A 68269-nucleotide genomic window follows, 5' to 3' on the forward strand; every position below is an offset into this window, starting at 1 on the left:
AAATTAGGCAAGCAAAAGCCCAGCTAGAACTCAACCTGGCCACTGATGTAAGGGATAACAGAAAATGTTTTTACAAATGCATTAACAACAAAAAAAAGAACGAAAGATAATCTCCATCCACTATTGGATGCAGAGGGGAGTATAGCCGCCAAGGATGAGGAAAAGGCTGAGGTACTAAATGCCTTCTTTGCCTCAGTCTTTAACAGTCAGACCAGTTATCCCCCTGAGCTGGAAGGCAGGGGTGGGGAGCGGAATAAACTCCCCATAATCCAGGAGGAAGCAGTTTATGGCCTGCTGCTCCACCTGGACACTCACAGTTCTATGGGGCTGGGTGGGACCCACACAAGTCTGCTGAGGGAGCTAGCAGAGGAGCTTGCCAAGCCACTCTCCATCATTTCTCAGCAGTCCTGGTTAACAGGGAAGGTCCCAGATGACTGGAGGCTTGCTGATGTGATGCATATTTACAAAAAGGGCCAGAGAAGGATCTGGGAAACTACAGGCCAGTCAGCTGGACCTCGGTACTGGGGAAGGTTATGGAGTTGTTCATCTTGAGTGAGCTCACAAAGCATGTGCAGGACAACCAGGGGTCACCCAGGTGACCCAGTCAGCATAGCTTCATGAAAGGCAGGTCCTGCCTGACCAACCTGACCTCCTTCTGTGACGGGGTGACCCACCTGGTGGACAAGGGAAAGGCAGTGGATGTTATCTACCTGGACTTTAGCAAAGCCTTTGGCACTGTCTCCCACAGCATCTTACTGGAGGATCTGGCACCTCATGGCTTGGACGGGTGTACTTTTCGCTGAGTAAAGGCTGGCTGGATGGCCGAGCCCAGAGACTTGTGGTGAAAGGAGCTAAATCCAGTTGGTGGCCAGTCATGAGCAGGGTTCCCCAGGGCTCAGTGTTGGGGACAGTCTTGTTCAATATCTGTATCTATGAGCTGGATTAGGGGATTGAGTGCAGACAACACCAAGTTGGGCGGGAGTGTTGATCTGCTTGAGGGTAGGAAGGCTCTGCAAGGGTACCTGAACAGGCTGGATCGGTGGGCCAAGGTCAATTGTATGAGGTTTAACAAGGCCAAGTGCCGGGTCCTGCACTTGGGTCACAACAACCCCAGGCAACACTATAGGCTTGGGGAAGAGTGGCTGGAAAGTGCCCAGCAGAGAAGGACCTGGTGGTGTTGGTTGACAGCTGGCTGAGCATGAGCCAGCAGTGCCCAGGTGGGCAACAGCTTCTGGGCTTGTGTCAGCAATAGTGTAGTACCCCTGTGCTCGGCGCTGGTGAGGCTGCACCTCGAATCCTGTTTTGGATTTGGAATCCTGTTCTATTTTGGGCCCCTCAGGACAAGAAGGACGTTGAGGTGCTGGAGCATGTGCAGAGAAGGGCAACGGAGCTGGGGCAGGGTCTGGAGAACAAGTCTGATGGGGAGTGGCTGAGGGAGCTGGTGGTGTTTAACCTGGAGAGGAGTAGGCTGAGGGGAGACCTTCTCGCTCTCTGCAACTACCTGAAAGGAGGCTGTAGTGAAGTGGGGGTTGGTCTCTTCCCTCAGGTCACTAGTGACAGAACGAGAGGAAGCCGCTTCAAGCTGTGTCAGGAGAGGTTTAGGTTGGATATTAGGAAAAATTTCTTCACTGAAAGAGTGGTCAGGCATTTGAACACGCTGCCCAGAGATGTGGTTGAGTCACCATCCCTGGAGGTATTTAAAAGATGTGTAGATGCAGCACTTCAGGGCATGGTTTAGGAGACATGGTAGTGTTGAGTTGACAGTTGGACTTGATGATCCTAGAGGCCTTTTCCAACCTTAATTACTCTATGATTCTATGATTCTATGAGCCAACAATGTGCACGTGCAGCCTAGAAAGCCAACTGTATCCGGGACTGCATCAAAAGCAGCATGGCCTGTAGGTTGGGGGTGGTGATTCTGCCCCTCTACTCTGCTCTGGTGAGACCCCACCTGCAGTACCGTGTCCAGCTCTGGTGCCTTCAGCACAAGAAGGGCATGGAACTGTTGGAGCGGGTCCAGAGGAGGGCTACAAAAATGATCTGAGGGCTGGAGCACTTCTCCTATGAAGAAAGGCTGAGAGAGTTGGGATTGTTCAGCCTGGAGAAGAGAACGCTGCAGGGAGACCTTATTGTGGCCTTTCAGTACTTAAAGGGGGACTGTAGGAAGGATGGGGCAACCTCTTTGGCAAGGCCTGTTGTGGCAGGTTGGTGGTGGACTACTGTTTCTTTTTTTTTCATCACTTGTTTTTCTTGGTTTTGTTTTTCATTCTTTCTTTCTTTCTCTCTCTTCTTTTTTAAATTCTTATTAAACTGTCTTTATTTCAACCCATAAGTCTCTGCACTTTTACCCTTCCAATTCTCTCCCCCATCCCATTGGATGGGTGGTATAAGCCAGTGGCTGCCTACAGGGTTAACTCACAACACCCACACCCAGGGGACTGGTGGGTTGGGTTGTGCCTGGCATCATGTCTGCCTGCAGTGACCCCCTCTCAGGAGGTCCCTGTTGCTTGGGGGCATCTTGAGCCCCCAGTCCTGTTAACCTGAGGAAACCAAGGCATGGGCTGAGGGTGTGTCCCCTCTCCCACCCGTATACCCTTGGAGACCAGGCATCTGGCTTATATCTGGGGTCCTGCAGATCCCTTCCAGCTAGGGTGGGTAGAGGGAGCTGTGCACCCCTCCCACCTGGGCCCTGCAAGCAGTTCAGGTGGGCCCACTGAGGAGCCAGGGTGGGGGCACTGGAGGCTTCATTTGTGCTGCTGGCAGGTCTGGTCTGGCTGTAGGTGCCCACAGGGCTGTGCTCCGTGCCAGGACTGCTGTATGTGTCCTTAAGTCCTTACTAGGGTGGGGGCTATGGCAGACAGCTTTGCCCTCGGCATGAGGAGGGCTGTGGGAGGCAGAGTTTAGGGGTGGGGGGCAGAGCTTATCTGGGTGTTGCACAGTGGGAGACCTCTGGGACCCCCATGTCGCATGTGACAGAGCCTGCATGATGCCAGGGCATGCATAGCATGGATATGCAGGCAGAAGATCTGTGGGGTGGCATCACAGGGGGGATCAGACACTTCTCCAATACCACTCTGTGGCTGCCTGATGTGGGGGAGAGCAGCTGGTCTCCTGGGAGGAAACTTGTACTTTGGGGCCTGTGGGAGAGCAGGTACTTGTGTGACAATGTCTGTGCAAGGGCATGCATGCAAAAGTGCATGTGTGCAAGGGTGTATGTGCAGGGCGGGGTGTGCAGATGAGGCAGCGGGAGTGAGGGCACACGTGCACGCATGCTTGCACCAAGCAGCATGGGAGTGCATGCGTGTGGGCACACTGGGTCTGCGCTTACAGGTGGAATGGGCGTGCGCGCACCAGATGTGTGTGAGCAGGGCACCAGTGTACATTTGAATGTATGTCCTTGGTGTGCCCCTGATGGGGAGAGGGTATGGGTGCAGTGGGGGCTCCCAACATCTTCCACACCCCTTCGCCGTACCCAGTGACCCAGGCCATCCCCATCCCAAGGGCTAAGTCCCTGGGGTGCCCTTTGCCTGTAGGGCTGAGGGGGCGCTGCTGCACACCCCGACCCAAGGTGTGACCCTGCAGGGTGGGGTTCCCTGGTGGTGGGGGCCACTGGCCTCAGGTGTTTTCTCACCTACAGATTGCAGAATCACAATACAGTGGGGGTTGGAGGGGACCCCTGGAGATTGTCTTGTCCAACTGCCCTTCCTGGAACAGGCACACCCAAAGCAGGCTGCACAGGACTGATTCCAGGCGGGCATGAATGTCTCCAGGAAAGGCGACTCCACAGCCTCTCTGGGCAGCCTGTTCCACTGCTCTGGCACCCTAACCATGAGAAAAAAGTTCTTTACTTTTAGGTGGAACTTCCCGTGTTCCATCTTGTGCCCTTTTCCCCTTGTCCTGTCATTGGGCACCACTGAAATGAGTGGTCCCATTCTCGTGACGCCCGCCCTTCAGATATTTATAAGCGTTGATCAGATCCTCCCTCAGTCTTCTCTTCTCCAGGCCGAACAAACCCAAGTCTCTCAGCCTTTCCTCATAAGGGAGATGCTCCAGTCCCCTGATCATCTTCATAGCTCTCCACTGGACTTGCTCAAGCAGTTCCCTGTCCTTCTTGAACTGGGGGGCCCAGAACTGGACACAGTACTCCAAATGTGGCCTCACTAGGGTGGAGTAGAGAGGGAGGATAACCTCCCTCGACTGGCCAGCCTCACTCCTTTTAATGCACCCCAGGACACCATTGGCCTCCTTGGCAGATAGAGACCCTGGGGCAGGCAAGGGCTGGATACAAGACCTGAGCTCTACCCATACACTCTGTCACTTGGGGGGATCCAGGGATGCTCCTCCCTGGAATGAGGGTAAGAGTAGCAGTGGGAGGAGATATCGGGAGGGAGCCCAGGCATTTAGGTGCTAGGGATTCAGCCTGTCTCTCCATCTCCACCATCACCATCCTTGACCACCTGGTTCCTTCTTCTGCTGCAGCTCTGGCTCCTGACGATGCCAGCAAGAATGTGCCAAGCCAGGCCATGGTCCTTCCAGCACCCCGAATTGCCCTGGGCAGAGTCCTGCTTTCAGCACCCCAGGTCTACGAGGAAGGGGAGCCTGGGAGCCGCCTGCCCAGCCAGTTATGTCGGGGGTACAGGGCTAGGGGAGCTGCGCTGGAGTTGGAGGGGACCCAGAGCTGCTCTCTCATTGCTGACGGGGAGCTGGTGTGGGGGAGGACAGGGCAATGCTTTCCCTGTGCCTGGTGTGGGGAAAACCTTCAAGCCCTGGCACTATCTGCACATCCACAGTGGTAAGCCCACAACCCCCCACCCCATACAGTGCATCCATCACCCCTTCCATCACTCTAAGCCTGCCTGAGCCTCATAGCATGAGGCCCCCCCATTCCCTAAAAAATCCCATCCTTTACACCCTTTGCTGCCCCATGGCCACCCATCAGCCCCCCGCCTGGTGCCTCTGAACCACTCCCCTGAGGCAAGCAGTCCTACTGCTGTGCTGGCTGCCAGAAATGCTTCTCCCACTCCAGCTCCTACACCAGCCACCTGCACACCAGCTGGTGTCTCCTAGGACTCCCTCCATCCTCTGGGACACCCACCCAGTGCAGGATGGGACCCTGGCACCGAGATCTCTTGGGGGTGCTAAGGCTCTATAGCACAGGCACCAGCCACTGCTTGGAGCCAGGGCTGTCCTGCCATACCAGTTGAAACCCCTGGGCATCGATGGATCCCTCCCAGCCCCTCAAAAGCCTCTGGATCAGTCCCTGCCCAAAGCAGGGCTGGTGTCTCCCTAGGAGCCCCCCAGGATCCAGCTGTGCCCCCCAGGACCCTGTGCTTCCCAAGTCTCCTCTGTCACCCCTTCTGCCCCTTCTTGCCTGGAGCTCTTGGGCCCTGCCTGCCCTGGGCCAAGAACAGATCCAGTGAACACTGCTGCCTGGAACTGGGAGTGGCTGGTACAACTGGTGAGCTGGGGTCTTGGAGCACTGGGAAGCTGGGAGGGCATTTGGTGAATGCAGAAGAGCAGGTGGTGGCACTGGGTCCTGGGGGCACACTGGGATGGGAACCAGTGAACTGGGGGGCACAGGGAGGGTGCTGGGGCCCTGACGGGGGCTGGGGACCACTGGGAGGCCCAGGGGAATGGTAACCCTGATGGGGTTCCATATCCTGACAGCTCCCATATCCACTGACCGTTGCATCCTGCAGGCAGGAGTCTTGGTGGTACCGGCCACTCCAGGGTCTGCAGGGGCTGGTGGTGGCTGCAGTGGAGAGTGGGCACCCTGGAGCACACCCTGGCAAGACTCCCACCTCTGGTATGACTGGATCCTGCCCTGGCACTGGCTGTGCCTGCAGAGCTGGGGGACTTTGCTGGGGTGGGGGTGAGGGGCTGATGGTGACAGATATGAATTTAACAAATGGTAGAAATAAATCAGCACTGTAATGACCTCTGGAAGATGTATGGGGCATGGAAGGGGGCTGAGGGAAGGGCATTTGGAGGCTGCCATATGCCTGGATGATAGTGTTGTCTGTGGAGGAGATGGGAGGTGGGTGGCTCTCGGTGCCGCAGACCCCCCCCAACCCTGGTCAGAGCAGGAGGTGCTGTCAGTCCCAGAGAAGGTGCCTGTTTACTGCAGAGTCAAAGGTACATGGGGCAGGGAGGACTTGTTGGGGATAGGAAGGGGCACTGGTAGCCAGTGCACGCATGCCTGGCTTGGGTGGGGGGGACCAGGCTCAGGAGGGTGCAGGAAAGATGCGGTCAAAGTGTGCCAGCAGCAGCTCCACAGCTTGGTTCTGCTGGGCCATGCCTGCTGCCAGGCTGCCCGGCTCCCGCTCCGGCCGCAGCAGCGTTGGCCCGAACACGATGCCGATGTTCTGGCGTGTCATTCGGTTGACATCTACCCGCTCCATCACCCTGGGGATGCACAGGGTTGGGGGGTGGTCCTATGCACCCCATCCAGCCCTGGTCCTCCCTGCATTACCCTGGGTTTGTACGGGGTTGGGGCGGTCCCATGCCACCACACCCAGCCCTGGTCCTCCCCCCAACACCCCAGGGGGTCCATGTGCCAGGGTTCCATCACTCTGGTAGGTCCTAATCCTGCTCCCCCCGTGGCATACCAGGGCCATCCGATACCCTGCCAGCTACCCCATAGTCCATCCACCTGTGGGGCAGCTCTGGGCCCACCCCCCAGCATCCCCCAGCCTGGGAGTGGCCCTCCTCTTACCGGCAGAGGTGAGCCAGGAGGTAGCGCAGGGTGGCATAGTTGGCAGGGGGCAGGCTCTGCACCAGTTCAGCCACCCGCTCCACCTGCTCCTGGGGGTCCGGCAGCTCTGGGAGGGAGCCACAGCAGTCAGACACAGTGGCCCCAACCCAGCACCCATAGACATGGGAAGCTCTGCAGGCGGCACTTACTGACAGCTTCAATGAAGGGGTCGAAGAGCCCGTAAGGCACCAGGGGCTCAGGCAGCTCCCGGAAGAAGAGCTTGAGGGCACCGGTCACCACATGGACATCACTCCATTCGGGGTCTGCCAGGCTGAGCCGCTCCTCTGGGAGGAATGGGGAGGGTCAGCTTGTGCCTGGGCCTGCCAAAGCCCCAGCACCACCAGGGCCTGCCCCTGCCCAGCCACCATGGCTGACCTTGGCACAGCTGCTCAGGGAAGACATAGCGCCCGTCTGAGGTCACGGCTCGCTCTGCAGGGACAAAAGAGGGTTCATGGGGGGAGAAGATGCCTTCCCCCATCACTGGCCATGTACTCCAACACAGTTCCCCTGTCCCCACCCAGCACCCCCATTCTGTGCTCCCCCAGGCCCTTCACCCCGGTCCACAGCAAAACGCAGCTTCTGGATCATGGACAGGTTCCCGTTGACCCGGTAGATCCCATCAACGTCAAGGCCTGGGGACAGTGATGGGGGTGAGACATGGTGGGGGAAGTCCATGCCAGCGGTGGGGGTTTTGCCAGCTGGGAGGACCCTACCTCTCTCCTCAACGGCCTCCACACAGAGCCGGACAAAGCGAGGCACAGTGGTACTCTCCCGCTGGCACAGGGCCTCCAGGCGGCACCCAAACACCTGGTCTGGGAGAGGGCAGTGCTGGGGCAAACAGATGTGGGAGCACTGGGCCTCGGCAAGGGGCAAATGGGGCTGGGAGGGACGGGGTACGGGGACCAGGAGGGAATGCTGGGGACTGGGAGGGTGCACAGGGACTGAGGGGGGATTCTGGGACTGGGGAAGTGGGGGACAACAGACACTGGGATCGGGAGGGGGACAGGGACCAGGAGGGGATGCTGGGGCTGGGGCGGACACTGGGACCAGAGGGTGCACAGGGACTCAGGGCAGGAACACTGGGTGAGGCAAGGGACTGGGACCCATTGGGGACAGGCAGCCAAGGCTCAGTGGAGCACTCAGGCACCCACTTTGGGGGCAGAGGGAGGATGTGGGAGGGTTTGGGAGTGTCACAAGGTTGTGGTGGGACTTGGGGGGAGGTCCTGCAGCTGGGGGACCCCACCTCGAATAAGCCCCTTCTCCTGCAGGCTCTGGAGTGGGGGCCGCTTGACGATGAAGCGCCTCAGCTTACTCTTCACCCGCTTTTTCTCTGAGGCGTTGGGGGTGTGGGGGGCACCTAGGGGCACAGCGGGCCCCGGGGGCCGGTCAAGGGCACAGTGATGCCAGCCCTGAGGCCTGCTCCCTTGCCTTGGTCCCCCAATGCTACCTGGAGTCCCGGCCCCCTCAGTCACCCGTGGTGCCTCATCCTCGTCCCCGCTGAGCTCCACTAGGTCCCCGATGTCCCCCTGGTGCAGCCACCCCACTGGCACATCCACGGGGTTCTCCAGGTCCTGTGGGGGGGTGGAGTAATGGACAGGGACAGCTGGGGATGCCAACAGGGCTGGGGGCAGCCATGGGGCAATGCCGGCCCCCCTGCAGGCACTCACCAGCCGGCGGATGACCCCCCGGATGGCCCGGGCCCACTCCTGGATGGTGGCCTCTTGGTCTGACTGCAGCAGGAACTCGTTACCAGTCACAGTGCGGAGCTGGTGGGGGGATAACAGGATGGGGGTGGGCAGGGACCCCTGGGGACCTCTACAGGGGCCAGGGAGACCCAGGCACTCCAGGGGTGCTCTGCTCTATCCCCCCTGGGGGGGTCCAGGGGTGCCCCTAACCCAAGGAGGTCCCTACACCGCACCACCATGCCCCAGGGGAGTATGTGAGTGGCACCACTTTGTCCCATTTTGGGGGTTCCTGGACATGCTGGGCTGTGGGGCTGTATTTAGTGGACCCCTGTGATGCCCAGACTCTTATCCCCTCATGCCCTGGGCTGTGCACTTTAGGCATTCCCATATCCCCAGCCTGGAGTCCCGCTCCACTCACATGGATGACGTTCTTCTTGCTGGAGAGGTCCCGGGCCCAATCCAGGGCAGCCCCCCGCAAGTCCACGCTGCTCTCGGGGCGGCTACTCACAGGGCACTGGGGGGCACCAGGTGTTACAAGTGCACTGTCCCCCTTGCGTCTCCACAGCACCCTGTATTCCTTCACAGCCCTCTACCCATGCTGCCCCCCAGTACCTCCCGATGCTCCAGCACTCTCCCACTGTCCCAGCCCACCCCCATGCCCCCCACTCACCCAGGCAGTGGGTGCCGGCCCCTTGGGCTCCTTGTAGAAGATGAGGCTGTTCCCGGCCAGCACCACCCAGGAGACCCCCCAGCTCTTCCTGGGGGCAGCAGGTGAGGGGCACCCCCAACCCCAGCCGGGGCTGGGGCCAGGTTTGGGTGCCCCCTACCCCAGCAGAGCCCCACACAGGCCCGGGGCACCATTTGGCCACTGGCAGCACCCCAGATCCTCCCTCTCACCTGGCACAGCTGCAAGCGCCTTTGTGTGCCAGGGACATTGCTTGCCTGGGTCCCCTCAGCTGTGAAGAGCTATGGGCCAGGCTGGCACTCCCTCCCTAGACTGGAATGCCCGCCCCCAACTAACACAGCTCCCCTGCCATAAACTCCCCACCCCAGGCTGGCATGGCCCCCTCAACTTGGCAGAAACCTTCTGCTCACCCCCCCCCCCCGCCCCATCCTGGCATTAACCCCCAGCCCGGCACAGCCCCCTGCACCCGGACCCGCCCCCAGGACCCCAGCCCGGCACAGCCCCCTGCACCCGGACCCGCCCCCAGGACCCCAGCCCGGCACAGCCCCCTGCACCCGGACCCGCCCCCAGGACCCCAGCCCGGCACAGCCCCCTGCACCCAGACCCGCCCCCAGGACCCCAGCCCGGCACAGCCCCCTGCACCCGGACCCGCCCCCAGGACCCCAGCCCGGCACAGCCCCCTGCACCCGGACCCGCCCCCAGGACCCCAGCCCGGCACAGCCCCCTGCACCCGGACCCGCCCTCAGGACCCCAGCCCGGCACAGCCCCCTGCACCCGGACCCGCCCTCAGGACCCCAGCCCGGCACAGCCCCCGGCACAGCCCCCTGCACCCGGACCCGTCCCCGGCCCGCACCTGAGCTTCCTTCCCCCCTCAGCGATCTTGGTCCTGTTGAGCTGCCCGGCCTTCTGCACCTCCTGTGAGTACACGGTCAGTGCTGCCCGGTCCCCTAGCGCCGCTCGGCCCGCGGACACTCCCCGTCCCGGCGTAACTCACGGTGGGCAGGGCGGGGGCGCAGGGCCGGGGCTTGGCTGTGGTCAGGGCGGGCTGGGGGGCGGCTGCCCGGTCCTCCAGGCTGCAGTGCTCAAGGGTCTGGCCATGGCTTACCTGCGGTGGGGGGACAGTGTGGGGAGCACAGCCCAGGCCCTCCCTGGTGCCCCCATACCCTTCTCAGTGTCCTCCACTATCCATCCATGCCTTGACCCCCTCCCGTGCCACCCAGTGCCCCCCCATTCTCCCTCCTCTCCAGCTCCCTCCCATCCTTCCCCCTCCCTGTGCCTCTGCCCCCCTCAAAGCCCTTGTCCCCCAGCTCACAGTGACACTGGGGACCCCGGCTTCCCTGGAACTCCAGCGTGTGGTGGTCCTGAGGGGCTCAGTAGGGGCGGTCAGGCCCTGCAGGGGACATGGATCAGCCTCAGGGGTCGGTATGGCCAGGATCCCCAGGACTGGGCCGTCCACAGCAATTAGCGCTGGCAGTGCCCGCCACCCAGTGGGGCTGCACCAGGGACAAGGGGGGGCAGTGAGGGGAGCCTGGAGGGTTCTGGGGGAGTCAGATGGGGCGGTAGTGGGGCCACATGGAGAGGGTGGGAAGGAAATATTGGGGGGATAAATTGGGAGTATTGATGAGTCACAGGGGCCACTGTGGAAGGCAAAAGGTGGGGGCAGGAGGGCGATATAGTGGACATTGGGGGACACGGGGGACACGATGCGTGGGCATTGGTGGGGACACTTTGGGGGCATGGGGAGTATGGAGGACAGTGGGATGGATGCTGGTGGGGAAGTGGGGGGGACGGGGGGGCATGGGGGTGTGCAGATGCAGCTGGCGGGGAGGCTGCCAGGTCCCCAGTACTCCCCAGGGCTGCCCTCCATGCCTACCGCTTCCCGGTGCCGCCGGGGGGGTTTCCAGGATGTTGTGCCCGTCTGGGGGTTGTAGAAGAAGCTGCGACCGGTGCTGGGGTCCAAGTGACGCTCCCAGGACCCCAAAATCTGGAGGGGGGGCCCGGCTGGCGCTGGGGGCTCAGCCTGGCCCCCTGCCCGCTGCAGCTCCTCTACGTTGCAGTAGATCATGGCGGCTCCCCGGGGGGACACCTTGGGGGACAGATCCTAGACTGGGTATGGGGCATATGGACAATGCCCATAGTGTACCCCCAGCCCCATGCTGTGCCTCCCCTGCCCCGCCCCCAGCCTCATCCCCTGCCCAGCCTTAGCAGTATCCAGTGTCCCCTTGCCCTGCCCCAGCCCCCCGCGTTCTCCCCACAACCTGCTCAGCCTGGATCAGGGTTTTGCAATCCCTCCCCGAGAGCTGTTTGCCGCCGTCGCTCCCCCCGCCCCCTCCGGCAGCCCTGACATCACCCCCCCACCTCCGGTGCTCCCCCGGCCCGGGCACGGTGCCCCGCTCCCACCTGCGGCCCCGCAGCACCGGCCTCCCTTGTCCTCCCCCCGACCCCGCTGCGGGCGGTGCGGCCCCCTGGCCCCCCCCGCCGCACTTCCTCCGCTGCCCCACGGCGACGAGGAAGCGGCGGCTGCGAGGGCGGGGTTGGAGGGTGCTGGGGTGCAGGGGGGGTGGGGGTGTGTAGGGAGTGGATCAGAGGTACGAAGTTTGGGGGTGGAGGTGGGTGATGCAGAGGGTGAACCTGGAGGGTGCAGAAGGTGTGAGGTTGGGGGATGCAGAAGGTGCAGATGGGTGATGCAGGAGCATGAGGTTGGGGGATGCAGGTGGGTGATACATGAGGGTGAGGCTGGGGTGTGCAGGAGGTGCAGGGGGGTGATGCAGGAGGGTGTAGGGGTGCAGGGAGGGGACACAGGTTGGAGATGCAGGGTGCGGGTTGAAGGAGGGAGGGTGCAAACGCTGGGGTGTGTGTGGGGATAGGGAGCACTGGTGAGGCTGCAGGAGCTTGGAGGGGAACAGGACTGGGGGCACAGGGTGTCCTCTGGGGGCCACCTGGCTCCCACTCACCCCAGTGCTCTGGGCCAGCAGCTCCTGCTGGGACTGGCACCATGGCAGGGCTGGGGAGGGGGTGGGCAGGGCCCCCTCTGCCAGCTGGCTTGTGCTAATGCAGCGGCCCACAGGGCAGGTGCGGGTCAGCATGGCCTCTGGTGGGGGGGGTGGGGGTGGGCCACGAAGGTCCTCCAGTGAGTGGTACTGTGGTGGCAGGCCTGGGGGAAGAAAGGATGTTAGCCACCAGCCCAAAATGATGCTCCGGGTTACAGGTGGGTGGTAGAGAGCCCCACCCCTGGGCCCCAACCCTGTTTTGCCCAGTGCCCCCCTGCCGCCAGCACTGTTAGCCCCATGTCCCTGGTGTCTCCCAGTGCTGGCAGTCCTGTGCCCCTTCCACCTGCACTCTCAGTCCTTTGGTCCCCCTCGTCCCTCACAGGTGTCTCCCAGCGCTATGCCCTCAATGGGTCCTCCAGCCCTTTCCCCCCAGTGCCCCCTTATCCTGCACCCAGAGCCCTGATCTTCCCCCAGCCTTGTGCACCCAGACCCACAGCCCAGGACTCCCAGTGGTGTGCCTCCCAGCCCTGTACATCTAGTGTCCCTTCATCCTATGCCCCCAATGCCCCCAACTGCTTGCCCCCACCTCAGTGCACCGTGGTTCCATTCTCCTAGTGCCCTGCCATCCTGTGTCTCCCTGCCCCATGGCCCCAGCACGTGCCCCCCCGCTCTGCTCACCTGTGCCCACTGGATGGCTGGGGGGCAGTGTGCTCTGTCTCCCGGTGTCACCAGGGTCCAGCTCAGCCACGTAGGTAGCAGGGACGAAGAAGGGCCGAGCCCAGCGGGGCTCACTAGCCCGTCTCACCTGCCACCAGTCCTCGTTGGCTTTGTGGAGCAGCAGGAACTGCTCACCAGCAGCTATGGCCACATGCCGCCCATCCTCAGCACGGTACGTGTAGTTGTAGAGGGCACGCAGCACCACAGCCGGCTCGGTGCGCCGCCACCGCTGGCCCTCCAGCCGCCACCGCCCTGCCAGCATCCTCACCCAGCTCGGGGCGCCTGGGCACACTACAGCCTGGCCCTCACCGTCTGCAGGGCACAGGACTTGGGTCAGGATGGAGGTGCCTGATGTGCCATGGCTGGCATGGCCCCAGGCTGTGGTGGAAGGGGGCTGAGCAGTGCCACGGATGGCAGCAGGGACCCTGCCTACAGGGCCAGGACTCACCAGACAATGTTGTGCCCCATGGCCATGCTGCATCCCACAGAATGTGCTCCATGGCCACGGCAATGCCCCCTGGCCAGGCTGCGTCCCATGGCCATGAATTCCCCCCAGCCATGGCAATGCCCCATGGCAATCCCGTCCACAAGCAGTGGAGGGACCACATGCTGCCCCAGTTCCTGGTCCTGGGGGAGCCAATGTCTGGCACTGGGGTACAGGGGACTGGGGGGACCAGAGAGGCTGGGGGTGCTGGCGCAGCCAGGGCTCAGGGACCCACAGGAAACCCAGCAGCTGCTGCAGCAGGAAGCAGCGAGGCTGCGGCTTCCTCATGCCACCCAGCACGGGGCTGGGGGTGGTGCTGGGGGGCTTCAGCTCCACGGCTCCATGGACTCCGGTCCCCTGGTCCCCATCTCACAGCCCTGCAGTTCCCCATCCCTTGGTCCCTGTCCCAAGGCCCCCTGCCCCATATTCCTTGGTCCTCAGCCCTACAGCCTTAGGCTCCCAGAGCCCCAGCTCCATGGCCCTACAGCCCCCAAACTTGTCCCCCCAGCTAAGAGATCCACTCACCATCTTTGGGGCACCACTGTGGTTGGCAGGAACTGATGCCAGGACAGAGGGGTGACAGGGGCTGCCATGGGGTGGAAGTGGAGGACCCTGGTGTCCTGCACGCACCCAGGCAGCAGAGCACCCACGGGGTGCAGAGATTAGAGCCCGCAGCCCTGCTCGGCCCTAAGCGCCTTTTAGCTCCGTGCTGCCGGGAGGGGTCAGAAGTGGGGAGGCGGGGCAATTGGGGTAATCTCACTCCCCCGGGGGGGGTGGGGAGCAAATCAGCTTTGCCACAGGGGAGGACCCCAGCCCGGCTGTATCTCACCCCGTTCCCGAACGCCGCCCCCGCTTCCCGTCGCTCTTTCTGCCCCACCGGTCCCCGGGGCACCGGCGGGGGGCAGGGCTCGCGGCTCACACGGCTGCGCCTGCCCCCACAGTGCCCCCCCCCCCCCCCACCTGGTCGTGCCTGGGTCGGGCCAGCCGCGGCGGCGGCAGCGGGGACACCTCCCCGGGCCATGTGACAGTACGAGACGGGGCGCTCCGGGGCGGGACGGGAGAGCGGCGGGTCTGCCGGGAAGGGGGAGCGCCCCGGTGGGAGCGGGCACTCGAACGCCGGGGTCCCGCAAGCGGGGGGGGGGGACTGCTGCGTAGGCAGTGCGGGGACGGGCGGGGGAGCGCCCCGCTCCACGGCAGGGCCCGCGCCTGGGTGGGGGAGAAAGAAGCAGGATACAGGGGGGGTCGTGGGGGGCTCGTGTGACGTGGAGCGCCGTGCTGCCGGGCGGCTTCGGCACCGGCCCGTGGCACCAGGGCCCCGCAGCGCGGCGGGAGCGGAGGATGCTGCCGTGCGGCCCCGCCCGGCGGCCATAGCAACCCCTGCGAGCCGGCTCCCGTGTCGTCATGGCGACAGCGCTGGTGGCGCTCTCGCGAGAGTTTGGGCGGGAGGGCGCGGGCCGCTGCCGCGCGGGGCATTGTGGGGGCTGTAGTGCGGCGGCGGCGGGTCGCTGGGTCCCGGCGTGCCCCGCGCGCGGCCCCATTGCATCAGCGCGCGGCCATGCGGCTGCGGGTGGCGGCGGGTGGGCCCGCTGCGCTGAAGGTGCTGGCAGCTGCCGGGGCCGCCGCCGCCCCGGTGCGGCTCGACTGGAACGACCCCTTAGGTGAGACCGCCGCGGCGGTGGCTGCTGCGATCCCTTCCCCTCCGCGGCAGGGACCTGCCTACACCGGCCCCGGTGATCCACCCGCCTCGGCGGGGGCTGACGGGCCCGCTCCCCCCTGCAGAGCGGCCCCTCGCCCCGCTGAGTCCCCCGTGGGTGCCCGCCCTGGAGCTGGACAGTGGCACCGTCCTCTTCTCCCCCAACGCCATCTGCCAGTGAGTACCGAGTACCGGGGGGGCGGGGGGGCGGCCCCACAGCCTCCAGTTTTGCCCTCCCCTCCTCAAACCCCCCAGGTTCTTCTTCCTGGCCCGCGGGGAGGAGCCCACCGACCTCACCAACCAGTGGCTGGAGTGGGAGGCCACTGAGCTGCAGGTGGGTGCCTCAGGGTGTGGCGGCTTCTCTGCCTCGCAGCGCCCGGCCTGCCTGACCCCTTCTGTCTGTCTGCTCCCAGCCGGCCGCTTCCGCTGCCCTGTATGCGCAGCTGGTGCACGGCAAGAAAGGGCTGGAGGCAGTGGAGGCCCTGGGGAAGTTGCTGGCCCACATAGAGCAGAACTTGTCTAGGAGAGGCACTGCCTACCTCGCTGGGGTGAGTGGGACTGGGGGGAGCCCTGCTCCCTGGGGGAGACCACTGGTGGGGGCTGGGCCCTGCTCCCTGCAGAACTGAGCTTGCTGCTGCCTGCCTGGAGACAGAGCCCTGAGCTTGGGTTGAGGCTTCCTCGAGGCCTGACTCTGCTTCTCTGGCCCAGGACACCAAGTCAGTGGCTGATGTGGTTGTGTGGGGTACCTTGTTTCCTGTCCTCCAGGATGAGACCAGCCTGCCAAGTAAGAGTGAAGTAGGGGTACTGAGGGGGAGTGTTCCTTGTGTTCCTATGTCTGTAAGAGTCATGCTACTCTCTCTCATGTCCCCCAAGCTGAGCTACAGCAGCTGAGGATGTGGTTCCAGAGCATGACGCTCTCAGAGGCCTGCAGGAAAGCTGCTGACTCTGTTCTGATGCCCAGGGCACTGCTGGAGTTCAAGTCCTACCTGCAGAAGCAGCCTCCGCCCTCCCTGGCCATGGAGAGAGCCACCAGTAACGAGCCCGAGGTACAGCCCTGGCCCAGCAATGGGCCCCTGTGGGGCTCTGGCAACAGGCATGCAGACCCTCACTGGGACCAGCCTTCCCTGCAGGAGGAAGAAGGTTCTGAGCGTGCCCTGACAGAGGAGGAAATCACAGCTGCTGCAGATGCCTGGGCCCATGGTGCTGCAGGACTGCCCAAGCCCTGGCAGCCTCAGAAACCTGTGTGAGTCCCAAGATGACAGCAGGGCTGGCTGCCCCAGAGCTCCGAGGGGCCTGGCAGAGGCTCCCAGGTTGATGCCGCATTGTTCTAAGGTGGGGTGGCCCTGTTGCTCTTTGTGCATGCTCTGACTGCCCCTGTGCATGCCAGGCTGCCAGTGGAGGGCATGAGGAATGTCCTGATAACCAGCGCTCTGCCCTATGTGAACAACGTGCCCCACCTTGGCAACATCATTGGCTGTGTCCTCAGTGCTGACACCTTTGCCAGGTGAGACCCAGCTGCAGGAAAGCTCCCAGGTGCCAGGGGATCATTGTGGGGGGGCTGTACTGCCCCCAACACCTGCACGGGTGTCACAGGTCCCTGCCTGCAGGTATTGCCGCCTGCGGAACTGGAACACGCTGTATGTGTGTGGCACAGATGAGTACGGCACAGCCACTGAGACCAAGGCAGTGGAAGAGGGGCTGACGCCCCAGGAGATTTGCAACAAGTACAATGCCATCCATGCGGACATCTACCGCTGGTTTGACATCTCCTTTGACTACTTTGGCCGCACCACCACACCATACCAGACCATGTGAGCGGCTGCATCCCCCAGGGGCTCAGGTGGAGGAACTGGTGCTGGGGAATGTTGGAGGGAACCCCAGCGGACCTGGCTGAGGGTGCTCTTTGGCTCTCCAAGGATTTCCTGGCTGATGGGGGCTGCCCCACTCCTCTTCCTCTCCTGTCCCAGGATTGCCCAGGACATCTTCCAGCGCCTGCTGGCCCGTGGTTTCCTGCTGCAAGACACTGTGGAGCAGCTGCGATGTGAGGACTGCCAGCGGTTCCTGGCTGACCGCTTTGTGGAGGGCACCTGCCCCTTCTGCAGCTATGAGGAGGCACGGGGGGACCAATGTGACAAATGTGGCAAACTCATCAATGCTGTGGAGCTGAAGGTGGGACAGGATCCCTCTGGGCATCACCCCACAATCCCCCTGCTCTGCCTGGGACCCCCAGCCTTGTCCTGGGCTCCCTCAAACCGATGTTTTTCCTTCTGACAGAATCCGCAGTGCAAGCTCTGCAAGGGCGTCCCTGTGGTGAAACCCACTCAACACCTCTTCCTGGATCTACCCAAGGTGAGCTTCATCCCTGGGGGAGTGGGGAGGGGATGGGGCATCCCCTGATACCACTGGCCATCCCCATGTATTCCTCTGCAGCTGGAGGAGCGGCTGGAGCCCTGGCTGGAGCAGTCGTGGGCCACAGGGGACTGGACGGCCAATGCTCGCTACATCACTCGCTCCTGGATCCGGGACGGGCTCAAACCCCGCTGCATTACTCGTGACCTCAGGTGGGGCACACCTGTACCCCTTGATGGCTTCCGTGACAAGGTGGGTCCCACCTGGCCCTTTGTTTGCAGTGTCTGTCCCCACGTGCCCTGCCTGGGAGTCCCCAGCTCATGTATCACTCTCCCCCCAGGTTTTTTATGTGTGGTTTGATGCTCCCATTGGCTACTTGTCCATTACAGCCAACTACACTGACCAGTGGGAGAGGTGGTGGAAGAACCCACAGCAGGTATGAGCCTGGCGCTGCTGCAGGGTGGAGGCAGGGACAGAGCTGGATGCTGGGGTCCACTGATGTGTGTCCCCCCCTCTGTCTACCAGGTTGAGCTCTACAATTTCATGGCCAAGGACAATGTCCCTTTCCACAGTGTCATATTCCCCTGCTCACTCCTGGGTGCTGAGGACAACTACACACTGGTGAACCACCTCATTGCTACAGGTACTGTGCGGTCACCAGGGATCGGGGGGGTCTCCACACTTTCCTGCTTTCTCTCAGTGCTGGGAACAGTCCAGTCTGTCCTGCATACGCATAGAACTGTGTCTACCCTCTTTGACTTGGAAGCCCCTTTGAACTCGGTGTGAGTCTATGAGCACTTTGACAGTGTTGTGGGGCTCTTCCCTGCCTGGGAGAGTGCCGGACCCATGCTTGGGCCCCATGGTGGTCTCTCTCCTGCCCTCCCCAGAGTACCTGAACTACGAGGATGGGAAGTTTTCCAAGAGCCGGGGTGTGGGAGTGTTCGGGGACATGGCCAAGGATACAGGCATCCCTGCGGACATCTGGCGCTTCTACCTGCTGTATGTGCGGCCCGAAGGGCAAGACAGTGCCTTTTCCTGGAGCGACCTCATGCTCAAGAACAACTCAGAGCTGCTGAACAACCTGGGCAACTTCATCAACAGGTTCTGGGGGATGCTGGTGGTGGCAGGGGCCATCTCTGTCCCCAGGCTGTGCTCATGCCTACTCCACCTCTGTTCCCAGAGCTGGCATGTTTGTGTGCAAGTTCTTTGGTGGTGCTGTCCCCAACATGATCCTGACACTGGATGACAAGCGGCTCTTGGCCCATGTCACCCTGGAGCTGCGCCAGTACCACCAGCTGCTGGAGAAAGTGCGGTGGGTAGCTGAAATCCTGGGGCTGAATTGTGAGGGTGGGAAGGCAGAGACCTGACCTACAGCAGGTGCTCAGCCCCCCCTGTACCCCCCCACCAGCATCCGTGATGCCCTGAGATGTATCCTTAGCATCTCTCGCCATGGCAATCAGTACATCCAGGCGAATGAGCCCTGGAAGCGGATCAAGGGGGATGAAAAGGACAGGTAGGGACAGATGGGGAGCTGGGCAGGGGGCAAGTCTGGGAGCTGGCATTGATGGGAGGTTTCCTGCCCCACAGGCAGCGTGCGAGCACAGTGACTGGCATAGCAGTGAACATGGCTTCCATGCTGGCTGTACTGTTACAGCCCTACATGCCTGGTGTCAGCTTGGCCATCCAGGAGCAGCTTTGCATCCCCCCGGACTGCTTAGTCATGAGCCACAATTTCACCTGCACCCTGCCCCCTGGGCATCGCGTTGGCACTGTAGGTGTGGGGGAGTGGGAAGGTGGGCTGTGCCCCTCCAGGCAGTGCATGGGTGCCACTGGGGGTGCTGGCCCTGCAGGGATGACCCTTTTTCTTCCTGGATCCAGGTGAGCCCCCTTTTCCAGAAGCTGGAGAATGACCAGGTTGAGGCCCTGCGCAAGCACTTTGGTGGAGGGCAGGTGAGCAGGGGCTGCAGTGCCCCTGCAGCTCTCCCACCTTGGGCACCTCCTAGCCGCTCCACCTCTGCTTTCTGTCCCTTCTTACTTGCTGTCTCCTTTCCCAGCCTGAAAACCTTGCTGTAGAGCCCCAGGTAACTCCCTGGCACTGTCTCAGGGGTGCTACAGCACCCCACCCCTCTCCAGCATGAGAGGGGCAGGTGCAGAGCTCTGCCCCTGGGGACTGGGAGCAGAACTCACACTTACTTCTGGCCTCCCACAGGCCAAACAGACCCCTCCAGCCTCAGAACCTGCTCCAGGTGACCACCAGCTGATCCAAGAGCTGACAGAGGAGGTGGCCAAGCAGGTGAGTGGCAGGGGCATATATGTGGTGTCTAGCCCTGTCTTGCCCTTTCCTCCCCCAGCCGCCCTTATCACCTTCTACCCCCCCACCTGCCCCAGGGCAACCATGTACGGCAGCTGAAGGCCAACAAGGCAGAGAAAGCCCAGGTTGATGCAGAGGTGGCCAGGCTGCTGGAGCTGAAACAGCAGCTGGCACTAGCGGAAGGCAAAAGCCCCAAAGGTGCTGTGCCCAAGGGGAAGCGGAAGAAGTAGCATCTGGCTCCCCCGTGCTGGGGAGCAACCCCAGTGCTACCCAGAGACTCGACGGGGCTGTACTGGTGGTTACATGCATGTAATAAAATGCAAAAACTGTACAATTGCATATGGAAGTGGTGCCCTCCCTATGGCATCAGTCTATGCCAGCGGGGCAGTGCCCCTCCAGTTCATGTCCACCCCCCCGGTCCACGGGGGCAGCAGAGTCCTTGCCCCACAGACTGCAGGGCAGCGTTGGTGCCTAAGCACAGCGGAGGTTCACAATGCGGTCAATGAGGGCTGCCCGTGTGCGCTCCACCTCTGCACTGAGCTGCCGGATCTCTTCCCGGAGCTGCTCGTTGTGGGCTGTCAGCTCCAGCACCCGCTGCTCATTCGCCCACTCCCGGCGCTTGGCCAAGTCCCTGCTTGCCACCATGCCACTGCACCTCTTCCTCTTCACCCCACGCCCTGCAGCTGCCCCCGCCTCATTCTCTTCTGTGCCCAGCTGGGGTGGGGAGCTCCAGCTAGAGGCAGAGCCCAGCACTCCCGCTGGCTCCGTGCCAGATGTGTGCTCTGGCCCCAGCAGCTCAGCAGTCAGGGCAGCATCCGGGTTGCAGCCCTCTGGGCCACTGCCAGCCCCCTCTGTGTCCCACAGTGGAGCAAGCTCTGCCTGCAGGGAGAGAGGAGTCGTCAGGCCCAGACACCCCCTGCCCTATTCCCGCCCCCCCCCCCCGGGGTGTTCCTGGCCCCTCAGCTCACCTGCTCAGCCCCCCAGGGTGGGGAGGGCCCGCTGGGCTCTGCTGCTGCCAGCACCTCCTGCAGGTCCTGGTACCAGGCTTCCAGCTCCCAGCTGGGCAGGGCACCAGTGGGTCCCCCTGCAGGCAGCCCCTCCGCTGCCATGGTCACCTCCGGGCCAGTGCCGCGCTGTGGGGAGCCGTGAGTCAGGCCGGGACTCGCGGCTCCGGGGTACTGCTCCCTGCAGGGGGGGCCGGCCCCGACAGCCCCAGGGAGCCACCCCAGCCCCTTCTTACCTGCTCTCAGGTGTGGTGGTCGACAAGGACGCACTTCCTCCTGGATGCCTGGGGAGGGAGGGGAGCAGGGTTAGCATCCGCCCCCACCATGGCGGCACGGCAAGTGGAGAATTCCCGGGGGTCGGAGCCCCTGCCCCACTCCCTGGGGTGCCGCCAGCTCGGGGAATGAGGGAGCTGCGACCCGGGTACAGTGCCCCACAGCCCCGCACCGGGGGGTGCTGCGCCCCGAGCACCGTTCTCAGACGAGGGTGGCCTGCGAGGTCTCCGGCAGCCCCACTGTCCCGACTGGGACCCCGACTGGCCGAACGCCTCAGTCTCGGCCTCCCTCCACCCCCAGGCCGGCTCCCCGCGCACCTTCCTAGGCGTCCCCGGCTCCCCACGGCCCCGGCCCAAGCGCTGCCCCACGATCATCCTCGCCCGCATCGCCTCGCACCGCTCGGCTCTCACTGATGCCGCCGCCCGCACCCCTTTTAAGGGTCCTGGCGTGACGCAACGCTCGCGCGGGCCGCAGCCAACGAGCGCCCACAGCGCCGTGACGCACCGGGAGGTGCGAGCCAATGGGGAACGGGCGGGTGGGGCGCGCGCAACCGCCTAGGGGGTAGGAGCCGCTCCGGCGGGGTGCGCGCCTCCGGTGAGTCACGCGGGCGGATGATGCAATGTCTGGAAACCGGCCCCACCCTGCCTTAAAGGGCCCGCAGCGCCACAACGGGGCAGGGCTGGGGTGAGTGGCGGCAGCCTCGTACAGTCCCGGGGAGCGCCAGGGGCCTGGCGCGGCCCCGGTGACTTCCCAGGGCACGGGCAGCAAGGCCCCGACACTTCCCACCGCATCCCGGGGCGCTCCCGGTGCTGCCCCGCGCGGGGCACGCCGGGATCGGGCCCCCCGCCGCGTGCAGGCGCGGTGCGCAGGCTGCCCCACCTCTTGGCGGGGCCCGGCAGGACCGGGGACCCGGTGCCCTGTGCCGCGGCGTCCAGCCCAGCTCCGCCGGCCGCCGCCATGAACGCAGGTGGGTGCGGGTGGGTTGGGGCGCCCTGTCCTCTCGCCTCCTCCCCACCCCGCGCGGGGCGCCCATCCCTCGCCCGTGCCCCTGGACACGCACCCGCGTGGTCCCACGGGCCGCCCCAGCAGCGCCCACCCCCCGGCCGGGGGCGGGGGTTGTCACGGGAGGGACCCGCTCCCCCCAGCCCACTATGGCTGGTGCGTGGGCTCGTCCCTGCCCCACCCTGCGTGTCGCTGCAGGGAGCGAAAGCACACTCGGGATTCTGGGGAGGTGGTCAGGGCGGCGGGGCTCCTTGTCCAGAGGAGGTGTCTGGATGCCTGGGTGTTGTGTGTTCCACCCCCCTCACTTCCCCACCCCCGCACCCTCTGGCCCGTGGGGCCCTGCGTGGCTGCTGCCGTGTGTTGAATCTTTCTGCCGCTCAGAGACCTGCAGGGTACCGTCGGGGCAGCAACCGCGGGCGCCGCAGCCCACCGGCCGCGGGCTTGACGCTGGGATGTTCGCAGGGATAAGGAGGTGCGAGGTGTACCCACCCCCCCGCACCCCTAGCTAGTGCTGATGCCCCCCCGGCCCCCCCTGCCCCACCGGGGATTAGGGCCAGCAGCAGCTGTTTGCCTTTTAGCTGTGGTTCCTCGGGTGTTTTATAGGTCACTGTTCTCTCCTGCCTGTGAGGGGACACGGGGATTAACAGGACGGAGGGCTGGTGTGGGGGGAGGGCTGGCAAAGGTCGGGGGGGCAGCCGCTGCCCCCAGTCCTGCTCTACTTCCCTGGGCAGATGACTTCTTTCTTCAGACCCCTGTGGTCCTGCCCCGTGGCCCCTGGGCACCCTCTGGGGGCTCCTTCTGCTGCCTTATGGCTCTGAGCACCCCTGGTCCCCCCCAGCCCTTCCCTAGTGCCCTGGCACCCCCAGTCCTGCCGAGTCCTATTGGCCCATTTGTTTTCCCCCTGCCAGCACCCACCGCAGGCGCTTGTGTGACGAGGGGGCACAATGAGCAGCGGCGATGACTGCACCAGAAGAGAGCAACCCACGTGCCCGTTGGCTGGGCCTGTGCCTGTGGGTTGGGAGCGTAAGGTGGAGGAGGGCTCCGTGTGCTACATCAGGTAGGAGCAGCCCCTGATGCCCACCCACTCCCCTCCCTGACGCCTGCTCACCACCTCTGCCACCCAGCCCTAGCGGCACCACGCTGACTTCGCTGGAACAGACTTGTGCCTACCTCCTGGCCGATGGGACTTGCAAGTGTGGCCTCGAGTGTCCACTCAACATGCACAAGGCGTGGGGTGGGGTGGATCGGGGGACTGGGGGGGTTGCTGTACTGGGGGCACTCCCCAGACATGGTGGGATGCAAGGGATTGCCTTGGCTGTAGGAGGGGGTATATGGCTGCCCTGTGCTGGTGGGTCTTTTTGTCCCTGTGGGGTAGCCAGTTGTTACTCGCAGCCTGCCCTGTCCCTGCAGGTGTTTAACTTCAACCCAGGGGCGGTGGTGGCTGGGCGAGGGACCCCTGGGGCCAAGGGCCAGCAGGACATGACCAAACTCTGCAATCACCACTGGAAAACAGCGGCCATGGCCGTGCTGTACCGTGGAGGGTGTCCCAGGCCCCTGCCACACAGGCACAGGTACCAGGGTACCCTGCCCATGCTTATCTTTCCTCAGGGTCCCGCTGGTGTATCTGCCTTGTCCGCGTTACCCCATGCATCTCCTGGTCATGCCTGTCCAGACCCAGATGTTTCCTGTGTATCTTGTAAGTCCTGGGTTCTTACCACCCATCCCAGTCCACTCGGTGCCCTCCTGGTTTCCCCACATTTCCCAGGGCTCCCCCATCTTCCCTGTCACATCCTGCCCCCCTGATCTTTCCTGTCCCCCACCTTCCCAATCCATCCCAGTTTAGAGATACGGGTGCCTATGTCCTGCTGGTGCCCACTTGACCCCTGCGTCCCTGTGGTTCCCTACAGGTCCTGGCCTGACCCTGCTGTTCTCAGCAGAGGGGCACCTGGCCACAACCCCCAGCACCAGCATCCCCCTGCCCAGCACTGTTGGCAGCTTCCTCAGGGTCCCCTTGGGAGCGAAGACCCTGGAGGCCACATATGCCCCCACAGGGACCTGGCTCATCACCCCACCCTTTCTGCAGCCCCACGACATCATCTCCAGGGCCAATGGCAGCCCCAAGGACCGCCCACCTGCTAGCCCCTGCTTTGGCCTCTGCTTGTCCCCACCAGATGTGGTGACCCCCCCCAGATCTCCTGTGGTGCCCCTTGCTGAGGGCACCTGGAGCCAGCGCCCCGCAGGCAGGAATAGCAGCTGGCCAGCCCCGTTGCAGGGGGTGACTGGAGAAAGCCCAGAGCCGGAGGGCCAGGGCCGTGCCTGCTGGCCACCACCAGTGGCCCCCAGGCAGGCAAGGTCGACCTTCCTGTCAGTGATCCTTAACCAACCAAAGCAGCAATAACCTGCCAGTGCCCTTAGATGCTGTCCCCGAGGGCAGAGGCTTTTTATGGCTGCCACCAGCAAGCACCCCTCTTCCTGCCAGCAGCCTGCTGAGCTTGGCTGCCAAGCTGGGAAGCCCCAACCCTGCACCTGCCCCTGTACTCTTTACCCGTCTGCCCACTCCCCCCTGGGATGCTGCTTTCTCTTGTGGGTGAGTGGGCCCTGGGCAGGGGGGCCCAGTGCCCCTGGTGCCCTGAGCCCCAGGACCTGGCAGCTCACAGAGTGCCCCCTGAGGCCAAAGGGATGCACCCACCGGTGACTGAGCAGCCTCTTGCAGACCTGCTGAGCCTGCTGGGTACTCAGGGTACTGGGGTTGGAAGCCCGGGGGGCTCAGCCTCCCCCTGGTCTCCCTGCCTGCTACTGACAGCTCGCCCTGCCCTGGCACCGGGCTCCTGCCCACTGGCTGGGACTTCAGCGGGCAGCTCCTGGGTCTCTTCAGGCACCCAGCAGCATCTTCCGAACCCACCTCAGGAACCTCCCTGCAGTCAAAAGCCTCTGGCCGTAACGGCAGCCCAGGTATGTGGGGCAATGCCAGTGGGGCCGGGCAGTTGGCGGGGAACAGGGGTGCAGCAGATGTCCCTCGATCAACCAGGGGCGGACCATGCCCTGGGATGGCTGCAGCAGTGGTGCTGGGGGGTTTCCTGCCCTGAGGGAGCCCCTTGTGGCTGTGGGGCCAGGTGGGAGGCACGGGGACCTGTCCCTGAGGGCTGCGTGCTGCTGCCCAGCCAGCCCCTGATTCTCTCCACACTGCCTGCCTCGCTCGCCCTCCACCCTGTGCTGCTGGCTGGGCCCCCTTGAGCCTGCCCCTGCTGCCCCCCCGGTGAGACTGGCCCCTTTGCTCCCTGGAAATAGGGGGATTGCTTCAGGGTAGGGAGGAGAGGGGTTGGGGGGGCCCTTGCAGGGAGGAGGTTGATGAAGGGGAGTTCCCCCTCTACTAAGGGAGGGGGACCATAGGTGAAGCTATTTCCCCCCTCTAGGAGCAAGGGTGATGGTACCTGGGGGGATTTGCCCCTACCAATGGCTGCCCTGTGGTATTGGGTGTGTATTTAACCCTGGGGAAGAGGAAGGAGTGTATTTGCCTGCGGTGCAGTAGCAGGAAAACATCATCCCAAGGCACTGGCAGGAGGTGTGTTTGCCCCAGGGAGGACAGTGGTGGAAGGTATTAGCACCCAGACTGGGGCAGAGAAGTAGCTGCCCCTGGGGAGGAAGGTGGGGATATGTATGTGCCCCTGGGAGAGCAGAGCCTTTGCCCGGGGGGGAGGGTGCAAGAGGTTGCTTGCCCCTAGGGCATGGGAGGAGGATGAGGAGGACGGGTTGGTTTTGTCCTGGCAGCGAGGCCTGGGGTTGTCTCTGCCCCATGTTTTGGATGTGCCCCCAACTTGCCCCTCTTGCCAGCAGTCCAGCCTTGCCAGCCCCTCCAGCCCCTCTGTGGCACCTACCTCAACTGGCACCCCCGCCATAACTACTGAGGCCCCGTGCAGGGAGGGCCGGGCCCCCAACAGCCCATGGGCACCCCGGAGCACCTCAACTTGCTGGGACCCCATCTGGGCAGCTCCCTGCTCAGTGCCGTGCTGCTGGGTGAGTGGGGTTGGGGAGCTGGGTGCCTTGGGAGCACCTCAGGGCTTTGGTGGAGGGACTGCTTGGGTGAGGGGTGCTGGTGCTCAGGGGGGTACTGGGGGCATGCTGGGGGGCAGGGGGTGCCCCTGGCACCTGGGTAATATCTTGCCTTTCACTCGTCCCCCCCAGGCAACCTACTGGCGCTTAGCCCCCTGCTCCAGCATTGCCCACTGCTGCTCCCCACGCTGTCCCCCCTGGGACTGTTGCTGGGCCTGGGCCAGGGCTCCCTGCTGGGCACCACTAGCCCCCTGGCCAGACTGCTCCAGAGCCTGCAGGTGGGCTGCTGGGGTGGGGACACGAGGGGCCAGGAGGGCTGGAAGGGCCCTGGGGTTTTGGGGAGGACATATGGGGGTGGTGGGGCCTGGAGGTTTTGAATAGTAGTTTGCAAAGGGCATGGGAGGACATGGGAAAGGATGGGGTGGGGGGCAGGCTAGGGTTGTTGGGATGTAATGGAGGGACTTGGGGACCATGTGAAGTCTGGGGCTTTTAGGAGGATGGGAGGTTTCGGAGTGTTGGTATGACATGGGAGTCCTGGGGGTGATGGGGATCAAAGGGAACAGGCGAATGGTGGAGTGCAGGGAGGATATAGGGACTCACAGGGATGGGATGGGCAGGAAGGAGGGTATGGGGGTTGTATGGGACAAAAGGGGATGTGGGGCACACAATGGGAGGGTTTGCTGACCCTCACTGCTCCCCCGCAGCTGGGCCCCAGGTTTGGCTCCCCTGAGAAGTCGGCAACACCATTCAGTCCCAGTGCTGGAGGCTCCCCAAGCCCTCCTGCACCTCCCAGCCTTCCCAAGGACACCCCAAGTGCCTTAGAGCCCCCTGCACCCTGTCAGGCTGAGCCGAGCAGCTCCAGACCCAGTGGGGGTGCCCAGGTGTGCCCTACCTCATGGCCCCCCCTCAAGGGGCCGCTGGTCGGCTGAGAGGCTCAACAGGGAGACAGCATCCCTTTGTGGGCCCCCCAGCCCCAAGAGCTGCCGGCGTGGGGCTGGCCAGGGGGGCTGGGGCACTCAGCGGCACTTCAACGGGCAGGTGGGTGACAGGGGTGAGAAGGGGCTTCCAACCGCAGCCCCCCTGGCCCCCCATCCTGCCCGGCGCTGCACTGGGGACATCCCAGCAGCTGAGCAGCAGCTCAGAGTGGAGGTGATCAAGGTACTGGGACCTACTGGGAGATACTGAAGAGCACTGGATCCTGCTGGGGGGATACTGGGAGCCCACGGGCTGGATATAAGGACCAGCTGGGTGTCAGTGGGGATGTACTGGGAGGTACTGAGTACAACCTTTGGGTGCTGTTGTGGGTATACTGGGGGGCATTATATGCTACTGGGATGTATTGGGGGGGCACTGGGAATGTGTGCTGGGGTGGGGCATATCATGGGGGAGCAATAGGGAGATATTGGGGGGTCTGGGAGAGCAACTGGGAGGGCAGTGGGAGTAGGTGCTAGGGTGAAGCCGGGGGGAACCAAGGCTGTGGGAAGTGTAAGGAAGCACTGGGTGGACTGGGAGATGCACTGTGGTACTGGGGTCCCCCATGCTGACCCCTTCCTCGCACAGGGGAACTCCCTGTGTCTGTGCCCATCCTGCCAGGGCTGGAGGAGGAAGGCCAGGTGAGTGCAGGGGACATGGGGGGCTTTGTCACTTCCCCCCACCCCACCTGACCCCTTGGTTCTTGCAGCACCCCCCAGCCCAGCAGCCACCTGGAGACACTGCAACGGAGGGGGCTCAGCACCAATCTGTGGGCTGGCCCCACCGTAAGTGGGGACAGGGACACTGGGAGGGGGGTGGGGGGGACCGAGAGGGGAAGGGAGACTGGGGTAGGGGCATCCACCCCCATGTCCTCCATAATCTGCACACACACCCCTCCCCAGGTGGACGTGGCTGTGGCTTGGTGCCCATGGCCTGGGTGCCCTGTCAACTGCCAGAGGAAGCTGCTGACATGACAGTGCTGGGGTGGGGGCACCCCTAGCACTCACCTATGGATGAGGGGGGTCACAGCCCCCTCCCTGCTGCAGGCCACAGGCACCCCCAGCACATCTTGTCTTGGCTGCGGGCATGTCCTGGTGGTCTGGGTCCCCACCCCGGCAGTGGGGGGAAGGAGGCTCCACTGGAGTGGGGGGTTACTCCAAGCACAGGGCAACAGCCCCCTCCCCAGATGAAGCACCTCTGAAGCCATTTTCCATATGGGGTAGGTCAACAGTACACCCACCTGGGAAGCCCTCATGCTGGCGGGACAGAATTGGTGCTAGGGGATGCACCTGGGGGGGCCCTCCCTGCCCTGGGGGGTGTGCTGCCCCCACCTTCTCTTCACCTCCAGCCTGGGGGTGTTGTGGCCCCATGGCCAGATCTGCTCAGGGTTAGTTTAGCATGAGGCTCTCCCCCACCAAAAATGAAGTTCCCCCTCTTCCCCTCCCCCAGTACCAGCAATAATCATCTCCATCAGCCTGGGGGGCATGTGCCCTGCCCCGGACTGTTGCCATTCCCTTGGGGTCACACACACACACCCCCCCGCCGCCCTGCCCTGGTGTGTCAATGAGGAGATGAGATGTTCCCCTGTGGGTCGCAGCTTTCTGACAGTGCAAGGAGGAGGCTGCAGGGGAAGGGGGCTGGAGGGGATTATGCACTCTTAAAAGGTGCATTTAAAACCCAGCGGCTAGGCCCTGCTTGTGCCCTAAGGAGATGCTGATATAGACACGCTTTGAGCTGGGTTGTCTGTTGATGTAAATTCAGGTGGGGGGGGTCACAGAGATCCCCCCTGGGTGGGAATGGAGGGGAGGGATGGATTCCCAGGGGCTTGCAGGGCCTGGGGCGGGGGGAACAGGGAAGTCTGGGGGGTCTCTGGGGTGCTCTCACTTCTGCATCCCCTTTATGCAGACTTCTGTGGCAGCCAACTTGTTTTCTGCAATGGCCAAGTTTTCCATCATTCTGTCTGTAATCTGTAGGGGGATGAGGGAGGAAGGAGGGTGAGCGGGGGGGCCAGGATGGGGAGCCCATCCCATCCATCCCAGTGTGTGCTGGTGGGACCCATCTCCACTGTCAGCACAGCATTCTTCTAGAGCATCAGCTGCTACCTGCACAGTGTCCAGGACTTGCCCAAACTGTGCAGGATTGAGCTTTGTGGTTGGGAGGGAGGCAAAAGCTCAGTACCACATGGTGCTGGTGTGCCCTCCGAGATGTCCTCAGTCACACCACACCACTGTTCCCAGCATCCCTTCCAGGCTCTCACCTTGCTTGGCTCTGTGGGTCACCAGGGGTGGAGGCAGCAGTGAGCCACTGCAGGCAGTTCCTAGCATGGGGGTGGCCAGTGGAGAGGTTCTTGCCTCCTTGCGCTTCCCAGAGGTGAGAAAGTTGGAGCAAGGTTAGGAGAAGAGGGGAGAGAGATGGAAAGTTAGGTTTGTCCCATGCATGGGCCACCATCACCCACATCTGGTGCCAGGGTTGCCCACCAGCCCTGTGCATCATAGAATCAGAACCATTAAGGTCGGAAAAGACCCTTAAGAGCATTGAGTCAAACTGCTGACCTATCACTGCCAAGTCCATCACTAAACCATAGCCTCAAGCGCCACATCTACCCTTCTAAATACTTCCAGGGATGGTGACTTCACCACCTCCCTGGGCAGCCTGTTCCAATGCCTGACAACCCTTTCGGTGAAGAATTTTTTCCTAATATACAACCTAAACTTCCCCTGGCGCAGCTTGAGGCCATTTCCTCTCATCCTATTGCTTGTTACTAGGGTGAAGAGACTGACCCCCACCTCGCTACAACCTCCTTTCAGGTAGCTGTAGAGAGCGATAAGGTCTCCCCTCAGCCTCCTCCATACTAAACAACCCCAATTCCCTCAGCTGCTCCTCATAAGACTTGTTCTCTAGGCCCTTCACCAACTTTGTTGCCTTTCTCTGGACACGCTCCAGCACCTCGATGTCCTTCTTGTAGTGAGGGGCCCAAAACTGCACACAGTACTCGAGGTGTGGCCTCACCAGTGCTGAGCACAGGGGCACGATCACCTCCCTGTTCCTGCTGGCCACACTATTCCTGATACAAGCACAGACGCCATTGGCCTTCTTGGCTGCCTGAGCACACTGCCGGCTCATGCTCAGCCAGCTGTCAACCAACACCCCCAGGTCCTTTTCCTCCTGGCAGCTCTCCAGCCACTCCTCCCCAAGCCTGTAGCATTGCCTGGGGTTGTTGTTATCCAAGTGCGGGAGCTGGCACTTGGCCTTGTTGAATCTCATACCATTGGCCCCAGCCCAACGATCCAGCCTGTCCAGGCCCCTCTGTAGGGCCTTCCTGCCCTCCAGCAGATTGACACTTCCACCCAGCTTGGTGTCATCTGCAAACTTACTGAGGGTGCCCTCGATCCCCTCATCCAGATCATCAGTGAAGATATTGAACAGGACTGGCCCCAACACTGAGCCCTGGGGAACACCACTCGTGACCGGCCGCCAACTGGTTTTGACTCCATTCACCACCACTCTCTGGGCTCGGCCATCCAGCCAGCTTTTAACCCAGTGCAGAGTGCACTTGTCCAAGCCGTGAGCAGCCAGCTTCTCCAGGAGAATGCTGTGGGAGACAGTGTCAAAGGCCTTACCAAAGTCCAAGTAGACAACATCTAATCTACAGCCTTCCCCATATCCACTAAGCAGGTCACCTTATCATAGAAGGACACCAGGTTAGTGAGGCAGGACCTCCCTTTCATAAACCCATGCTGGCTGAGCCCGATCCCCTGGGTGTCCTGCATGTGCTGCGTAATGGCATTCAAGATGATCTGCTCCATGACCTTTCCCGGCACCAAGGTGAGGCTGACAGGCCTGTAGTTCCCCGGATCCTCCTTCCGAACCTTCTTGTAGATGGGCGTCACATTTGCTAGTTTCCAGTCATCTGGGACCTCCCCGGTTGACCAGGACTGCTGATAAATGATGGACAGTGGCCTGGCAAGCTCCTCTGCCAGCTCCCTCAGTATCCTCGGGTGGATCCCCTCTGGCCCCATGGACTTGTGAACATCCAGGTGAAGGAGCAGGTTGGTGACTGCCACCTCTTCAACAACTAGAACTTCATTCTGCATACTATCTCCAACTCCCAGCACAGGGGCCTGACAACCCTGAGGGTGACCAGTCTGACTATTAAAGACTGAGGCAAAGAAAGCATTAAGTACCTCAGCCTTCTCCTCATCTTTCCTGGCAAGGTTACCTTCCGCATCCAACAAAGGAGGGAGATTCTCCCTGGCCCTTCTTTTGTCACTGATATATTTATAAAAACATTTTTTGTTATCTTTAATGGTGGCGGCCAGTTTAAGTTCCAGCTGCGCCTTCGCCTTCCTAATCTTTTCCCTGCATAACCTCACAACACCCTTGTAGTCCTCCAGAGTCACCTGCCCCTTCTTCCAAAGGTGGTAAGCTCTCCTTTTTTTCTTGAATTCCAGTCAAAGCTCACTATTCAGCCAAGCCGGCCTTATCCCCTGCCTGCTCGACTTACGGCACATGGGGACAGCCTGCTGCTGCACCTTTGCGACTTCCTTCTTTAATAACATCCAGCCTTCCTGGACTCCTTTGCCCTTCAGGACTGCCTCCCAAGGGACTCTGTTAACCGGGCTCCTTAACAATCCAAAGTCTGACCTTCTGAAGTCCAGGGTAGTGGTTTTGCTGACCCTCTTCCTTACTTCTGCAAGAATCAAAAACTATCATGTCATGGTTGCTGAGCCCAAGACAGCCTCTGACCACCACATCACCCACCAGCCCTTCTCTGTTAATAAACAGCAGGTCCAGTGGGGCACCTCCCCTGGTTGGCTTGCTTAGCAGTTGTGTCAGGAAGTTATCTCCCACACACTCCAGGAATCTCCGAGACTGCCTTCTCTCTGCTGTGTTGTATTTCCAGCAGGTATCTGGTAAGTTGAAGTCTCCCATGAGAACTAGGGCTAGAGATTGTGAGACTTCAACCAACTGCTTGTAGAGTACTTCATGTGTCTCCTCATCCTGGTTGGGTGGTCTATAACAGACTCCAGCCAGGATGTCTGCCTTGTTGGCCTTCCCCCTGACCCTTACCCATAAGCACGCAACCTTATCATTACCGTCATTGAGTTCTAGACAGTTAAAACACTCTAACATACAAGGCTACCCATCCACCTCTCCTTCCTTGCCTGTCCCTTCTAAAGAGCTTGTAGCCATCCATTGCAGTGCTCCAGTTGTGTGAGTCGTCCCACCATGTTTCCATGATGGTGACCACATCATAGGTTCCCTGACGTGCGATGGCTTCCAGCTCCTCCTGTTTATTGCCCATGCTGCATGCATTGGTATAAATACACTTCAATTGATCTATTGGTCTCTTCAACACAGGTATGCCACCCCTAGGCTCGTTCCTAGCAAGCCTGGTTTTATCCCCTTCCCCCTTCATATCTAGTTTAAAGCTTTCTCAACGAGGCCTGCTAACTCCTGGGCCAGAATCCATTTCCCCCTTTGGGACAGGTGAACCCCATCCGTCTCCAGCAGGCCTGGGGCCATGTAAACTGCCCCATGCTCAAAAACACCAAAATTCCACTGCTGGCACCAGCCTCCGAGCCACATGTTAACGAGCTGGGACTTCCTGTTCCTCTCCGTATGCCTCCCGGCTACCGATGGGATGGAGGAAAACACTACCTGCGCTCCTGATCCTTCAAGTAATCGCCCCAGTTCTCTAAAGTCCCTTTTGATTGTCTTTGCACCTCTCTCAGCTACCTCATCACTGACGACCTGGACAGCCACTAGCGGATAATAATCGGATCCTTTTACTAGCCTAGGGAACTTCCTGGTAATGTCTCTTACCCTTGCCTCAGGGAGGCAGCAGACTTCCCTATGGGATGGGTCCGGCCAGCATATCGGGCCCTCTGTTCCCCTCAGAAGGGAGTTGCCTACGACAATTGCCCTTCTTTTTTTCTTACCAGTGGCTGTTGTAATGCGTGGGGCTGACTGGTTCCCTCTAGTCAACCCCTTGGGTGGGTGGATCACTCTCTGTATCTTTGTCCTCCTGTCCCTCAGGCTCCAGATTCCCATACCTGTTCTGTAAGGGCACCTGTGGGGGTGAAGTCGGCCGGGAGAGGATTCGCCTACTGCGCCGAGCAGGGATCTGCATCCATCCTCCGTCTCTTGGGTCCCCTCCCTCTGCCTGGCAGCACGAGGGCAGGGGGCCACTCCTTCTCTTGATGCTTCTATCTGGTGTGCTTGTCTCAGGGATGGTAGGAAGTGGCTCCACCAGTCTATCTCCCTCTCGCATTCCTTGATACTCCTCAGTCTTGCAACATCCTCTTTCAGCTCTGCCACCATGCTGAGCAGATCCTCCACCTGCTCACACCTCATGCAGGTCCTGTCTCGGGAGCGCTCCATGACCGGAGCAAGGCTCTGGCACTCCCTGCAGCCAGAGACCTGGGTGGCTGCATGTTTTAGTGAGAGTTCTGTCTGCGTTGCCACATGCCTCCTGGCGATAGCTCTTGCCTGAGCAGAGACCATGGCTAAATCTTTTCCGGGAGAGCATAGACCACGAGGCGAGCTTGCCAGCTGCCTGCTCGCCCTGCCTGCACAAACTGCCATGCAAACTGCCACGCCATGCCCTTCCTGATGCACCACGCCCTGTTTGCCCATCCTGTTTGCCACGCTCCCTAGGGAGCCGTTTAAATCTCCCACCATTGCCCCAGCAGTGCCCAAGCCCTGTCTGCCGCACTCGCGAGAGCAGACGGTTGTTTTTGGCGCGACAGCCCCACCAGGCTCTTTATCGGGTTCCCTGGCACAGGAAACCCCTGTTTCTACCCCAATCTAGCGCCCAGTTGCAGGACTTACCGTTGCTGCTGCTGCATGCCTTGCCAGGCATTGGCTCAGGAGCCATATGGAGGGGTGTGGGGGGGCTGCCAGCATGGAGGCAAGGGTGGCAGCAGGGTCAGTGGCTGCACTAGGAGGGGCAGCAGTGGGCTGGGACCCTTGGCTGATCACCTCAGGGCTCACAATTTCATACTCCCTGGGCTTGTAGCCTACTGTCAGCCTTGCTGATGCTGCCAGAGAAATCCGGAAGAGTGTAGGGGCTTGCCCCAATGTGTGAGGGTGGCTGTGCCCACCACAGAGTTGGCTCAGTGACTCGGGGTCCTCCCAGACAAGCCTTCCCCAGCCTCCCGGCTCACCCCCGCACTTGGTGCCCAGGTACTTGTCCCTGAAGTGCTCGTAGGCAACGTTGGGGTTGATGATGAGGCGCTCAGCAAAGATGCTGATGAGCTCCTGCACACACTACCCAATGTTAAGGAGGTGGTAGCTGTGAGGGTTTCTTGGCAGAACTGCCTCCTCTCTGCTCCAGCCTTTAAAGAAGCTGCCAAAGCAAGGTAATGTTCACCATTTTGTTACTAACAATGAAGCAAAACCATCTGTTGGAGAGTGTCTTTATGGGATGCTTTAAACCAAGATACAGAGCTGTTTTACAGCCCACAATACCTTTCACTACATTGAGGCGCTGTCAGAGTTTATAAAGAGCTGTAACAAGAGATGTCACTTAGCAAAGATCTGCCATTGGTGAAAGGTCTCTCAGCCTCGAGGAGACCCTGAGAGGTGTCCCAGCTCAAGGGAAGATCACTGCTGTGCAGCCACTCTGCCTAGCTCAAAGAAGGCTCACTTAGGCTGTCGTATTTATGGAATAAAGTGGTTGGCTTGAGGTCAAATTACATGCCATGGAAAATGTATGCATGAGACTTCTGTACTCACAACTTTGTTCCTTGAGAAATGAGTCTTGGAAAAGCCACCCGCTATTCATGTGTTAATTGCATGATCGGTGTTCCAAGCCCATATGCATTGATGCTCTCCATGCTGCACTGTTCCTTTGTGGGTTTTCAGAGAGCAGGTTGGAACTAGAGGAGTCCTTGGCCTGGTGACACCTAGGCCTTCACCTCCTTTGGAACCTGTACCAAACTACTGCTAGTTTGGTTGAGTCAAGTGCGTCTGTCACACAGGAGCGCAGGGCCCTGGCTTCTGTAGCTGCTTATGTTCTCATATCTGCACACCTTCACATTGTTTTGGAGTTTGCAGCACTCAGTAAACACCACCCCAGAACAAATCTAGAATGTAATGTCTCATTATACTACATTTTGTGTAAGGGGTTTTAAATTATTTTAGTAAGAAAGAACAAAAAGCATATTGTACCAAAGACAATTATCTCTTGATTAGACTCAGGTTTTAAGTAAGGATATAGCTCAGTGCATGTGCAATTCTTAAATAGCAAATTACTTTCCACTTCCCTGTTGAATTTTTGACACAAGGTTAGCGAGTCCACAGTTGATCCACTAGCTCTGTATAGGTTCCCATCTGTAATTTTGTCTCTGCAGTGGTGGATGTTCCGTTGGTGGTGGGAGGGTTTCCTGTTTCTGTTTCTAGACCAGTTGCAGCTTTCAGGTGAGACTGATGGATCCAAGTCAGATTTTCACCTTTACCGCTGAGAAAGCTTAGCAATACCAAAAATGGCTCCCACCACAAAGGAGATAAGTAATCCTTTCTTTTATGTACTTTTACCCAACGTAATTCCCTAGATTGAAGGTGTGCAGAGCCCCTTCTAGAGGTTGTGTTTGCTGGGCATGGGCCTGGTTGTATTTTAGTAATTTCTGAACCTGTAAATATATTGGGTCATATTGTCATTTCCAACTAATAAACTTATATGAATGGGTACATCAGTTCTGGGGAGTTGTATGAGTTTTTTCTGTTTTGGTTTACTGGCAACTCAGCCCCAGACAATCGCTCGCTCACTCCCCCACCGGTGGGATGGGGGAGAGATTCAGAAGGGTAAAGCTCATGGGTTGAGATAAGAACAGTTTAATAATTAAAATAATAATAATAAAAAAAAACCAACAAAAATGCAATGGAAAGGAAAACAACGAGAGGTGCGAAACCCGGGGCAGGGGGGAAGAGGGGAGGAGGATGAACCACCGGAACAAAATGCACGTGATGCAACTGCTCACTGCGTGCCGACCCAACATCCGCACCCCTTCCTGAGTTGCAACTGCCCCCCCTCAATATACTGGTCATAGTGGAACATGGTATGGAATGAACATCCCATTGGCCAGTCGGGGTCAGCCGTCCAGGCTGTGGCCCAGCCCCTCCCAGCCCCCCCCGCCACATGGCAGAGCGCGGGAAGCTGGAAAGGTAGCCGACCCCCACAGTGAGGGGAATTAACCCCTTCTCAGCCAAAACCAGCATATCCTGAAACGCCACTGCCCCAGGTGACTGAATATACAGGGCAACGGTGGATTACATTGGACAAAAGGAAGTGAGTTTTAAAATGAGGAAGAGAAAGCTACCTACACACCCCTTCCCCCTGGATGAAAGCTTTCAAATGCAGGACCTGAACCTTCAAAAACCACCCCATAAGTTTACTTCCCTGGAAAACAGCAAATGTATCACAGAACCACAACAGAAGTTCACATAACACAAAATTTGACCTGGCTATTTTGAGATACAGAAGTTAGGTAAGAATTTCTGTCCTAAAAGTGGAAAAATGAAAGCTATGGAATTGCAGACCTCATGCTATAACTTGAGGAAATAATAAAAAGAACAACCCATGATGCAAATGTTGCCTGTGGGTTGGCACCCAGAGTTGCATGCAAGATACAAGAGATGACATACAACACACTCTTCATTCCACAGTGACCCAAACAATTTCAATAATCCGAACCCTACATTACATACACCTCTGAATAACTGAATGGTAAGAGTGGCTGACAGGGAAGACACTTATTTAATCCTCAGACACAAACAAACTACTTGGAGTGGAGTCGACAATGTCTGTAACATTGAATTTCCAACTTCACAGAGTAGCTTTGGGGAAGTGAAATTTTTAGTTTGAATTTTAGGTTCAGCTGTAGCGTAAGGAACTTATTCCTAGAATTTCAAGGAAAGGTGTGAAAAACAAAGCGGGATTTTTGTCTGTAGTCTCAAAACCGGTTAGTAACCCCTAAGAGAAACTTGCACACTTAGCAGAACTTTCACACTTACTGTAAGGTTAACATTCATCACCTCGTTCAGCTGTAGTGCTGCCATACAGTTGACACGCTGCAGATGCTGGACTAAAAGAATTTCATGATTCCGTAAAAATTTCTCCAAACACTTCTAGGAGAAATAACACATTTTAAAACATATATGATGATACTGCCTCTTCTCTTTGCAAAGAGGGGATTAAGATTTTTTTCTTGCCCACACTTACTTGTTCGGCATCTGTGAAAGGCAGCTTCAGGAAGTCTCCCACTAGTCCCATCTCCCGACAGATGTCATACATGTCTTTTAATAGCTCTTCCTCCTTTAACTTAGTGGTGTCTTCCTGCAGCAGACCCCAAGCCTCCACCATGCACCTGCAATTAATTTTTTGAGACGTAAAGGCATATTAATAGTATCACCAAAAAGATGCCCCACAAGTATTTTGCTCAAAGTTTAAAGGAAATTTAGGGGACTGTGATTTCTAGTGTTTGTTCTCCACCTTTCACAGTATTTGAATGCCAAAATGGTGGCATATATTTCTTTACCTATTGGACAACAGCACATTGAGGAAAATCTGCACTTCACTACAGCTTGAGAACGATGGCTTCATTGTCTGAATGTACCTGAGGGCTCGCCCATGCTGTCCTTGGCACACGAGGGACTGAAGGATTCGCATGTCTTGCCACGACACAGGTTTGATTGCAGCTGGTTCAATGAACAGGGCCAGGGAATTCTGCAGAAGTTAGAGATCAGGTTTGTTAAGATATATGTACACACATGCATGCAACAAAGCTATTCAAAAGTGTCTTCAGTGAGGGTGAATGTCTGTTGAATAAATGTAGATGATGACTAATGAAGGACTTGATACCGGACAGGTAAATATAAATTCTGAAGTATCTGCAGAAAAAAATTCAGTGATCCATACAGAACAAAGGGATTCTTTTGAAAGGAGTGATTCACACATGGCTAGGATAACCAAATCTCCGTATGCAAACATCACTTCTTATAAATACAAGTTATTCTCCCAGGCAAAGAGGTTATATTAACATTGTGACAGGCACAGAACAACCTTCAGCATCAGAAGGAGCATGAATTATATTGAAAAGTCACTTTTGTGGTCTTCTGTCTCAAATCTTGCTGCCAGGATGGTAGTTTTAATATTTAAAGTATCCAAACCACTGCTTTTGAGAAAGTGCTCAATTGCTCTGCTGAAAACAACCTAAACAGATGGCTTTGGCAATTCACATGGCAAGCATTATTAACATTGACTACTTCTTTGTCTTAATCCATTTCCTGTCAATGTAATTAAAACCAACTGGCAAATCATCACATATTGCTGAAGGTGCTGCTGAAGCGGTATTACAAAAAAGGTTCCCATGTTTTATCACCTGTTATTAGCTAAGCACAAATTTTTTAAAGTCATTTGGTAGATCATAGCATTGTATAGCAATGTATGCCTAACTAAACTGTCACATACTTACTTCATAGTCCTTGTGGTCTAGAAGCCAAAACCCTTTAATCAGCTTCACAAAACACCAAGGGATGGCAAAGGCAGCTGCGAAGGAGTTATTGAAGTTTCTGGTTTTTTCCAAAAGGAATGCATGATATCTAGCAGCAAATAAATTATATGATATTAAGTATCTAATTAAGGCTAATAAATTTACAAGAACAACAATTTATCACATGAAATAATCACATTAAATAATATTGTTACTATTATTAATATAATATTAATAAATAATAAAATGAAATAAGAATATAATAGTGGTAGGACGCCTGGCCGGACCATATTAAGTGTTGCGCAGATGACCAAAAGTGACTGGCTGGATCATATTAAGTGTCACAACAATGACCGGAAGTGCCCAGCCAGGTGCCATTAAGTGTTGCGCCGACTACCGGAAGTGCCCGGTCGGACGCCATTAAGTGTTGCACAGACGACCGGAAGTGCCCAGTGGTACCCCATTAAGTGTTGCGCAGACGACTGGAATTGCCTGGCCGAAGCATATTAACTTTTGCGCCGAAGACTGGAAGTGCCCGGCCGGAGGCCATTAAGTGTCGCGCAGAGGACAGGAAGTGCCTGGCCAGACCCATTAAGTGTTGCGCCAACGACCGGAAGTGCCCAGCCGTACACGATTAACTTCTGCGGTGACTACCGGAAGTGACCGGCCGGATGTCAATAAGTGTTGCACCGATGACGGGAAGTGCCCGGCCGGACCCCATTAACTGTTGTGCTGACTACCGGCAGTGCCCGGCCGGACGTCATTAAGTGTTGCGCAGACGAGTGAGAGTACTTGGCTGAACCACATTAAGTGTTACGCCGATGACCGGAAGTGCCTGGCCGGACCCCGTTCACTGTTGGGCTGACTACCGGAATTGCCCAGCCGGACCCCATTCAGTGTTGCAGCGACGACAGGAAGTGGCTGGCCGGACCCCATTCAGTGTTGCGCCGACGACCAGAGGTGCCCATGTGGACGCCATTAAGTGTTGCACAGACGACCAGATGTGCCTGTCCGGACGCCATTAAGTGTTGCGCTGATGAGCGATCGTGCATCGACGGACCCCATTAAGTGTTGCGCAGACAACCGGAACTGCCTGGCTGGACCATATTAAGTGTCGCGCTGACTACCGGAAGTGCCCCAGTGGACCCCATTAAGTGTTGCGCCGACTACTGGATGTGCCCGGTTGGACGCCATTAAGTGTTGCGCTGACGACTGGAACTGCCCGGCCGGTCCATATTAAGTGTTGTGTAGACGACCGGAAGTGCCTGGCCGGACTATATTAAGTGTTGCACAGATGACCGGAAGTGCCCAGCCGGACCGTATTAAGTGTTGCGCCAACGACCGGAAGTGCCCAGCCGGACCCCATTATGTGTTGCGCCTAGTACCAGACATGCCTGGCCGGACGTCATTAAGTGTTGCGCAGACGACCGGAAGTGCCTGGCTGGACCCCATTAAGTGTTCTGCCGACAAATGGAAGTGCCTGGCCGGAGCCCATTAAGTGTTGCGCCGACTACCAGAAGTGTCTGGCCAGACACCATTAACTGTTGCACTGACTACCAGAAGAGCCCAGCCAGAACCCTTTAAGTGTTGCACTGACTACCGGAACTGCCCGGCCAACGCCATTAACTGTTCTGCCGACTACTGGACGTGCCTGGCCGGACCCCATTCAGTGTTGCAGCAATGACAGGAAGTGGCAGGCTGGACCCCATTAAGTGTTGCGCCGATGACCGGAAGAGCCCTGCTGGATCCCATTCAGTGTTGCGCCGACAACCAGAAGTGCCTGTGTGGACGCCATTAAGTGTTGCACAGATGACCGGAAGTGGCCGGTTGGACCCATTAACTGTTGCGCCGATGACTGGGTGTGCCTGGACGGAACCCATTAGGTGTTGCGCCGTCAAGCGGAACTGCCCACCTGCTCCATACTAAATGTTGTGTAGACGACCAGAAGTGCCTGGCCAGACCCATTAAGGGTTGGGCCGACTACCAGAATTGCCCACTGGACCCCATTAAGTGTTGCGCCGACTACCGGAACTGCCCGGCCGTACCCCTTTAAGTGTTGCGCCGACTACTGGAAGTGTCTGGCCGGACACCATTAACTGTTGCACTGACTACCAGAAGAGCCTGGCCGGACCCCTTTAAGTGTTGTGCCAACGACCGGAAGTGCCCATCTGTACACGATTAACTTTTGCGACGATGACCGGAAGTCCCGGCCGGACCCCATGAAGTGTTGTACCGACTACCGGAACTGCCCGGCCAACGCCATTAACTGTTCCGCCGACTACCGGAAGTGCCCAGCCGGACCCCTTTAAGTGTTGGCCAACTACCGGAAGTGCCTGGCCGGACCCCCTTAAGTGTTGCGCAGACGACCGGAAGTGCCTGACCGGACCTAATTAAGTGTTGCGCAGACGACTGGAAGTACCCGGCTGGACCGCATCAAGTGTTTTGCCTACTACTGGAAGTGCCCGGCCAGACCCCATAATATGTTGCGCAGATGACCGGACTTGCCCGGTGGGACGCCATTAAGTGTTGCGCAGACTACCGGAAGTGCCCAGCCGGACCATATTAAGTATTCCGCAGACGACCGGAAGTGCCCGGCCGGACCCCATTAAGTGTTGTGCCAACGACGGGAAGTGCCCAGCCGGACCCTCTTAAATGTTGTGCAGACGAAAGGAAGTGCCCGGCCGGAGACCATTAAGTTTTGCGCAGACTACCGGAAGTGCCCGGACAGACCCCATTAAGTTTTGCGCTGAGTAGCGGAAGTGGCTGGCCGCAACCCATTAAGTGTTGCGCAGACGACCGGAAATGTTCGGAGGGAGCCCATTAATTGTTGCACGGATGACCGGAAATGCCCAGCCAGACGCCATTAAGTATTGCACCGAATACCAGAAGTGCCCGGCCGGACCTCATTAAGTGTTGCGCCGACGACCAGAAGTGGTGGCCGGACCATATTAAGTGTTGCGCAGATGACCGGAAGTAGCCGGCCGGAACCCATTAAATGACCGGAAGTCCCCGGACGGACCACATTAAGTGTTGCACAGTGCACTAGAAGTGCCCAGCCGGACCCCTTAAGTGTTGCGCAGAGGACAGGAAGTGCCCGGCCGGACGCCATTAAATGTTGCACCGACTACCAGAGGTGCCCAGTCGCACCCCATTAAGTGTTGCGCAGATGACCGGAAGTAGCCGGCCGAAGCATATGAAATGTTGTGACGAAGACTGGAAGAGCCCGGTTGGACGCCATTAAGTGTTGCGCAGACGACCGGACGTGCCCGGTCGGATGCCATTAAGTGTTGCGCAGACGACAGGAAGTGTCCGGCCAAATCATATTAAATGTTGTGACGAAGACTGGAAGTGCCCTACCGGACCCCATTAAGTGTTGCACAGACGATCGGAAGTGCCCGTCCGGACCCCATTAAGTGTTGCACAGACGCCTGGAAGTGCCCGGCCGGAACCTATTAAATGTTTCGCCGACGACCTGAAGTACCCAACCGGACCCCATTAAGTGTTGCACAGTGAACTAGAAGTGCCCAGATGGACCCAATTAAGTGTTACGCCAACGACCGGAAGTGCCCAGCCAGACCCTATTAAGTGTTGCACCGACGACCAGAAGTGCCCAGCTGGACCCCATTAAGTGTTGCAGCAAAGACCGGACATGCCCGGCCAGACACCATTAAGTGTTGCATCAAAGACCGGACATGCCCGGCCGGACCCCATTAAGTGTTTTGTAGATGACTGTTAGTGCCCGGCGGGACGCCATTAAGTGTTGCACCTATGACCGACAATTCCTGGCCGGACCCCATTAAGTGTTGGCCCGATGACTGGAAGTGCTCGTGCAGATCCCATTAAGTGTTCCGCTGACAACTGGAAGTGCCCGGACAGACCCCATTAAGTTTTGCGCCGACTACCGGAAGTGGCTGGCCGGACACCATTAAGTGTTGCACCGACGACCAGAAGTACCCAGCCGGACCCCATTAGGTGTTGCGCAGAATACCGGAAGTACCTGGCCGGACCATATTAAGTGTTGCGCAGAGGACAGGAATTGCCCGACCAGACCATATTAACTGTTGTGCAGACGACTGGAAGAGCCCAGCCGGACCTCATTAAGTGTTGCTCAGCCGACCGGACGTGCCCAGCCAGACACCATTAAGTGTTTCACCGACGACAGGAAATGCTCGGCTGGACCCTTTAAGTGTTCTGTAGACAACCGGAAGTAGCCGGCGGGACCCTATTAAGTGTTGCGCCTATGACTGGCAGTTCCTGGCCGGACCCCATTAAGTGTTGCGCCGATGACTGGAAGTGCTCATGCAGACCCCATTTAGTGTTCCGCCGACGACCGGAAGTGCCTGGACAGACCCCATTAAGTTTTGCGCCGACTACCGGAAGTGGCTGGCCGGACACCATTAAGTGTTACGCAGACAACCGGAAATGTTCGAAGGGACACCATTAAGTGTTCCTCAGCCAACTGGAAATGCCCAGCCAGACGCCATTAAGTGTTGCACCGACTACCGGAAGTGGTGGCCGGACCATATTAAGTGTTGCGCAGACGACCGGACGTGCCCGGACGGACCTCATTAGGTGTTGCGCAGACGACTGGAATTGCCCTGCCGGATGCCATTAAGTGTTGCGCAGACGACAGGAAGTGCCCAGCCAGACCCCATTAAGTGTTGCTCAGGCGACCGGAAGTGCCAAGCCAGACCTTATTAAGTGTTGCGCCGACGACCAGATGTGCCCAACCGGACCATATTAATTGTTGCACCGACTACCGGAAATGCCCGGCCGGACCCCATTAGGTTTTTCGCTGACTACCGGAAGTGCCCGGCGGGACCATATTAAGTGTTGCGCCGACTACCGGAAGTGGCTGGCCAGACCATATTAAGTGTTGTGCAGGCGACCGGAACTGGCTGGATGGACCATATTAAGTGTTGTGCAGGCGACCGGAAGTACCCGGCCGGACCCATTAAGTGTTGCGCCAACGACCGGAAGTGCCCGGCCAGACCCCATTAAGTGTTTTGTAGACGACCGGAAGTGCCCGCCCAGAAGCCATTAAGTGTTGCACAGATGACCGGAAGTGCTTGGCCGAACCCCATTCAATGTTGTACCGACTACCGGGAGTGCCCGGACGGACCCCACTATGTGTTGCGCAGTCGAGCGTATGTGCCTGGCTGGACCATATGAACTGTTGTGCTGACTACTGGAATTGCCCGGCTGGAATCCTTTCAGCGTTGCACCGATGACAGGAACTGCCCGGTCGGACCCATTAAGTGTTGCTCAGACGACCGGAATTGCCTGACCGGACCTAATTAAGTGTTGCGCCGACGACCAAAAGTAGTCGGCCAGACCATATTAAGTCTTGCGTGAACAACCGGAAGTGCCCAGCCGGACAATATTAAGTGTTGCGCAGAGGACAGGAAGTGCCCGGACAGACCCCATTAAGTGTTGTGCGGATGACCAGATGTGCCCAACCGGACCTCATTAAGTGTTGCGCCGACGACCGGACGTGCCTGGCCGGACCCCATTCAGTGTTGCGCAGACGACTGGAAGTGCCCAGCCAGACGCCGTTAATTATTGCACTGAGTACCGAAAGTGCCCGGCTGGACCTCATTAAGTGTTGCGCCAACGACCGGAAGTGCCCGGCCGGACCCCATTATGTGTTGCGCAGACCACCAGATGTGCCCAGCCGGACCATGTTAAGTGTTGCACCGACTACCGGAAGTGCCCGAACGGACCCCATTAAGTTTTGTGCAGACAACCGGAAGTGCCCGGACAGACGCCATTAAGTATTGCACCAAATACCAGAAGTGCCCGGCTGGACCTTATTAAGTGTTCCGCCGACGACCAGAAGTGGTGGCCGGACCATATTAAGTGTTGCGCAGATGACCGGAAGTAGCCGGCCGAAACCCATTAAATATTTCGCCGATGACCGGAAGTCCCCGGACGGACCACATTAAGTGTTGCACAGTGCACTAGAAGTGCCCGGACGGACCTTATTGAGTGTTGCGCAGATGACCGGAAGTGCTCGACCGGACCCCATTAAGTGTTGCGCAGACGACAGGAAGTACCTGGCTGGACCCCATTATGTGTTGCACTGACTAACGGAAGTACCCGGCCGGACCCATTAAGTGTTCTGCGGACTAGCGGAAGTGCCCAGCCGGACCCCAATAAGTGTTGCGCAGATGACTGGAAGTGCCCAGCCAGACCCCATTAAGTGTTTTGTAGACTACCAGAAGTGCCCGGCAGGACCCCATTGAGTGTTGCGCCGATGACCGGAAGTGCCCAGCCGGACCCTATTAAGTGTTGCGCAGAGGACAGGAAGAGCCCGACCGGACCCAATTAAGTGTTGCGCAGAGGACAGGAAGTGCCTGGCCGGACCTTATTAAGTGTTGTGCAGGCGATCGGACGTGCCCGGACGGACCTCATTAAGTGTTGCTCAGCCGACCGGACGTGCCCGGCCAGACACCATTAAGTGTTGCACAGACAACTGGAAGTGCCCAGCTGGACCCCATTAAGTGTTACGTAGACAACCGGAAGTAGCCGGCTGGACCATATTAAGTGTTGCGCCTATGACCGACAGTTCTTGGCCGGACCCCATTAAGTGTTGCCCCGATGACTGGAAGTGCTCTTGCAGACCCCATTAAGTGTTCCGCCGACAACCGGAAGTGCCCGGACAGACCCCATTAAGTTTTGGCCGAGTAGCGGAAGTGGCTGGCTGGACACCATTAAGTGTTGCGCAGACGACCAGAAGTGCCCAGCCAGACGCCATTAAGTGTTGCACCGACTACCGGAAGTCCCCGGACGGACCCCATTCAGTGTTGCACCAAGTACCGAAAGGGCCTGGCTGGACCTCATTAAGTGTTGCGCAGATGACCAGAAGTGGTGGCCGGACCATATTAAGTGCTGCGCAGATGACCGGAAGTGCCCAGCCAGACCCCATTAACTGTTTCACTGATGACCTGAAGTCCCCGGACTGACCCCATTAAGTGTTGCGCAGAGGACAGGAAAAACCCGACCAGACCCCATTAAGTGTTGCACTGACTACCGGAAGTACCTGGCCGGACCCATTAAGTGTTCCACCAACTACCAGAAGTGCCCGGCCAAACGCCATTAAGTGTTGCACAGACCACCAGATGTGCCCAGCCGGACCATGTTAAGTGTTGCGCTAACGGACATGCCCGGCCAGACCCCATTCAGTGTTGCGCCGACTACCGAAAGTGGTAGACGGACCATATTAAGTGTTGCCCAGTGAACTAGAAGTTCCCGGACATAACCCATTAAGTGTTGCGCAGATGACCGTAACTTCCCGGTTGGACGCCATTAAGTGTTGCACCGACTACCAGAAGTGCCCAGCCGGACCCCATTAAGTGTGGCGCAGACGACTGGACGTACCCGGCCAAATTGTATTAAATGTTGCGACGAAGACTGGAACTGCGCATCCGGACGCCATTAAGTGCTGCTCAGACGACGGGAAGTGGGCGATATTGTTCCTGTCCAACTGGGCTATATTGGTCCGGTCCATATTGGGCTATAATGATCCGGTGCATACTGGGCTATTTTCTGCCGGTCCATATAGGGCTATATTGTTCCGGTCCATACTGGGCTATATTGGTCTGGTCCATATAGCGTTATATTGGTCTGGTCCATATTGGGCTATGTTGGTCCTGTCCATACTGAGCTATATTGGTCCGGTCCATGTTCGGCTATATTGGTCCGGTCCATACATCCCAGTGTGTCACAGTTTCCTCCCATTACATCCCAGTTCATCCCACTTCCATCCCAGTGTGTCACAGTTTCCTCCCATTACATCCCAGTACATCCCAGTGCCCTCTCAGTACATCCCAGTTCCCTCCCAGTAGTGGTCCGGTTCATAATGGGCTATATTGGTCCAGTCCAAATAGGGCTATATTATTCAGGGCCATATTGGGCTATACTGTCTTGTCCATAAAGGCCTATGTAGCTCTGATCCATATCGAGCGATATTGCTCCGGTCCATATTGGGCAATACTTGTCCTGTCAATAATGGGCTATATTGTTCTGGTCCATACTGGGTTATATAGTTGCGGTACATATTAGGCTATATTTGTCACGGTAGATATTGGTCTATATTGTTCCGGCCTTTATTGTCCTATAATGGTCGGGTCCACATTCGGCTATAGGGGTCTTGTCTATACTGGGCTATATTGGTCCGGACCATACTGGGCTACATTGCTCCGATCCATATTGGGCAATATTGGTCCAGTCCATACTGGGCTATATTGGCCCGGTCCATATAAGGCTATATTGGTCTAGTCATAGTGGGCTGTATTGGTCCGGTCCATATAGGGCTATATTGGTCCGGTCCATATAGGGCTATATTTTCCCGGTCCATATAAGGCTATATTTTCCCGGTCCATATAGGGCTATATTTTCCCGGTCCATATAGGGCTATATTTTTCCGGTCCATATGAGGCTATATTTTTCCTGTCTATATAGGGCTATATTGGTCCGGTCCATATAGGGTTATATGGGTCCAGTCTATATAGGGCTATATTTTTCCGGTCCATATAGGGTTATATGGGTCAAGTCCATATTGGGCTATATTGGTCCGCTCCATAAAAGGCTATATTTTTCCGGTCCATATAGGGTTATATGGGTCCGGACCCTATAGGTCAATATTGGTTGGGTCCATATAGGGCTATATTGTTCCGGTCCATATAGGGCTATATTTTTCTGGTCCATATAGGGCTATATGGGTCCAGTACATATAGGGCTATATTTTTCTGGTCAATATAGAGCTATATTTTCCCGGCCCATATAGGGCTATATTGGTCCGGTCCATATAGGGTTATATGGGTCCAGTCCATATAGTGCTATATTTTTCCGGTCAATATAGGGTTATATGGGTCCCGTCCATATTGGGCTATATTGGTCCGATCCATATAAGGCTATATTTTCCCAGTCCATATAGGGCTATATTGGCCCGGTCCATAGAAGGCTATATTTTTCCAGTCCATATAGGGCTATATTGGTCCGGTCCATATAGGGTTATATGGGTCCGGTCCATATAGGGCTATATTGGTCCGGTGCATATAGGGCTATATTTTTCCGGTCCAGATAGGGCTATATTGGTCCGGTCCATATAAGGCTATACTTTTCCGGTCCATATAGGGCTATATTGGTCCGCTCCATATAGGGCTATATTTTTCCGGTCCATATAGAGTTTTATGGGTCCAGTCCATATAGGGCTATATTTTCCTGGTCCATATAGAGCTATATTGGTCCGGTCCATATAGGGTTATATGGGTCTGGTCCATATAGGGCTATATTGGTACGGTTCATATAGGGCTATATTAGTCCGGTCCATATAGGGCTCTATATTATCCGTCCATATAGGGCTATATTGGTCCCGTCCATATAAGGCTATATTTTTCCGGTCCATATAGGGCTATATTTTTCGGTCCATATAGGGCTATATTGGTCCGGTCCATATAAGGCTATATTTTTCCGGTGCATATTGGGCTATATTGGTCCGGTCCATATAGAGCTATATTTTTCCGTTCCATATAGGGCTATATTGGTCCAGTCCATATAGGGATATATTGGTAGGTCCATATAGAGTTATATGGGTCCGGTCCATATAGGGCTATATTTTTCCGATCCATATAGGGCTATATTGGTCCGGTCCATATTGGGCTATACTGGTCCGGTCCATATAGGGCTATATTTTTCTGTTCCATATAGGGCTATATTGGTCCGGTCCATATAGGGCTATATTTTTCCGGTCCATATAGTGCTATATTGGTCCAGTCGATATAAGGCTATATTGTTCCGGTCCATATAGGGCTATATTTTTCTGGTCCATATAGGGCTATATTGGTAGGTCCATATAGAGTTATATGGGTCCGGTCCATACAGGGCTATATTTTTCCGGTCAATATAGGGCTATACTGCTCCGGTACATATAAGGCTATATTTTTCCAGTCCATATAGGGTAATATGGGTCCGGTCCATATAGGGCTATATTGGTCCGGTCCATATAGGGCTATATTTTTCTGTTCCATATAAGGCTATATTTGTCCGGTCCATATAGGGCTATATTTTTCCGTTCCATATAGGGCTATATTGGTCCAGTCGATATAAGGCTATATTTTTCCGGTCCATATAGGGATATATTTTTCCGTTCCATATAGGGCTATATTGGTCCAGTCGATATAAGGCTATATTTTTCCGGTCCATATAGGGATATATTTTTCTGGTCCATATAGGGCTATATTGGTCCGGTCCATATAAGGCTATATTTTGCCAGTCCACATAGGGCTATATTGGTGCAGTCCATACAAGGCTATACTTTTCCTGTCCATATAGGACTATATTTTTCTGCTCCATATAGGGCTATATTTTTCCGGTCCATATAGGGTAATATGGGTCCGGTCCATATATGTCTATATTTTTCCGGTCCATATAGGGCTATATTTCTGGTCCATATAGGGCTTTATTGTTCCAGTCCTTATAGGGCTATATTGGTCTGGACCATATAGGGCTAAATTTTTCCGGTCCATATAGGGTAATATGGGTCCGGTCCAAATAGGGCTATATTTTTCCAGTCCATATATGGCTGTGTTGGTCCGGTCCATATAGGGCTATATTTTTCCAGTCCGTATAGTGCTATATTTGTCCGGTCCATATAGAGATATATTTTTCCAGTCCATATAGGTCTACATTTTTCCAGTCCATATAGGGCTTTGTTTTTCCGGTCCATATAGATCTATATTGGTTCGGTCCATAAACGCTATATTGGTCCAGGCCATATAGGGCTATATTGGGCAGACCATAAAGGGCTATATTTTTCCGGTCCATATAGGGCTATATTGGTCCGGTCCATATAGGGCTATATTTTTCCGGTCCATATAGGGTTATATGGGTCTGGTCCATATAGGGCTATATTGGTCTGGTCCATATTGGGCTATACTGGTCCGGTCCATATAGGGCTATATTTTTCTGTTCCATATAAGGCTATATTTGTCCGGTCCATATAGGGCTATATTTTTCCGTTCCATATAGGGCTATATTGGTCCAGTCGATATAAGGCTATATTTTTCCGGTCCATATAGGGATATATTTTTCCGTTCCATATAGGGCTATATTGGTCCAGTCGATATAAGGCTATATTTTTCCGGTCCATATAGGGATATATTTTTCTGGTCCATATAGGGCTATATTGGTCCGGTCCATATAAGGCTATATTTTGCCAGTCCACATAGGGCTATATTGGTGCAGTCCATACAAGGCTATATTTTTCCTGTCCATATAGGACTATATTTTTCTGTTCCATATAGGGCTATATTTTTCCGGTCCATATAGGGTAATATGGGTCCGGTCCATAAATGTCTATATTTTTCCGGTCCATATAGGGCTATATTTCTGGTCCATATAGGGCTTTATTGTTCCAGTCCTTATAGGGCTATATTGGTCTGGACCATATAGGGCTAAATTTTTCCGGTCCATATAGGGTAATATGGGTCCGGTCCAAATAGGGCTATATTTTTCCAGTCCATATATGGCTGTGTTGGTCCGGTCCATATAGGGCTATATTTTTCCAGTCCGTATAGTGCTATATTTGTCCGGTCCATATAGAGATATATTTTTCCAGTCCATATAGGTCTACATTTTTCCAGTCCATATAGGGCTTTGTTTTTCCGGTCCATATAGATCTATATTGGTTCGGTCCATAAACGCTATATTGGTCCAGGCCATATAGGGCTATATTGGGCAGACCATAAAGGGCTATATTTTTCCGGTCCATATAGGGCTATGTTAGTCCGGTCCATATAGGGCTACGTTTTTTCAGTCAATATGGGGCTAAATTTGTCCGGTCCATATAGGGCTATATTTTCTCGGTCCATATTGGGCTATATTGGTCCGGTCCATATAGGGCTCTATATTATCCGTCCATATAGGGCTATATTGGTGCCGTCCATATAAGGCTATATTTTTCCGGTCCATATAGGGCTATATTGTTCCGCTCCATATAGGGCTAAATTTTTCCGGTCCATATAGGGCTATATTGGTCCGCTCCATATAAGGCTATATTTTTCCCATCCATATAGGGCTATATTGGTCCGGTCCATATAGGGCTATATTTTTCTGGTCCATATAGGGCTATATTGGTCAGGTCCATATAGGGCTATATTTTTCTGGTCCATAGAGGGCTATATTGCTCATCTCCATATAAGGCTATATTTTTCCGGTCCATATAGGGCTATATTTTTCCGGTACATATAGGGCTATATTTTTCCGGTCCATATAGGCTTATATTGGTCCGGTCATAATAAGGCTATAGTTTTCCGGTCCTATAGGGCTATATTGGTCCGCTCCATATAGGGCTATATTTTCCCAAACCATATAGGGCTATATTGGTCCGGTCCATATAGGGCTCTATTTTTCCAGTCCATATAGGGCTATATTGGTCCCATCCATGTAAGGCTACATTTTCCCTGTCCATATAGGGCTATATTGGTCCGGTCCATATAGGGCTATATTTTTCTGCTTCATTTAGGGCTATATTGGTCCGGTCCATATAGGGCTATATTTATCTGGTCCATATAGGGCTATATAGGTCCGGTCCATGTAGGGCTATATTTTGCCGGTCCGTATAGGGCTATATTGGTCTGGTCCATATAGGGCTATATTTTTCCGGTCCATATAAGGCTATAATTTTCCGGTCCATACAGGGCTATATTGGTCCGGCCCATATAGGGCTATATTGGTCTGGTCCATATTGGCTTATATGGGTCTGGTCCATATAGGGCTATATTGGTCCGGTCCATATAGGGCTATATTGTCCGGTCCATATAGGGCTATATTAGTCCGGTCCATATAAGGCTATAGCTTTCTGGTCCATTTAGTGCTATATTGGTCCGCTCCATATAAGGCTATATTTTTCCGATCCATATAGGGCTAAATTGGTCCGGTCCATATAGGGCTAAATTTTTCTGGTCCATATAGGGCTATATTGGTCCGGTCCATATAAGGCTATATTTTTCTGGTCCATATAGTGCTATATTGGTCCGCTCCATATAGGGCTATATTTTTCCCATCCATATAGAGCTATATTGGTCCAGTCCATATAGGGCTAGATTTTTCCGGTCCATATAGGGCTATATTGGTCCGGTCCATATAGGGCTATATTTTTCTGTGCCATAAAGGGCTATATTGGTCAGGTCCATATAGGGCTATATTTTTCTGGTCCATAGAGGGCTATGTTGCTCAGCTCCACATAAGGCTATATTTTTCTGATCCATATAGGGCTATATTGGTCCGGTCCATACAAGGCTATATTTCTCCGGTCCATATAGAGCTATATTGGGCCAGTCCATATAAGGCTATATTTTTCATGTCCATATAGGGCTATATTGGTCCCGTGCATATAGGGCTATATTTTCCTGTTCCATATAGGGCTATATTGTTCCAGTATTTATGGGGCTATATTATTGCAGTCTATATAGGGCTATTTTGGTCCAGGTCCGTATATGGCTATATTTTTCCGGTCCATATAGGGATATACTTCTCCGGTTCGTATAAGGCTATATTGGTTCGTGCCCTATAGGGCTATATTTTTCCGGTCCATATAGGGCTATTTTGGTCCGCTCCATATAGGGTTATATGGGTCCGATCCATATATGGGATATACGGGTCCGGTCCATATAGGGCTATATTTTTCTGATCAATAAAGGGCTATATTGGTCCGGTCCATACAAGGCTATATTTTTCTGGTCCATATAGGCTATATTGGTCTGCTCCATATAGGGCTATATTTTTCCAGTCCATATAGGGCTATATTGGTCCAGTCCATATAGGGGTATAGCTTTTCCGGTCCATATAGGGCTATATTGGTAAGGTCCATATAGGGCTATATTGGTAAGGTCCATATAGGGCTATATTTTTCCGGTCCATATTGGCCTATATTGGTCCGGTCCATATAAGGGTATATTTTTCCGGTCGATATAGGCATATATTGTTCCGGTCCATATAGATCTATACTGGTCCAGTTCATATAAGGCTATATTTTGAAAAGTCCATATAGGGCTATATTGGTGCAGTACATATAGGGCTATATTTTTCCGGTCCATATAAAGGTATATTTTTCTGTTCCATATAGGGCTATATTGGTCCGGTCCGTATAGGGCTATATTGGTCCGGTCCATATAGGGCTATATTTTTCAGGTCTATATAGGGCTATATTGGTCCGGTCCATATAGGGCTATATTTTTCCGGTCCATATAGGGCTATATTGGTCCGGTCCATATAAGGCTATATTTTTCCGGTCCATATAAGACTATGTTTTGCAGGTCCGTAAAGGGCTATATTGGTCCGGTCCATATAGGGTTATATGGGTCCATTACATATTGGGCTATATTGGTCCGGTCCATACAGGGCTATATGTTTCCGGTACATATATGTCTATATTGGTCCAGTCCATATAGGGCTATATTGGTCCGGTCCATATAGGGCTATATTTTTCCGGTCCATATAGGGCTGTATTGTTCCGGTCCACATAGGGCTATATTTTTCCGGTCCATATAGGGCTATATTGGTCCAGTCCATATAGGGCTATATTTTTCTGGTCCATGTAGGTGTATATTTTCCCCGCCCATATAGGGCTATATTGGTCCGGTCCATCTAGGGTAATATTGGTGCGGTCCATATAGGGCTATATTGGTCCGTTCCATATAGGGCTATGTTTTTCCCATTCATATAGGGCTATATTGTTCCGGTCCACATAGGGCTATATTGATCCGGTCCATGTAAGGTTATATTTTTCCGGTCCATATAGGACTATATTGGTCCAGTCCATATAAGACTGTATTTTTCCAGTCCATATAGGGCTATATTGGCCCCGTGCATATAGGGCTATATTTTTCCAGTCCATATAGGGCTATATTTTTCTGGTCCATATAGGGCTATATTGGTCCCGTGCATATAGGGCTATATTTTTCCGGTCCAAATAGGGCTATATTTTTCCGGTCAATATAGGGCTATATTGGTCCGGTCCATATAGGGCTATATTTTTCCGGTCCATATAGGGCTATATTGTTCCGGTCCATATAGGGCTATATTTTTCCAGTCCATATAGGGTAATATGGGTCTGGTCCATATAAGGCTATAGTTTTCTGGTCCATATAGGGCTATATTGGTCCGGTCCATTTAGATCTATACTGGTCCCGTCCATATAGGGCTATATTTTGAAAAGTCCATATAGGTCTATATTGGTGCAGTCCATATAGGGCTATATATTTCCGGTCCATATAAAGCTATATTTTTCTGTTCCATATAGGGATATATTTTTCCGGTCCATATAGGGCTATATTGGTCCGGTCCATAAAAGGCTTTTTTTTTCCGGTCCATATAGGGCTATATTTTTCCGGTCCATATAGAGTTATATGGGTCCAGTCCATATAAGGCTATATTGGTCCGGTCCATATAGGGCTATATTTTTCTGGTCCATATAGGGTTATATGGGTCCGGTCCATATAAGGCTATATTGGTCTGGTCCATATAGGGCTATATTGTTCCGCTCCATATAGGGCTATATTTTTCCAATCCATATAGGGCTATATTGGTCCGGTCCATATTGGGCTATATTTTTCCGTTCCATATAGGGTTATATTGGTCAGGTCCATATAAGGCTATATTTTCCCAATCCATATAGTGCTATATTGGTCCGGTCCATGTAGAGCTATATTTTTCCAGTCCATATAGGTCTATATTGGTCCGGTCAAAATAGGGCTATATTGGTCCGTTCCATATAGGTTTATATTGGTCCGGTCCATATATGGGCTATATTGGTCCGCTCCATATAGGGCTATATTTTTCTGATCCATATAGGGCTATATTGGTCTGGTCCATATAGGGCTATATTGTTCGGTCCATATAGGGCTATATTAGTCCGGTCCATATAGGGCTATATTTTCCCGGTCCATATAGCGCTAAATTGGTCCTGTCCATATAAGGTTATATTTTTACGGTGTATATAGGGCTATATTTTTCCGGTCCATATAGGGTTATATGGGTCTGGTCCATATTGGGCTATACTGGTCCGGTCCATATAGGGCTATATTTTTCTGTTCCATATAAGGCTATATTTGTCCGGTCCATATAGGGCTATATTTTTACGGTCCATATAGGGCTATATTTTTCTGGTTCGTATAGGGCTATATTTTCCCGGTCCATATAGGGCTATATTGTTCCGGTCCATATAGGGCTATATTGGTCCGGTCCATATAGGGCCATATGGGTCTTGTCCATGTAGGGTAATATGGGTCCGGTCCATATAGTGCTATATTGTTCCGGTCTATATAGGGCTATATTAGTCCGGTCCATATAGGGCTATATTGTCTGGTCCATATAAGGCTATATTTTTCCGGTCCATATAGGGCTAAATTGGTGCGGTCCTTATAAGGCTATAATTTTCCGGTCCATATAGGCCTATATTTGTCCGGTCCATATAGGGATATATGGGTCCGGTCCATATAGGTTTATATGTGTCCGGTCCATATGGGCTATACTGTGCGGTCCATATAGGGCTATATTGGTCTGGTCAATATAGGCTTATATGGGTCCGGTCCATAGAAGGTTTTATGGGTCCGGTCCATATAGGGCTATATTTTTCCGGTCCATATAGGGCTATATTAGTCCGGTCCATATAAGCCCATATCTTTCCTGTCCATATAGGTCTATATTGTCCCGGTCCATATAGGGTTATATGGGTCCGGTCCATATAGGGCTATATTGGTCCAGCCCATATAGGGCTATATTTTTCCGGTCCATATAGGGCTATATTGGTCCGGTCCATGTAGGGTTATATGGGTCTGGTCCATATAGGGATATATTGGTACGGTTCATATAGGGCTATATTGGTCCGGTCCATATAGGGCTATATTTTTCTGGTCCATATAGGGCTATATTGGTCCGGTCCATATAAGGCTATATTTTTCCGGTCCATATAGGGCTATATTTTTCGGTCCATATGGGGCTATATCGGTCCGGTCCATATAGAGCTATATTTTTCTGGTCCATATAGGGCTATATTGGTCCGGTCCATATAGGGCTATATTGGTAGGTCCATATAGAGTTATATCGGTCCGGTCCATATAGGGTTATATTTTTCCGCTCCATATAGGGCTATATTTTTCTTGTCCATATTGGGCTATACTAGTCCGTTCCATATAGGGCTATATTTTTCTGTTCCATATAGGGCTATATTGGTAGGTCCATATAGAGTTATATTGGTTCGGTCCATATAGGGCTATATTTTTCCGGTCCATATAAGGCTATATTTTTCCGGTCCATATAGGGCTATATTGGTTCGGTCCATATAGGGCTATATTTTTCCGGTCCAAATAGGGCTATATTGGTAGGTCCATATAGAGTTATACGGGTCCGGTCCATATTGGGCTATATTTTTCCGGTCCATATAGAGTTATATTGGTTCGGTCCATATAAGGCTATATTTTTCCGGTCTATATAGGGTAATATGGGTCCGGTCCATATTGGGCTATACTGGTCCGGTCCATATAGGGCTATATTTTTCTGTTCCATATAGGGCTATATTGGTCCGCTCCATATAGGGCTATATTTTTCCGGTCCATATAGGGCTATATTGGTCCTGTCCATATATGGCTATATTGGTCCAGTCCCTGTAGGGCTATATTCGTCCGGTCCATATAGAGTTATATGGGTCCAGTCCATATAGGGCTATATTTTTCTGGTCCATATAGGGCTTTATTGGTCCGGTCCATATAAGGCTATATTTTGCCAGTCCACATAGGGCTATATTGGTGCAGTCCATTAAGGCTATATTTTTCCAGTCCATATAGGGCTATATTGGTCCGTTCCATATAGGGCTATATTTTTCCCGTCCATATAGGGTAATATGGATCCGGTCCATATATGTCTATATTTTTCCGGTCCATATAGGGCTATATTTCCGGTCCATATAGGGCTTTATTGGTCCAGTCCATATCGGGCTATATTGGTCTTGATCATATAGGGCTAAATTTTTCCGGTCCATATAGGGTAATATGGGTCCGGTCCAAATAGGGCTATATTTTTCCAGTCCATATATGGCTATGTTGGTCCAGTCCATATAGGGCTATATTTTCCCGGTCTATATAGGGCTATATTTGTCCGGTCCATATAGGGCTATATTTTTCCAGTCCATATAGTGCTATATTTGTCCGGTCCTAATAGAGATATTTTTTTCCAGTCCATATAGGTCTACATTGTTCCAGTCCATATACAGCTTTGTTTTTCCGGTCCATATAGATCTATATTGGTTCGGTCCATAAACGCTATATTGGTCCAGGCCATATAGGGCTATATTGGTCCGGTCCATATAGGGCTATATTATTCGGGTGCATATAGGGCTATATTAGTCCGGTCCATATAGGGCTATATTGGTTGGTCCATATGGGGCTATATGGGTACGGACCATATAGGTTAATATGAGTCCAGTCCATATAGGGCTATATTGGTCCGACCCATATAGGGTTATATGGGTCCGGTCCATATATGGGCTATATTTGTCCAGTCCATATAGGGCTATATTTTTCGTTCCATTGAGGGCTACATTGGCCCGGTCCATATAAGGCTATATTTTTCCAATCCATATAGGGCTATATTAGTCCGGTCCATATAGGGCTATATTGTTCTGGTCCATATAAGGCTACATTGGCCCGGTCCATATAAGGCTATATTTTTCCGGTCCATATAGGGCTATATTGGTCCGGTACATACAGGTCTATACTAGTCCGGTTCATATAAGGCTATATTTTGCCAGGCCACATAGGGCTATGTTGGTGCAGTCCATATAGGGCTTATATTTTCCGGTCCATATAGGGCTATATTAGTCCGGTCCATATATGGCTATATTTTTCCGCTCCATATAGGGCTATATTGGTACGGTTTATATAAGGCTATAATTTTCCGCTCCATATAGGGCTATATTGGTCCGGTCCATATAGGGCTATATTTTTCTGGTCCATATAGGGCTATATTGGTCCGGTCCATATAAGGCTATATTTTTCCGGTCCATATAGGGCTATATTTGACCGGTCCATATAAGGATATATTTTTCCGGTTCATATAGGGCTATATTGGTCCGGTCCATATAGGGTTATATGGGTCCGGTCAATATATGGGTTATATTGGTCTCTTCCATATAGGGCTATATTTTTCTGATCCATATAGAGTTATATTGGTCCGGTCCATAAAGGGCTATATTTTTTCGGTCCATATAGGGCTATATTGGTCCGGCCTATATAGGGCTATATTTTCCTGTTCCATATAGGGCTATATTGGTGTGGTCCATATAGGGCTATATTGGTTGGGCCATATAGGGCTGTATGGGTGCGGTCCATATAGGGTAATATGGGTCCGGTCCATAGTCGGCTATATTGGTCCGGTCCATATAGGGCTATATTGGTCCGGTACATACAGTACTATATTTCTCGGGTCCATATAGGGCTATATTTTTCCGGTCCATATAGGGCTATGTTTTTCCCGTCCATATATGGTTATATTGGTCCGGTCCATATAGGGCTATATTGGTCCGGCCAATATAGGGCTATATTCGTTGGTCCATATAGGGCTAAACGGGTCCGGTCCATATAAGGCTATATTTTTCCGGTCCATATAGGGCTATATTGGTCCAGTCCATATAGGGCTATATTTTTCCGGTCCATATATGGCTATATTGGTCCAGTCCATATAGGGTTACATGGGTTCGGTCCATATAGGGCTATATTTTTCCGGTCCATATAGGGCTATATCGTTCCGGTCCATATAGGGCTATATTTTCCAGTCTTTATAGGGCTATATTGATCCAGTCCATATAAGGCTATATTTTTCCGGTCCATATAGGGCTATTCTGGTCTGGTTCGTATAGGGCTATATTTTCCGGTCCATATAGGGCTATATTGTTCCGGTCCATATAGGGCTATATTTTTCCGGTCCATATAGGGCTATATTAGCTCGGTCCATATAAGGCTATATTTTTCCGGTCCATATAGGGATATATTGGTCCGGTCCATATAAGGCTATATTTTTCCGGTCCATATAGAGCTATATTGGTCCCGTGCATATAGGGCTATATTTTTCCGGTCCATATAGGGCTATATTGTTCCGGTCTATATAGGGCTTCATTGATCCGGTTCGTATAGCACTATATTTTTCCGGTCCATATAGGGCTATTTTGTCCGGTCCATGTAGGGCTATATTTTTCCGGTCCATATAAGGCTATATTTTTCCAGTCCATATAGGGCTATATTGTTCCGGTTCATATAGGGCTATATTTTTCCAGTCTATATAGGGATATACTGGTCCGGTTCATATAGGGCTATATTTTTCCGGTCCATATACGGCTATACTGCTCCGGTTCGTATAAGGCTATATTTTTCCGGTCCATATAGGGCTATATTTTTCATGTCCATATAGGGCTATATTGGTCGGTTCCATATAAGGCTATATTTTTCCAGTCCATACAGGGCTTTACTGGTCCTATCCATATATGGCTATATTGGTGCGGTCCATGTAGGGCTGTATTCGTCCGGTCCATATAGAGTTATATGGGTCCAGTCCATATAGGGCTATATTTTTCTGGTCCATGTAGGGCTTTATTGGTCCGGTCCATATAAGGCTATATTTTTCCAGTCCATATAGGGCTATATTGTTCTGGTCCATATAGGGCTATATTTTTCCGGTCCATATAGGGTAATATGGATCCCGTCCATATAGGTCTATATTTTTCCGGCACATATAGGGCTGTATTTCTGGTCCATATAGGGCTTTATTGTTCCAGTCCATATCGGGCTATGTTGGTCCGGTCCAGATAGGGCTATATTTTCCCGGTCCATATAGTGCTATATTTGTCCGGTCCATATAGAGATATATTTTTCCAGTCCATATAGGTCTAAATTGTTCCAGTCCATATAGGGCTTTGTTTTTCCGGTCCATATAGATCTATATTGGTTCGGTCCATAAACGCTATAATGGTCCATGCCATATAGGGCTATATTGGTCCGGTCCATATAGGGCTATATTGGTTGGTCCATATGGGGCTATATGGGTACGGACCATATAGGTTAATATGAGTCCAGTCCATATAGGGCTATATTGGTCCGACCCATATAGGGTTATATGGGTCCGGTCCATATATGGGCTATATTTGTCCAGTCCATATAGGGCTATATTTTTCGTTCCATTGAGGGCTATATTGGTCTGGTCCATATAAGGCTATATTTTTCCAATCCATATAGGGCTATATTAGTCCGGTCCATATAGGGCTATATTGTTCTGGTCCATATAAGGCTACATTGGCCCGGTCCATATAAGGCTATATTTTTCCGGTCCATATAGGGCTATATTGGTCCGGTACATACAGGTCTATACTAGTCCGGTTCATATAAGGCTATATTTTGCCAGGCCACATAGGGCTATGTTGGTGCAGTCCATATAGGGCTTATATTTTCCGGTCCATATAGGGCTATATTAGTCCGGTCCATATATGGCTATATTTTTCCGCTCCATATAGGGCTATATTGGTACGGTTTATATAAGGCTATAATTTTCCGCTCCATATAGGGCTATATTGGTCCGGTCCATATAGGGCTATATTTTTCTGGTCCATATAGGGCTATATTGGTCCGGTCCATATAAGGCTATATTTTTCCGGTCCATATAGGGCTATATTTGACCGGTCCATATAAGGATATATTTTTCCGGTTCATATAGGGCTATATTGGTCCGGTCCATATAGGGTTATATGGGTCCGGTCAATATATGGGTTATATTGGTCTCTTCCATATAGGGCTATATTTTTCTGATCCATATAGAGTTATATTGGTCCGGTCCATAAAGGGCTATATTTTTTCGGTCCATATAGGGCTATATTGGTCCGGCCTATATAGGGCTATATTTTCCTGTTCCATATAGGGCTATATTGGTGTGGTCCATATAGGGCTATATTGGTTGGGCCATATAGGGCTGTATGGGTGCGGTCCATATAGGGTAATATGGGTCCGGTCCATAGTCGGCTATATTGGTCCGGTCCATATAGGGCTATATTGGTCCGGTACATACAGTACTATATTTCTCGGGTCCATATAGGGCTATATTTTTCCGGTCCATATAGGGCTATGTTTTTCCCGTCCATATATGGTTATATTGGTCCGGTCCATATAGGGCTATATTGGTCCGGCCAATATAGGGCTATATTCGTTGGTCCATATAGGGCTAAATGGGTCCGGTCCATATAGGGTAAAATGGGTCCGGTCCATATAAGGCTATATTTTTCCGGTCCATATAGGGCTATATTGGTCAGGTCCATATAGGGCTATATTTTCCGCGGCAGTCCTTTCCGGAGGCCGGATCCGGTCCGGTTTTTCCACGGCAGTCCATTCCGGGGGGCCGGATCCCGTCCGCTTTTTCCGCGGCACGCCATTCCGGGGGGCCGGATCCGGTCCGGTTTTTCCACGGCAGTCCATTCCGGGGGCCGGATCCTGTCCGGTTTCTCCGCGGCACGCCATTCCGGGGGGCCGGATCCGGTCCGGTTTTTCCGCGGCACTCCATTCCGGGGGCCAGATCCGGTCCGGTTTTTCCGCGGCACGCCATTCTGGTGTCCAGATCCGGTCCAGTTTTTCTGCGGCACTCCATTCCGGGGGCCAGATCCGGTCCGGTTTTTCCGCGGCACGCCATTCCGGGGGCCGGATCCAGTCCGGATTTTCCGCGTCACGCCATTGCGGGAGCCGGATCCGGTCCGGTATTTCCGCGGCACGCCATTCCGGGAGCCGGATCCGGTCCGGTTTTTCCTCGGCACTCCATTCCTAGGGCCGGATTCGATCCGGATTTTTCGCGGCACGCAGTTCTGTTGGCCGGATCCGGTCCGGTTTTTCCGCGGCACGCCATTCCGGGGGCCGGATCCAGTCCGGATTTTCCGCGGCATGCCATTCCGGGGGCCGGATCCAGTCCGGATTTTCCGCGGCATGCCATTCCGGGGGCCGGATCCAATCCGGGTTTTCCGCATCACGCCGTTACGGAGGCCGGATCTCGTCCGGTTTTTCCGCGGCACTCCATTCCGGGGATCGGATCCGGTCCGGTTTTTCCGCGGCACTCCATTCCGGGGGCCGGATCCGGTCCGGTTTTTCCTCGGCAGTCCGTTCCGGGGGCCGGATCCGGTCCGGTTTTTCCTCGGCACGCCATTCCGGGGGCCGGATCCCATCCGGTGTTTCCACGTCACGCCATTCTGGGGGCCGGATCCGATCCGGTTTTTCCTCGGCACGCCATTTCGGAGGCCGGATCCGGTCCGGTTTTTCCGCAGGACGCCATTCCGGGGGCCGGATCCGGTCCATTTTTTCCACGGCCGTCCTTTCCTGGGGCTGGATCCGGTCCAGTTTTTCCGCGGCACGCCATTCCGTGGGCCAGATCCGATCCCGTTTTTCCACGGCAGTCCTTTCTGGGGGCCGGATCCGGTCCGGTTTTTCCGCGGCATGCCATTCCGGGGTCCGGATCCGGTCCATTTTTTCCACGGCAGTCCATTCCGGTGGCCGGATCCTGTCAGTTTTTCCGCGGCACTCCATTCTGGTGTCCAGATCCGGTCCAGTTTTTCCGCGGCACTCCATTCGGGGGGCTAGATACGGTCCGGTTTTTCCGCGGCAGTCCATTCCAGGGTCCGGATCCGGTCCATTTTTTCCACGGCAGTCCATTCCGGTGGCCGGATCCTGTCTGGTTTTTCCGCGGCACTCCATTCTGGTGTCCAGATCCGGTCCAGTTTTTCCGCGGCACTCCATTCCGGGGGCCAGATCCGGTCCGGTTTTTCCGCGGCACGCCATTCCGGGGTCCGGATCAAGTCCGGATTTTCCGCGGCACTCCATTCCGGTGGCCGGATCCCATCCGCTTTTTCCGCGGCAGTCCATTCCGGGGTCCGGATCCGGTCCATTTTTTCCACGGAAGTCCTTTGCGGGGGCCGGATCCGAACCGTTTTTTCCTCGGCACGCCATTCCGGGGGCCGGATACGGTCCGGTTTTTTCTCGGCACTCCATTCCGTGGGCCGGATCCGGTCCGGATTTTTCGCGGCACGCCATCCCGGGGCCGGATCCGGTCCGGTTTTTCCACGGCAGTCCATTCCGAGGGCCGGATCCAGTCCGGATTTTCCGCGGCATGCCATTCGGGGGGCCGGATCTCGTCCGGTTTTTCCGCGGCACTCCATTCCGGGGATCGGATCCGGTCCGGTTTTTCCTCGGCACTCCATTCCGGGGGCTGGATCCGATCCGGTTTTTCCGTGGCACGCCATTCCGGGGGCCAGATCCGGTCCGGTTTTTCCGCGGCACTCCATTCCAGGGGCGGGATCCAGTCTGGATTTTCCGCGGCACGCCATTCCGGGGGCCGGATCCGGTCCGGTTTTTCCGTGGCACGCCATTCCGGGGTCCGGATCCGGTACGGTTTTTCCGCGGCACGCCATTCCGGGGATCGTATCCGGACAGGTTTTTCCGCGGCAGTCCATTCCGGGGGCCGGATCCGGTCCGGTTTTTCCGCGGCACGCCATTTCGGAGGCCGGATCCGGTCCGGTTTTTCCACGGCACTCCATTCTGGGAGCCGGATCCGGTCCGGTTTTTCCTCGGCACGCCATTCCGGGGGCCAGATTCGATCCGGATTTTTCGAGGCACGCAGTTCTGTGGGCCGGATCCGGTCCGGTTTTTCCGCGGCACGCCATTCCGGGGGCCGGATTCGGTCCATTTTTTCCACGGCATTCCTTTCCGGGGGCCGGATCCGGTCTGGTTTTTCCGCGGCACTCCATTCCGGAGGTCGGATCCGGCCCGGTTTTTCCGCGGCACGCCGTTTCGGAGGCCGGATCCGGCCCGGTTTTTCCGCGGCACGCCGTTTCGGAGGCCGGATCCGGTCCGGTTTTTCCGCGGCACGCCATTCCGGGGGCCAGATCCAGTCCGGATTTTCCGCGGCATGCCATTCCAGGGGCCGGATCAGGTCCGGTTTTTCCGCGTCACGGCATTCCGGGAGCCGGATCCGGTCCGGTTTTTCCACGGCACTCCATTCCGGGGGCCGGATCCGGTCCGGTTTTTCCGCGGCACTCCATTCCGGGGGCCGGATCCGGTCCGGTTTTTCCGCGGCACTCCATTCCGGGGGCCGGATCCGGTCCGGTTTTTCCACGGCACTCCATTCCGGGGGCCGGATCCGGTCCGTTTTTTCCGCGGCACGCCATTGCGGGAGCCGGATCCGGTCCGGTTTTTCCGCGGCACTCCATTCCGGGGGCCGGATCCCATCCGGTTTTTCCGTGGCAGTCCATTGCGGGAGCCGGATCCGGTCCGGTCTTTCCGCGGCACTCCATTCCGGGGGCCGGATCCGGTCTGGTTTTTCCGCGGCAGTCCATTGCGGGAGCCGGATCCGGTCCGGTTTTTCCGCGTCACGCTGTTCCGGGGGCCGGATCCGGTCCGGTTTTTCTGTGGCACGGCATTTCGGAGGCCGGATGCGGTCCGGTTTTTCCGCGGCAGTCCGTTCCGGAGGTCGGATCCGGTCCGGTTTTTCCGCAGCACGCCATCCCGGGGCCGGATCCCGTCCGGTTTTTTCCGCGGCAGTCCTTTCCGGGGGCCGGATCCGGTCCGGTTTTTCCTCGACACGCCGTTCCTGGGGCCGGATCAGGTCCGGTTTTTCCGCGGCTGTGCATTGCGGGGTCCGGATCCGGTCCGGTTTTTGCACGGCACGCCATTCCGGAGGCCGGATCCGGTCCGGTTTTTCCGCGGCACTCCATTCCGGGAGCCAGATCCGGTCCGGTTTTTCCGCTGCACTCCATTCCGTGAGCCAGATGCGGTCCGGTTTTTCCGCGGCACGCCATTCCAGGGGCCGGATCCCATCCGGTATTTCCGCGGCACGCCATTCAGGGGGCGGGATCCGGTCCGGTTTTTCCGCAGCACGCCATTTCGGAGGCCGGATCCGGTCCGGTTTTTCCATGGCACTCCATTCTGGGAGCCGGATCCGGTCCGGCTTTTCCGTGGCGGTCCATTCCGGGGGCTGGATCCGGTCCGGTTTTTCCGCGGCACGCCATTCCGAGGTCCGGATCCGGTCCGGTTTTTCCACGGCACGCCATTCCGTGAGCCGGATCCGGTCCGTTTTTTCCGTGGCGGTCCATTCCGGGGGCCGGATCCGGTCCGGTTTTTCCGCGGCACGCCATTCCGGGGGCCGGATCCGGTCCGGTCTTTCCGCGGCACACCATTCCGGGGGCCGGATCCGGTCCGGTTTTTCCGCGGCACTCCATTCTGGGGGCCGGATCCGAACCGGTTTTTCCGCGGCACTTCATTCCGGGGTTCCGGATCCGGTCTGGTTTTTCCGAGTCACGCTGTTCCGGCGGCTGGATCCGGTCCGGTTTTTCCTCGGCACGCCATTCCGGGGGCCGGATCCAGTCCAGTTTTCCCGCGGCACGCCATTCCGGGGGGCCGGATCCGGTCCGGTTTTTCCGCGGCACGCCATTCCGGGGGCCGGATCCAGTCCAGTTTTTCCACGGCACGCCATTCCGGGGGGCCGGATCCGGTCCGGTTTTTCCGCGGCACTCCATTCTGGGGTCCGTATCCGGTCCAGTTTTTCCGTGGCACTCCATTCCGGGGGGCCGGATCCGGTCCGGTTTTTCCGCGGCACGCCATTCCGGGGGCCGGATCCGAACCGGTTTTTCCGCGGCACGCCATTCCGGGGGCCGGATCCGGTCTGGTTTTTCCGCATCACGCTGTTCCAGCGGCTGGATCCGGTCCGGTTTTTCCTCGGCACGCCATTCCGGGGGCCGGATCCAGTCCAGTTTTCCCGCGGCACGCCATTCCGGGGGGCCGGATCCGGTCCGGTTTTTCCGCGGCACGCCATTCCGGGGGCCGGATCCAGTCCAGTTTTCCCGCGGCACGCCATTCCGGGGGGCCGGATCCGGTCCGGTTTTTCCGCGGCACTCCATTCTGGGGTCCGTATCCGGTCCAGTTTTTCCGTGTCACTCCATTCCGGGGGTCAGATCCGGTCCGGTTTTTCCACGGCACGCCATTCCTGGGGCCGGATCCAGTCCGGATTTTCCGCGGCACTCCATTCCGGGGGCCAGATCCGGTCCGGTTTTTCCGCGGCACGCCATTGCGGGGGGCCGGATCCAGTCCGGATTTTCCGCGGCACTCCATTCCGGGGGCCGGATCCGGTCCGGTTTTTCCGCGGCACTCCATTCCGGGGATCGGATCCGGTCCGGTTTTTCCGCAGCACTCCATTCCGGGGGCCAGATCCGGTCCGGTTTTTCCGCGGCATGCCATTCCGGGGGCCGGATCCGGTCCGGGTTTTCCGCGTCACGCTGTTCCGGGGGCCGGATCCGGTCCGGTTTTTCCTCGGCACGCCATTACGGAGGCCGGATCTCATCCAGTTTTTCCGCGGCACTCCATTCCGGGGATCGGATCCGGTCCGGTTTTTCCGCGGCACTCCATTCCGGGGGCCGGATCCGGTCCGGTTTTTCCGCGGCAGTCCGTTCCGGGGGCCGGATCCCGTCCATTTTTTCCACGGCAGTCCTTTCCTGGGGCTGGATCCGGTCCGGTTTTTCCGCGGCACGCCATTCCGGGGGCCGGATTCGATCCGGTTTTTCCGCGGCACTCCATTCCGGGGGCCGGATCCGAACCGGTTTTTCCGCGGCAGTGCATTGCGGGGTCCGGATCCGGTCTGGTTTTTCCGCGTCACGCCATTCCGGCGGCTGGATCCGGTCCGGTTTTTCCTCGGCAGCCCATTCCGGAGGCCGGATCCGGTCCGGTTTTTCCGCGGCACGCCATTCCGGAGGCCGGATCCAGTCCAGTTTTTCCGCGGCACGCCATTCCGGGGGGCCGGATCCGGTCCGGTTTTTCCGCGGCACTCCATTCAGGGGTCCGTATCCGGTCCATTTTTTCTGTGGCACTCCATTCCGGGGGCCAGATCCGGTCCGGTTTTTCCGCGGCACGCCATTCCTGGGGCCGGATCCAGTCCGGATTTTCCGCGGCACTCCATTCCGGGGGCCGGATCAGGTCCGGTTTTTCCGCGGCACGCCATTCCGGGGGCCGGATCCAGTCCAGTTTTCCCGCGGCTCGCCATTCCGGGGGGCCGGATCCGGTCCGGTTTTTCCGCGGCACTCCATTCTGGGGTCCGTATCCGGTCCAGTTTTTCCGTGGCACTCCATTCCGGGGGCCAGATCCGGTCCGGTTTTTCCACGGCACTCCATTCAGGGGATCGGATCCGTATCCGGTTTTTCCGCGGCACTCCATTCCGGGGGCCGGATCCGGTCCGCTTTTTCCGCGGCAGTCCGTTCCGGGGGCCGGATCCGGTCCGGTTTTTCCGCGGCACGCCATTACGGAGGCCGGATCTCATCCGGTTTTTCCGCGGCACTCCATTCCGGGGGCCGGATCCGGTCCGGTTTTTCCGCGGCAGTCCGTTCCGGGGGCCGGATCCGGTCCGGTTTTTCCTCGGCACTCCATTCCGAGGGCCGGATCCCATCCGGTGTTTCCACGTCACGCCATTCTGGGGGCCGGATACGATCCGGTTTTTCCTCGGCACGCCATTCCGGAGGCCGGATCCGATCCAAATTTTTCGCGGCTCGCAGTTCTGGGGGCCGGAGGTCGGATCCGGTCCGGTTTTTCCGCGGCACGCCATTCCGGGGGCCGGATCCGGTCCGGATTTTCCGCGGCACGCCATTTTGGGGGCCGGATCCGGTCCGGTTGTCCCGCGGCACGCCATTCCGGGAGCCGGATCAGGTCCGGTTTTTCCGCGGCACGCCATTCCGGGGGCCGGATCCCGTCCATTTTTTCCACGGCAGTCCTTTCCTGGGGCTGGATCCGGTCCGGTTTTTCCGCGGCACTCCATTCCGGGGGCCGGATTCGATCCGGTTTTTCCGCGGCAGTCCATTCCGGGGTCTGGATCCGGTCCGGTTTTTCCGCGGCACTCCATTCCGGGGTCCGGATCCGGTCCGGTTTTTCCGCGGCACGCCATTCCGGGAGCCGGATCCGGTCCGGTTTTTCCGCGGCACGCCATCCCGGGACCGGATCCGGTCCATTTTTTCCACGGCACGGCATTCCGGGGGGCCGGATCCGGTCCGGTTTTTCCACGGCACTCCATTCTGTAGTCCGTATCTGGTCCAGTTTTTCCGCGGCACTCCATCCCGGGGGTCAGATCCGGTCCGGTTTTTCCGCGGCATGCCATTCCGGGGGCCGGATCCCATCCGGTATTTCCGCGTCACGCTGTTCCGGGGGCCGGATCCGGTCCGGTTTTTCCGCGGCACGCCATTATGGAGGCCGGATCTCATCCGGTTTTTCCGCGGCACTCCATTCCGGGGATCGGATCCGGTCTGGTTTTTCCGCGGCACTCCATTCCGGGGGCCGGATCCGGTCCGGTTTTTCCTCGGCAGTCCGTTCCGGGGGCCGGATCCGGTCCGGATTTTCCTCGGCACGCCATTCCGGGGGCCGGATCCCATCCGGTGTTTCCACGTCACGCCATTCTGGGGGCCGGATTCGATCCGGTTTTTCCGCGGCACGCCATTCCGAGGGGCGGACCCGGTCCGGTTTTTCCACGGCGCGCAGTTCTGGGGGCCGGAGGTCAGATCCGGTCCGGTTTTTCCGCGGCAGTCCATTCCGGGAGCCGGATCCGGTCCGGATTTTCCGCGGCACGCCATTTCGGGGGCCGGATCCGGTCCGGTTTTTCCGTGGCACGCCATTCCGGGAGCCGGATCCGGTCCGGTTTTTCCGCGGCACGCCATTCCGGGGGCTGGATTCGATCCGGTTTTTCCGCAGCACTCCATTCCGG

At 56.1% G+C, this 68269-nt stretch overlaps 4 protein-coding genes across 24 annotated transcripts; 2 read left to right on the forward strand and 2 right to left on the reverse strand.

Moving 5' to 3' along the window:
* Window positions 1–6090: 6090 nt before the first annotated feature.
* ARHGAP9 (Rho GTPase activating protein 9) lies at window positions 6091–14713 on the reverse strand. Of its 5 annotated transcripts, none has more exons than XM_075075597.1 (19): window positions 14276–14713; window positions 12793–13143; window positions 12079–12278; window positions 10998–11210; window positions 10437–10514; window positions 10119–10229; window positions 9978–10039; window positions 9337–9405; window positions 9110–9197; window positions 8858–8953; window positions 8422–8520; window positions 8202–8325; window positions 7998–8111; window positions 7468–7566; window positions 7309–7386; window positions 7130–7183; window positions 6904–7038; window positions 6716–6821; window positions 6091–6405 (listed from the first exon to the last, which is right to left on the reverse strand). In XM_075075597.1, the coding sequence occupies exons 1-19, from the start codon at window positions 14682–14684 to the stop codon at window positions 6225–6227; spliced, it is 2667 nt and encodes an 888-aa protein (XP_074931698.1). In that variant the 5' UTR covers window positions 14685–14713; the 3' UTR covers window positions 6091–6224. The 5 variants fall into 5 exon arrangements, with proteins under 5 accessions (XP_074931698.1, XP_074931702.1, XP_074931701.1 ...); XM_075075601.1 differs by lacking the exon at window positions 14276–14713 and adding an exon at window positions 13841–14252; XM_075075600.1 differs by lacking the exon at window positions 14276–14713 and adding an exon at window positions 13280–13802.
* Window positions 14714–14803: 90 nt separating this feature from the next.
* Window positions 14804–20007, forward strand: MARS1 (methionyl-tRNA synthetase 1). 9 transcript variants are annotated; one of them, XM_075075590.1, is made up of 22 exons: window positions 14804–14973; window positions 15095–15185; window positions 15264–15342; window positions 15422–15556; window positions 15717–15792; window positions 15882–16054; window positions 16139–16251; window positions 16396–16512; window positions 16616–16819; window positions 16976–17177; window positions 17283–17357; window positions 17439–17609; window positions 17698–17793; window positions 17883–18000; window positions 18245–18458; window positions 18538–18669; window positions 18766–18870; window positions 18945–19128; window positions 19236–19307; window positions 19412–19438; window positions 19567–19650; window positions 19746–20007. In XM_075075590.1, exons 1-22 carry the CDS (start codon window positions 14871–14873, stop codon window positions 19896–19898), a joined length of 2724 nt encoding a protein of 907 aa, XP_074931691.1. In that variant the 5' UTR covers window positions 14804–14870; the 3' UTR covers window positions 19899–20007. The 9 variants fall into 9 exon arrangements, with proteins under 9 accessions (XP_074931691.1, XP_074931693.1, XP_074931695.1 ...); XM_075075589.1 differs by having other exon boundaries at window positions 14826–14973; window positions 16127–16251; XM_075075592.1 differs by lacking the exon at window positions 19412–19438.
* On the reverse strand, window positions 19962–21410 carry DDIT3 (DNA damage inducible transcript 3). The gene is made up of 4 exons (XM_075075607.1): window positions 21263–21410; window positions 20909–20956; window positions 20637–20801; window positions 19962–20547 (listed from the first exon to the last, which is right to left on the reverse strand). Exons 3-4 carry the CDS (start codon window positions 20775–20777, stop codon window positions 20140–20142), a joined length of 549 nt encoding a protein of 182 aa, XP_074931708.1. The 5' UTR covers window positions 20778–20801; window positions 20909–20956; window positions 21263–21410; the 3' UTR covers window positions 19962–20139.
* A 134-nt stretch (window positions 21411–21544) lies between these two features.
* On the forward strand, window positions 21545–35668 carry LOC142048571 (uncharacterized). 9 transcript variants are annotated; one of them, XR_012657498.1, is made up of 9 exons: window positions 21545–21912; window positions 22856–23004; window positions 23556–23643; window positions 24799–24899; window positions 25782–25961; window positions 26130–26275; window positions 26702–27155; window positions 27558–27610; window positions 27679–35668. XR_012657498.1 is itself a non-coding variant. In XM_075075606.1 (7 exons), exons 3-7 carry the CDS (start codon window positions 22892–22894, stop codon window positions 27967–27969), a joined length of 942 nt encoding a protein of 313 aa, XP_074931707.1. In that variant the 5' UTR covers window positions 21547–21912; window positions 22329–22419; window positions 22856–22891; the 3' UTR covers window positions 27970–35668. The 9 variants fall into 9 exon arrangements, 2 of the variants coding, with proteins under 2 accessions (XP_074931707.1, XP_074931706.1); XR_012657497.1 differs by having other exon boundaries at window positions 27558–35668; XR_012657500.1 differs by lacking the exon at window positions 26702–27155 and having other exon boundaries at window positions 21553–21912; window positions 24823–24899; window positions 25779–25961.
* Window positions 35669–68269: the final 32601 nt, after the last annotated feature.

This window comes from Phalacrocorax aristotelis, chromosome 26, assembly GCF_949628215.1.
Source record: "Phalacrocorax aristotelis chromosome 26, bGulAri2.1, whole genome shotgun sequence".
Lineage (NCBI taxonomy): Eukaryota > Metazoa > Chordata > Aves > Suliformes > Phalacrocoracidae > Phalacrocorax > Phalacrocorax aristotelis.

What these genes read in the sequence shown, in the direction of transcription:
- ARHGAP9 (XM_075075597.1), bottom strand. Translation starts at nt 14,684, where the DNA reads ATGGCCGCCGGGCGGGGCCGCACGGCAGCATCCTCCGCTCCCGCCGCG. An exon ending in CCCGACCCAGGCACGACCAG is followed by an intron (nt 13,144 to 14,275) that starts GTGGGGGGGGGG and finishes TGTGCCCTGCAG; the next exon opens with ACGGTGAGGGCCAGGCTGTA. An exon ending in CCCTGAGCAGCTGTGCCAAG is followed by an intron (nt 7,039 to 7,129) that starts GTCAGCCATGGT and finishes CATTCCTCCCAG; the next exon opens with AGGAGCGGCTCAGCCTGGCA.
- MARS1 (XM_075075588.1), top strand. Translation starts at nt 14,871, where the DNA reads ATGCGGCTGCGGGTGGCGGCGGGTGGGCCCGCTGCGCTGAAGGTGCTG. An exon ending in GGTGGAAGAACCCACAGCAG is followed by an intron (nt 17,794 to 17,882) that starts GTATGAGCCTGG and finishes TCTGTCTACCAG; the next exon opens with GTTGAGCTCTACAATTTCAT. An exon ending in CAGCTGCTGGAGAAAGTGCG is followed by an intron (nt 18,670 to 18,765) that starts GTGGGTAGCTGA and finishes CCCCCCCACCAG; the next exon opens with CATCCGTGATGCCCTGAGAT.
- DDIT3 (XM_075075607.1), bottom strand. Translation starts at nt 20,777, where the DNA reads ATGGCAGCGGAGGGGCTGCCTGCAGGGGGACCCACTGGTGCCCTGCCC. An exon ending in CACCCTGGGGGGCTGAGCAG is followed by an intron (nt 20,548 to 20,636) that starts GTGAGCTGAGGG and finishes CTCTCCCTGCAG; the next exon opens with GCAGAGCTTGCTCCACTGTG.
- LOC142048571 (XM_075075606.1), top strand. Translation starts at nt 22,892, where the DNA reads ATGAGCAGCGGCGATGACTGCACCAGAAGAGAGCAACCCACGTGCCCG. An exon ending in GGCTCCGTGTGCTACATCAG is followed by an intron (nt 23,005 to 23,555) that starts GTAGGAGCAGCC and finishes ATCTTTCCTCAG; the next exon opens with GGTCCCGCTGGTGTATCTGC. An exon ending in GCTCAGTGCCGTGCTGCTGG is followed by an intron (nt 25,962 to 26,129) that starts GTGAGTGGGGTT and finishes CGTCCCCCCCAG; the next exon opens with GCAACCTACTGGCGCTTAGC.